This window comes from Ambystoma mexicanum, chromosome 4p, assembly GCF_040938575.1.
Source record: "Ambystoma mexicanum isolate Mex_15411 chromosome 4p, UKY_AmexF1_1, whole genome shotgun sequence".
Lineage (NCBI taxonomy): Eukaryota > Metazoa > Chordata > Amphibia > Caudata > Ambystomatidae > Ambystoma > Ambystoma mexicanum.
The window spans coordinates 1,070,505,926-1,070,578,014 of record NC_090927.1 but is presented as its reverse complement, the minus strand read 5'-3'; positions in this window follow the sequence as shown (position 1 = coordinate 1,070,578,014).

Here is a 72,089-nt window from a genome sequence, read left to right as displayed (position 1 = left end):
GGCAAACTTGAACTCTTAAGCAATCCATACTTTGGAATAAAGACTTACCCATTGAGTCACAGTTGTCTGGAACTCTGCAGGATCAGTGAAGTAACTAGATCCTTGAGCTACTACGAACCCCTGCATACAGTCGCAGGATGGAGAGCCCGCCATTCATAACATAAAGGTGAGACATAGCAGAGGGGTGCAAGAAGAGGTCACGGGAGGCGGGAGTTGCCCGTGTCCTTATGGTTGGGTACCATTTGATTTAATATTTTAGGCAACTTGCTTTCATGACGAAAAGGGGAATCAAAGGGGGGCACAAGGAACCACTCAACACCGGACCGTCCAGCTCCGTTCGGCACCCCTGTGGAGACCAGGTGAGCGTAACACCTACAGCCTGAACATGGTTGTCTTCTGTTGTCCAGCTTGGCTGTACTGAGAGGCATTCCTGTTTGTTTTTTTCAGATGTTTTACCTTTGCTAAGTCCCCTTTCCATGTGGAGTGAGGAGTAGCAGCATGTCTGATCTTAATTGATAGGTCTATGCATTCTTACCTTTCGCAGACCTTTTTTCTGGTCGAACGAAACTGTGCAAAGGCATTACTGTGTGAGTTTTGTCTCCACCCTCCAGAAACGATTGAACCTAGTGTTGGATGATTGCTCCATCATGATCTTCAAAGGACCTACAACCATGCTGTAGTTGTGCATTCTCTCTGTGTGCTACTGTGAATTTTTTCACTGCTTATTCACCACCTGCCTTGCTTGCCAATAAGAAATCTTACCATTGGCTAGCAAGGCAGATGGTGAGAAAGTAGTGCAGAAATGTATAGTAGGCCACTGGGAGACTACTCTTTACAACATTGGTGTGAATCCTTTCATGATCATGAGTGAGTGTCCACCCAAAACTAAGCTCAACCAATCATGGACAGTGGAGAGCAAACTCACACAGTGATGCCTTTGCACTGTTTCGTTCGACCAGTCCATTTCCCCTAGAATGGTCAAATTATGCTTTTCGATATTTAATTGCGTACAACTTGAGATGAAACATCCTGGCTCAAAGAAATTTCGATCACATATTTTTTCACCAATCAATATTTGGAAATGGCCTTGCGAGGTAGGCATGAATTTTGTTGGGATGTATGTCCAGATCATAGCCCCTCCATAACGATTTAGATTACGAAAAATATACTGAAACGTGGAGAGTCAGTACAGGACGCTGTAGTGGGTAGGGGGTGCTTCATGGGTGGGATGAGTTGGCAGGAGTGGGAAATCACATAGGGGAACTAATCAGTAGCTTTGCAATAGAATTACACAGGGTGCAGTATATATATATATATATATATATATATATATATATATATATATATATATATATATATATACATAATAGTTATAACATGAAGTAATGCTGTGTTTAAGAGTAGGCCTGAAACCTTGCAGGCCGTGTTTGAAGACACAGATAAACAAGGCCTCATACCTCACTTGACCATCACATTCCAATTCCCAGGCGCAGTAAGGAACATGCACATACAGCCACAGCAGTTAGGCCTTTGAACAAATTAGGCAGGAATGTGTGCAGTTGAATAGGTGAAGGGCTGCGGCCCAGCATGAAGGTCATACTCCTGGGAGTGAGGCGGAAGTCTTGTGTTGCCAAAACAGGAACCGAGATTTAAGACAATAGCGCCCCCCAGAATGGCGATCATTCTATTTGAACTACAGGATGTGCTGGGAAATGGGTCCTAAATCTTCACAAACTGGATTGATTACTGGGACTCAAAGAGTAATTTGGGCGAGGAGAACTGATAACCGGGAAAGCGTAGAACACCATGATCTATGATTTGTCCCAGGGAGAGCTAAGAGTGCTGCCCATACAGTGGTGAGGGCATGATGGGGGTGCCAAAGTTGTCTGCTGAGTTCATGTTGATAACCAAGTGCATATCACGTGCTTTCTTTCTTTATTTTATTTATAAATGTATAGGGCACTAAAGCCTGCAGTCACCAGGGTGACAACGTGAAGACAGAAGACAAACTGAAAATAAATGGGACACACAGAGATGAAAATACAAAGACGGTCTGTGCTAATGATAACTTAAATAGGACGGTCTTCAGTCCACAACTGAACTTTAAGTTGTTGCGTTCCAGTCTTAATGCAATTGGGAGTGCATTCCAGATCTTGGTGGCTCTAACTGGGAAGGATCTACCCATTCCATTGGTCCGTTTGTGGATTACGGTATTGATCTGACCCTGACTTCCTAAATGCAGGGATCTACTCGGAACATATGGGCAGATCAATGATTTCAAATAGAGAGGAGCTGTGCCAAAGAGGCAGCGGTGTAACAGTGTGCTAGATTTAAAAGCAATCCCATCTTCCACCTTCAGCCAGTGTAGATCCCTTCTACTGGCCGAGATGTGCTTGATTCTTGGTATATTTTTAATAATGCATACAGCACTATTCTGAATTGTCTGACATATTGTCAGACAGGGTGTTTTCCCCTATTAGTAGCGCATTCCATAGTCCAGCCTTGAAAGTATGGTAGCTCGGGCGATATTAGCGCAGTTCTCTTCATTGATCAGAGGCCTGATGTGTCTAAGGATGTGTAGATGATACTGACATTCTGCTTATTTGATTTACATGGGCTTATTTATTTAGTTATTGTTCACTTATTAGGCGCTTATACAATTAGCAAAACTTTTTAACAGGGTGGGGACAGGGGAAGGTATACAATGAATTACAGACGGGATAAATAATTGCATTAATAGTGCAAACAATTAATGAGAATAAAGGGAAGGGGGACAAACCTACTATGCCTTGTGAGTGTTTAGAATGTGCAAGTGCAGAGGGGGAGGGGGGAAGGATAAGGTGCTTTGATGCTCCTGGAGACGTGCTCGGAGCAAGTGTTAAGAGGAGACGAACCTAAGTGCAACCACCCATGGGAAGGGTGAGCCCAAATAAGTACAGCAGAAGACAGTGGCTGGGATGAGAGATGTGGGGGGGTCAAGACCCCATGGACACATACAGGCCCTGCACATCAGTCACACTTCTGTAGGATTAGCAGGGAAGAGAGGAGGAGAAGGAAGAGGTCTTGAAGTTTTTTCAGAATTTAAGGAGGTCTTGGTCAAGATGTAGAGGGAGAGGGAGGCTGTTCCACAGGCGGAGCCAGCCGAGGAAAGTGATTGCCCACCAGCTCTCGGTTTAGCAAAGCGCTTAACCCACTGAGACTTGGTGCCAAAGGAACGGAGGAGTCTAGAAGGAGATTATTTGGTTCAGAAGCGTTGAAGATTGAGTGGTCCCCAGTCCCAGATGGCCTTGTGTATGATACAGAGGGATTTGAATTTAATCCAAGGGGAGACCGGGAGACAGTGAAGGTTTTTTAGAGCAGGAGAGATGCGGTCACTGGGCTTGAGGCCAAGCACAAGTCTTGCTGCCCTATTCTGGGTTAGCTGAAGGGGTCGCAGGGTGGAGGGAGGAAGGTTTTTGGAAGAGGCTATTGCAGTAGTCTGGTTTGGTGAGAACCAGACCATTTCAGTAAGTGCTCAATGAGGATTCCAAATGATGACCGGGGTTTTTACTTTGCCTAGAACCGGGATAGTACTACTCTTGATTTTATAGGTTGCAAAGTCTGCGCTCAACTTGGCACAAGCCTGTCAGGAGCCAACAATGAGGAGTTTGGTTTTACTGCCAATTAGGCTCATCCAGTTCATAGCCATCCATGCCTCAATGATTTCGTAGACACCTCAGATTTTACTGGAGTCCTTGCTGTGATTGCCAGTCAGCTCTAAGACCAGCTGAGTGTGATTGGCATAGTAATTAAAGAAGGTGCCAGTGTCTTCCAACAGGTCGCATAGCGGTCGATGATACAGGTTGAAAAGCACGGGCAACACATTAGTGCCCTGTGGTACTCCGCAGCTGATAGGCACCAATGACAAAAATGCTTCACCCCAATGGATTTTGGTCAATCGATTGCCAAGGAAGGAGTGAATCCAATCGCCAGCCCCTTTGAACAATATCCTGCCTGTTCAAGAGATTGCAGTAACTTGTCATGGTTCAGTAAATCGAACCACGGACAGGTCAAGCAACACCAGCACTCCAGCTTTCCCATCGTCCATTATCTCCAGCATGCGGGTCTGCCGGTGAATGAGTCCTCTCTCTGTACTGTGTGCTTGCCTAAAACCTGATTCCTATCCTCCACAAAACTTTGGTGTTGCCCTTTCGTGCACTACTCATAGATTCTCAACAGAGAGTGGCAGTTAATGATCTGTCTGAGCTTACTTTGATCTTTGGGGTCCAAGCCATGTTTATTTAGCAAATGGGTAACCGTCATGACTTGAATGACTTCTGGGATGTAGCTGTCTCTAAAAGAGGTGTTGACAATGCAGGTGTAAAACAGAATGAACAGTTCTTGATGTTTATAATCCTAAGAGGAAGAATATTTTGGCATATGAGGTAGCTCGCATTATAGTCAACAGAACTCTCATATCCGAATTTGTGGCTGGAGTGAATACACATTTTTCCTATTCTGGTAGCTCAATGTAGTTTGTCCGATATCGCGTGGTCGTGTCAGAGTGGGACAGTGCCTGGCTAATTATTTCTCTGGCTTTCAGCATTTTAGTTTCAAATGCATTTTGCACTTCCGCACAGTCTGCAGCCGTGGGCTGGACGGTAATGGCCAAGGCCCCCCTGTGCCCATGTTCCCTGTTACTGGAAAATATAGAGTAGCACTCCGGGACAGCTGTCTCAATCATGGGACCACTGGAATCCAGGAGCCAAGTTTCCGTAAGACACATACCATCACTGTTTCTATCCAAAATGAGATCATGGATGTCACATGCGTGTTTATTCAATGACCTGTATTAAGGATGCTCATTCTGATTTCTTCGGAGCGCCCAGGTCAAAGGATGATGTTTTTATCCAAACCTATCTGGGTTTTTCCAGTGGGGTATATAGTGGAGTGAGGTTGACCGGTACCGGGTGGGAAGCAGTCGCACAATCAAAAACCCCACCTGAATTAATTAATGAAAGATCCAGCGAGAAGTCTCCCGAACGTCACTTTAAAAGGGCCGGTAGATGAGTTAGGGCTAAGGACGTAATTGTAAAGGTAGACAACTGGTGACATGACCAGAGGACCTGAGAGTGCATCATCGAGCACTTTGATGACCGGCGAAGGCCGACTTGTTCCTGGTGCACCGGTGCTGGTGCGCTTGGATGCAAATGCATTCAGGCTGATAGGAACTGTAGTTTCCTAATCAGACTGCATGCTCGTGAGCAATCAGGATTTCAAACCACGAGTCTACCGGAGTCAGAAGGTGAACAAAGGAAATGTCAACAATGGCTAAGTAATGTAAGCAACATAGGATTCCATTCTTCTAATTAGCCGTGCAGGAAACAGAAATGCAGCATTCAAAGAAAATCGAATCTAGGATGGACTCTAATTGTGATCTTTACCCGTACAGACTACCTAGCACTTCAAAATATAGCAGTTCAGTTTCTAATGGCTAAATGGTTAGGATAGAAAGTAGGGTGGTGCCAGTCGAATGTAACCAATTGCTTTGCAGCATTCCAAGATGGACCAGGATTCTAAACACGTGTGGTGATGATGGAAAAGAATCAGTGGAACCAATTGAGGAATGGGCTATATGTGATTATTAGCATGTGTATAGGTGGTAGCCAATGAGGGTGTGGGATTAATACTGTATATTGAGTGCGTCACAAGTGACGATTTCTGTGTTTATAACCTGAATCTCGTAGGGAGGACAAGAGAGAACTCTATGGCAGTGGATTCATAGTACCCTGTAACTTTTCCTTTTTGTATAATAAATAAAAGCTCTTGTCTTTCTCAAAAAAGCGTGCACCTAGCCTTTATTCCCTAGTGGGTTGTCTTTTCTTGGTCTGATCGCTGGGGAGTTACCCTGCAATTTCCATGCACCACCAAACGTTCATACTCATATTATAGCTACTGGTTGCATTTTCTGTTGCTCTGGTCACCAGCAATGAAAGCTTTCAGGAATGAAGCAGAATATACGTTTTGTTTTTTCGTACTCTTGTGAAGCAAACACATTATAAATGCTAACAGAGGTTGTTTTATGTGGATACATTATCAAAATGTCCTTCACTCTTTCAAAACTTGTTTTTTTAATTAACTGGTTAGATTTAATGTCAAGGCCAGAAATATAGAACTCCCCCTTCTGTCAAACACAACATCTTTAACCAAGGTGCTAATGTCAAGACCTTCTTACAAATTAGTATTTGTGTTTGAGCATTTATCAAGCGCTGACTTCCATGGGAACCGGACAGGCGACCCAGCATCTGGGCGCAGATATCAACTAAAAGAGCCAGACTACACAACTGTGAAATGACCCGCAAAAGAGGCATGTTTTTAGCTTTTTCTGGAATTGCAACAGCAAAGCGTCTGTCGCCCCTGGAGCAACAACCACAAGAGGTTGCTATGCCTAGATTTTAGACACATGTCTGGCTAATACCATTTCAGCAGCGCAATGAGGTATGGCGGGGACAATCCCACTTTGCACCTAAAGACCCAGCAGAGGACTTTTAACTGTATCCTCTGCTGGACCAGAAGCCAGTGGATTCCTCATTAAAATGGTGTAATAACAGAGGGTGTCCGGTAAAATGTTCGAATGCAAAGGGGCGAATGACCTTTTGATCGAAAGTAAAATGACCAAAAAAAAGGATGGTTTTTATTTATTTATTTATGTATTTATTTATATATATATATATATATTTAGTTTAGCATATATAAAAAACGTTTTTATAAAAAGAAATGGGGGGTTAGGAGGGAAACTGGACATAAAAAAAAATCGAGCCTTTTTTCAGTCATTTTACTGTCGAAAAAAAGGCATTTGAGCCTTTTGTTTTCAAACTTTTAACCTAGAACCATAACAGAGCCTTTATAAAGCTGAACAACTAAACAAACTGCCGTATTTTGAATCATTTGGAGTCTGCATATTTGGTGGTTCAGTAAACCAGAATAAAGAGCAGTGCATAGTTTTTATAAGAGTTGATAAGGGGCCCGATGGCCGACTGCCAGTGTTCTTTGGGGCTGAATGGCAGAAAAAGACAAGTCCCGGTTCCAGAGTATCCCCACATTTCTCACCTTTGATGCAAAGGAAGTAGGGATCCCACAGATTTGTGCAGGGCTAGGTGTACAGATAGAGCTGCTTAGCAATGCTTTTAGGCTGAGTAGTTAAGCCTTTGTTTTACTGGGGTTAAGTTGTAGGCCGTTACTGGTCATCCAGCCATGAGCTTTAGCTAAGCCTGCTATTATGGCGATGAAGGTGTCAGAGGGGCCAGCAACGTTAATGAAAATGTGTGTATCCTTTGTTTATTTATGGCATTGTAGCTTAGACCCTTGCAGAATTGTCATCAAGGGTTGCATATACAGGTTAAACAACAATGGTGGCAGAGGTGTACCCTGAAGCACTTCACAACCTAACTTAATCAGTTCTGATGTGTAAGTCCCAATGTTAACCCTTTGTTTCCAGTCAGTGAGGAAACTCTTAAACTGATTAAGAGTCTGATCGGTCCTCCCTGTCAGACTATGAAGTATATCATGATTCCCTGTGTAAGGCTGAGCTCCCGTCCAGCATGATTAGAAGGGACATCCGACTGCTGTCTGCCTTGGCTAGAATGTCACCCCAGACCGCCAACAGAGATGAAATGAACATATTGGAAGGTGCAACTGTTTTATTTCTCCCCAAGTAAAAACTAAAAGGAATGTAGTTTATTTTAAATAAATCTATCCATAAAATGTAGCAACAGTGGAAGTCGATGGCTGAGACACAGTTAATCATGCTGTCAGCTGAATTAATGTGGCAATCACCCAAATTATAAGTCACCCACCTGTCTTGAAAGGTGGGAGAGCAGCGTATTATGGATTTACCTGGCATGCTTTTAGCCCTGCTAACTTTTGCTCTACAGGCAGCTTCTCGCACATCAATTCCTTTGTTCTTAAATCGACTCCGATATCACACACTATCTACAGTGCCTCCCTGGTAAAACCATACAGGTGCACAGGTATTCCTTTCAGGTCATTATAGAGCAGTGGTTTTCAATCTGTGGTGCGCAGCAACCTAGTAGGGGATGGCAACTTTCCTGGGTGGGCAAGAGTCCCACAACACAGTTACTCAGTATTTACAGACTGTGTTGCGAGCGCATCCTTTGGCATTGGCCTTGGACATTAGCTGTGCCTTTCAAGTACTAAAAATAGCATAGACGAGCTTCCATGCTGTGTTATATTTTTTCTTGGCAGTGGACATAATGATGTGAAATAACTTGAATATTTGAATACTGAGTCTTCTGAGCAGTATAGCTGCACAACACATACCCTCATGTCAAATAATATTGTATACATTGGATACAATGTGGGTACTGTTATTAGATTTTTGAACAAATAATATGAATTTTAGGTGATTGTAGGATGGCATTGACTGTGTTTCTTAAATATGTTAATTATTGTTCATTTTCAGATGGAGCCTAATTCAGATTAATTGTATCGATAGTTTAGGTTGTGATGTGATGCATAAAATGTAATCTTTGTAAGGTTTTTTTTCATTTTTGTTTCTTCTTGTTAATTGTGTATTGCTTCATTTTGTGAACGGTTTGAAATAAAACCAATCATAATTTTAAAAAAAGAAACAGGATTTGGGAAGGGACTGAACAGGAGGGAGAAACAGAATAAGACATGATAGGGGGAGACAGAATAGGAGGAAGAGACAGATTAGGAAGGAGAGAGAGAATAGGACTGAGAGACAGACTAGGATGGAGAAACAGAATAAAACAGATTATGAGGAATAGAACTATTAGGAGGGAGGAAAGGAATAGATGGGAGAGACAGAATCGGAAGGACATATGGAATGATACGGAGAGATGGAATAGGAGGTACAGAGTGAAAGGGAGGCAGAGGCATAGGACATGGCAGAGAGCAGAGAGACAGGCAGAATGGGGAAAAGGGGTAATTCAGAATTAGAGGATTAGCCCAAGAGTGACAGCAAGAAATACAGGACCGAGGAGAGAACTGATTGGAGGGGGTAAAAGGAAAGAAGTCTGAGAAAGATGAGAGCCAGAAAATATGGGTAACAGTAAGAGAAGAGGCAGAACAGGAAAAGAGACAGACAGAGCAGAAGGGGATAACAGTAAGAATGGATGCAGAGGTTATGGACAGCACGCAAAACACGAGGGAGAGAAATCAAGTGTGACGGAGAGCCAAAAGATAGAATGAGAGCTAAAGATAGCCAATAGGTAAGAGGAAAAATGTGTGAGTGGGGGAGCAAGAGAACCAATAGAACTGGAGGGTGTGTAGGGATGGAAGTGTGTAACATGGAGATCTAATTGACATCATTTAAGGGGATGAGAAGGAAGAGAGAGAGATTGCAGGTTGGAAGGTGAGAGAATAAGAGAATTGATGAAGGAGGCAGTCAGGACTGGAAAAGAAGTACGAGGCACATGCATTGAAGAAGAAAAAGAGAAAACAGCAGAGATAGAATGATGAATTGGAGAGACTAAGTAAGGAGGAAGGGCAAGACAAGGAGGCAGTGACAAGGAATAAAAAAATTAATGATGCACAGGAATCTGTTGCTGCATTACAATGTGTCAATCTCATCTTTATATGTTCCTATCCTAACATGTTGATGTTGTCTGGTTGTCAGGGGTGCTCAAATGTGACTATGTTCTCCTCACAAGAGGGTGACTTTCCTCCTGAGATATATGCCCCCATACGTATGCGTACACAGAGGCAAGAAACTCAGATGGAAGGGCAGAGAAGGAACTGCCTGGTTTGACCAGGCTGCAGAGAAAGGAAAAGAAAACATGACAAACAGTTGGTTAGAATCACGTACCTGTACCACCACCAGTTCCCCTGTTCCACCCAGATGTTAGATCCCACCTGAATGAGCAGAAGCAATGAACCGAAAGAGTATCTCCTACCAACCAGCTGTAGTCCACAGGCCTGAAAACACTGCCTGCCAGTAGTTGCCAAGATGCAGAGTGCAGAGAAAAAGTTCACATGGGACCTGACCAATGTTCCCTCTAAACTGTGTGCATGTGCGCTTGCCCTGCTTCCTTCTGGGTGCCGCTCAGAAAAATCTTTACAGCGCACACAGACAATTGTCATCTAATCAAAAATATTTAATAAGGCACAAGCCATAGCAGGTACCTAATATTTGCTTCTCTCAAAATGGAGATAAATTATAATAACTAGTATTAATATTCTGGTCCAGCCTACTTACTTTGCCCCACTATGCAAGCTTAACCTTAAACACCCAATAAAAAGAATACACCCACAAGAGGTTAAAAAACGAATATGAAAAACTGGCTCCATGAAGAGAAGGTATAACTAAGATATGCCTGCACACATTAACCAAATTATCTTCCCTCCCCACCCACGACTCCTATACTTGACTCTACCCGATGTTCACCTTATGACTCGAACATCTGCCCTAGGCCACTTTCAGATATTATCAGACAACCTTGACTCTCTACCATGGCTCTGTAAAAGGTTAGTAGACCTTGACTTATTTCCCATTGTTGTATATTTGTTATAATATGAAAGCCATAGAAGCACATGAATTTTCTTTTTACTCTTGGTGCCTTAGCAAAAGCGTCACCCAGATTATGTAACCTAACTGTCAGCTCAAATATCAGATACTGTAAGCAGGCTACTTTGATGTGTATTGGACATGTGTCACACAAGCACTTTGAAGCGTCCCCCTTAACACATTATAAAACTCAATTAATTTGCCCTCTAAGGCTTTGAGTAGGCAAATGTCATGCTCAACTTCTCCTACTCAAGCATTGCTAACATTACTCTATAAGTGGAGAGCAATATTGCTACATCATTGACTTGGCCTGCTCGTAATAATCGGTATACCCTATGCCTGGCATTATTTGTATACACTATTAGGGCAATGGATATTCAGATAACTAGAATGCTTTTCACACAATCTGCGTACCATGTTTCCAGCGTTCCACAGGGCATAGACCTTAACAAATTATATGACAATTCACTTCTATACAAAAAGCAATTGCACTGAGCACTTGTATAATCCTAACCAACGATTTCAAGATGGGCTATGTTGCAAACAATCTTGTATTCACTTCATAGTAATTATGCACATACAGATTGATGACATTTTCTTAAACTGTACATGATATCATGGTGAGGCATTGCATATGTTTTGCTCACAAAGTATTGTGGGTATGCAGATATCCCAGTTAGTGGTTTGCTGCTACAATCTCTCACTTTTTACAGAGCCCTGTACACTAGTATTGGCGGCTAGCATAGGAGCAGTGGAGGGGTATGTTGGAAGATCACAGGAGAGCAGTCCATCCGGGTGAAGTACAAATCAGCAACTTTTCAAACACTAAATCAAAGGTTTTGGCAGTACAGCACAGTGAAGAAAATGCATTGATTGTCCGCTAAAGGATTGGAAACTCTAGCAAGTCAAGGAAACTGCACCTTCTATGTCTATGCTCTGCTGCTGAGGGCTTTTCAATTCAATCATGTGTTTGCATATAACGCCTCTAGCAACCCTAATGCATCTTCTTCAACTAATAGCAGTGAATTGCAGAAGAGTGGTCCCTAGTTAAAGAAAAAGGCTCTGAATCTGTTCTGCTATTCACTCAAAGGGCACATATATGTGATTTTCTTCAACAGGGCTCCTGAAGAAACCGCAGAAAGGCTCTTGTAGACTTTTGTCTAGACGGTGGCGAGGAAGGGGGTGCAAAACTATAAGCTGTGTTATGTGTCTTGTCATTTCATTTCATATGTCAGGTTTACAAGCAGGGTTCTGATATGGTTTTGCTTTCTACTTGGAATCAAATATTTTTCCAGGGGGAAAAAAAAGTAATTAGCTAGGGATATTCCATGCTTATTAAAATGTTATTTCCCTTAAAGTTCCTCTTGAGATCAGACATAAATATTATCTGAGTTCCTACCAATGCCACTGCTATACTGGTCACAAATTTGAAATATTATCAGTGGAACTTTGTGGGAACTAGCAGGGGGTAGCCTCCGATATGTTCATGGTTTCCGGTTTTTGTTGGGCACATTTTCCTGTTTTAGGAAGTAAAAAATTGACAGTGTATATGCCTCTTAGCTGTAAGCCTGGTTTTGAGCAAATGTTGTCACAACTCACATGACAGCGTAATGTGGATAGTAAGCAGAGCCCCAGGAATTCTGATCATCATATTCTGTGGTGCAGTTATTCTGATGCAATTGAAAGTACACAAATTATGAGAGGCATGTTCTCCTGGCCCTTGAACTACTTAATTAAAGTGGCACATAAACTATTGGTTTCTGACACATTCCTTTTAGTTGCCATTATTTCATTTGCAAAACTCGTATCCTGTCTGCATTTTTTGACAGCCACATCAGTGATAAGCGATATGTGTTTTCTGTAATAAACATGAGTGTTCTTTAACATTGGCATTAGACACTTTCTGCAATTCTCTGAGCAGTATCGACAAATGAATAAACAGAACTAAACCGTTTGTTTATCCTGAGCATACAAAGCTTTTTTTGCACATACTTTTTTTCTCTGTACAGGATTACTCTTGGTAGGTATTATGGAATATATTGAAGTCCTATACTGAATGATGTGCTCTCCTTATAATCACATATAAAATATTTTGTTATTTTAGCCTATATGTTTGGAAACAATGTAAGATGCACCTTTTACACTGATTTGTAACAAATTGCTGTGGTTGGGAAAGGGACATTTCCTTTCAAGCTCTTTGGAGATGGTAGCTCACTAACTATGCACGCTCACAAAGTGGCTTACCTCATTATTAAGGTGTGCACATGAAAAAATAATGTGTGCACGAAAGCTAGCCATTTCCGCATTTAGGGACAAATAATTAGAACAAACATTGGACCTGACTGGCTGGTTCGAGGGTGCAAAAGTAAGGGAGTACAATAATCTGTAAATAATCAAAAAAAGGAAATCCAAAACCCAGGATCCAATCTCACAACACCAGTCACCAAACCCAGGAGGGGAAGTTTCAAAATCCAAAGTATGAGAAAACAAACAGCCAAGTAGACCAACACATCCACAGAGTTCCAATGTCAAAAGGGAAATCCAAAAAGCAGTTCCGGTAGCCAGAAGCCAAAAGGTCAAAATATCCAGGCGATCCAAAACGAAACAAACCAAAAAGAGTAATCCAAAGGAAAGGTTCAAATCAGAAAGAGCCAAGAGATCACGAAGCCAGAAGAAATCAAAGAACTAGTTTGCTACTCACAAACAGGTGACAGGACCGCTAGACATTGAGAATCAGCAAGCCCTTCTCGCCTGCGGTAGAAGTAGAGCTGTCCGTCTGTCTGTTTTGGCTTCTGGGCCACATGTGATCATGCACAATTATGTCATCACATTCAATTGAGGAGGTGTTGCTGGTCCCGCTAGCCCTGACAACACCAATGCTGCCTCAAACACCAGGGGGGCACCACCCTGCTCACTGCACATGTCTGCCTTCAGAATGATTGTGGACCTTGAGATTGGTTGGGACCTATTTGCTCACCGTCCTCACTCCTATATAGAAATAATGTGGAATGTAAGGCTGCTGGAGAAGGCTTCTGCCCTCAACCCTCTTGCCACAAAAGCAAATGTCTCAACAATCTCTTGTTTGGCTAGTGTTACTCTTATTGCACCAATTGTATTAACAAAACAAATGCCTGACATTGAATTAATGCAACCATATCTATTTCATACTCCTTGGCGACTAAACAGGATGAGAGGTATGTATGAAAGTGGGGACACTTGGTCAACTGTCATGCTACATGCTCACTTCTTCCCCCTGTGACCATTAGTAGGTGGTCTCTTGAAAGATGTGTCTCCCTCTCACCCAGCAACCACAAAGAACTTGGGGGCCTAACTTCAAAAACAATTTCTCAGGGGATGCTTGGCACACAATGTACAAAGACCACTAGCATAGAGGCAGGCCACAGATCAGTAGTAATATAAAACAGTACACATACTCTAGCATAGAGACAGAACATTCCCAGAATTACAGAATGCCAAAGTACCCAAGCATGGAGACAGATTGTTAGCAACGAGGAAGGTACACATACCTGATCATAGACTGTGGCTACCAATTAGTACCTGGAAGGTGCACATATACAGACGTAGGCTGATATTAGAAGAGAGCCATGGTTCCCAAGGGCTGTTGCCATTAGTGAGCAAAGAAACAACTTTGAGGTGTGCAGTATATCAGTGGACACGTTATCATATAAGGCAACATTATAGCCACTTAATCCATGAATGAGGCTTTTCGGAAGATTGTATCCTAAGATCTAAATTGCTAAGATGTTGAAGATTTTGAAACATTTAGCAACTGGCAACGTTAACAGGGTGGGCCCTATGTGATTGAATTATTTGCCCAGGAACACACACTTTGGTAAAGATGTGATGCCAAGTTTCAAACTCATCCTACTTTTTCTGCACTTGACCATATTGTCTGTCAATAATTTTACAGCAAGATGCAACTGTATTTGAATGTTTGACTTTATTAACTAAAATAATCTTTTTGGGAGAAATTACTTGGAAACACATCACATTACAATCCATCATGGCAATATTGTTTAAAACAGAAACATGTTATGCAAAAGGATCATTATTATTGCTTCATTTGTATCCACCATTAGTGCAGTACAAAAGTAACAGAATGATAACTGACTTCAGCCTTATATATCTCATCTGGTTTTGACTATTGTATCTTTAAAGCTTTAAGTACACACAACACACAGAATATTATTCAGCATGTGCAGCGTAACATTTTAAATTGCACCAAAATGCAAACTGATTTCTTATTGAATAAACAGGAAGATGCTAGCCAGAGGCATGTGACATTTGGTCAGAGCTCTTGTCTATAGGACCCCATCCACTGGAATGGCCTACCTCAAAAGAAAGAACAGCCAATGGGCTAATAAAAGGCCCAGGAATATGAGAATCTAAACCTTCTCACAGAAGACAGCACTTTACAATGAGGTAATATGATTTGTCAAGGATCACAATATTGTGCACTGGCAAATCTGGGATATGGGCTTCAACACTTTGGTTTCTAGGTTTCAAATGTGGCTACCTAATCACCTCAATTGAATAACACTTTATGATTTTCATTGCAATTGGCTTCCAGTTTTAACAACCCGTGTGTTGAGGAACCAAGCTCTAGAGCTGAACCATACTGATGCTATGTTAGCTTTTATGACTAGCACTGTACAGTGCTGGTGTCTTTTCTGTACCACCAAATGTGTTACTATCACTTAGGCATATATGCACTCAATTTCATCAAAAGTAGAGAGAGAAATGGCTGTGTCGGCATAGTTAGAATTTGCATCTGTGATCCAGTGAATGAATATAGCTCTCTGCTATGAGTGCTTACTCTTCTGATAGGAGTGACGCACAAATGTATTAACATGCATTTTAACCTTGAGGTAATTGGAGGTAAAGTGAATATGTTGCCTGTGCGCCACTCTGTACTATAAATTGAGATATGTGCATGAAATCATACACTATCCTTGCTGCAACCTACTAACTGTGACTGATATTCACTTGTAGTCAGCCTCGGAAAAAATGGTATTGGTAATCAGTTAGTGCGCTAGGAAATACGTAATCAGGAAAAGCTAGCCTGTTCAGATGTATTAAGGATTCTAAGTCAGTTGATAGCTGCAGTTCGTGAACAATTGTGCTATCGAAAATGAACATACAATATGTACCAGAGTGAAAAGGTGGCACACTACAGGATGAATTGATCAGATCGGAATGTACTTGTCACAGCAGCCAGGTAATAAGCTCTGAAGTGAGAGCCTCATCGGTGCAATATAAAATAGCATGACAAAAGGTTTTGTAAATCAATGTGGGGCACTGGCTACTTTGAATGGGCGTGTGGTAGCCCCTCCTATGGTGGGGACACTGGACATTTGCCTCTTTTGCTCACACACAAAGATGCCACCACCCCATCCTCAGGCCCTACCTCTGCATGCTGCTAGAGCAACTTGTTGAAAAATGCAGGAGACACCACTAGGCTTACACATGAGCAGATTAACACAGCGGTGCTTAATCCACTAGGTTATCTTCTCAAACATATTTGCACTCAAATATCAGTAATCTTCAATAAAACTTATTTTGATATGTTATTGGTATATATTACAAAATCATATGTGAAAATGTTCGATTTAGTGAATGCACAAGCTTTGTTTTTTTCACCGTACACACAGAAGGCAGTTTTTTGGCTGATCAAACAGGGTTTTAATTGTCGCTGCTACAATAGCATAATTTGAAGATGAGCACACAGAATGTTCACTTAAATTGTATACTAAGTGGGGCAATAATGGACATTGCAGGACATCCTTTGTGTGCAATGTTTTGTGGAAATAGTTCAATATGTGTTTTAAATCCAGTTCCAAAGCAACAGATCTGCATCGCCATGTTGTATAATAAACTGTTGTACACAACTTAAAATCATGTTTTCATAAATTGGCTTGGCAACCCACTCTCTTTCTTTGTGTGAAGGCCAATCCATAATGCATTTCATCTCTACCTTACTTAACCATTGCACCAGAACCAGGTCTTACCTGTTTTCTACCTAAGTTCCATTTTTGGCCAAGACTGCTAACCTTGTCCACACCTCTATCCCATCAACGTTGAAATTAAATATTTTGGGATGATATTTGAGACATATGTTGTGGAGAATCTCTAAATGCAGTGTGCATCAAAAGTCTGTGTGGCCTTCAAATCGCTAGTAAACCCTTGTCACTACAATCTTCACAAGAGCTGTATGCAGTTACAAACCAGGCTCCAGCCATTCCTTCCTCCTCACATGTTTCTCATTTAGTGGCAGATGTACACAAGAATTGTAGTGCCTGTTTCCATCTTATGAATGTTTTCTGGCAGTGTGGTGTAGAAGAGATTGCCACTTTTTGACCAGTATTCATTGGATTGACCACAATTGCGAGAACTCTACTAGTTGTGAAGCACTACCAAATTGGTAACAATCAATAATTAATCATTAACCAACCATTTCTTTCTTCAACATTAATTTCTTGGCCACTGACTTAGACACATGCCAAATATCAAATTGATGCCTGAATTTAGGTACATCTCTCACATAACTTTGACTGAACTCATATGTCTGTTGATGGCTACCAGTTTCACTTCTAAACCTCTGGATTGAAGAACTTCAATAGATTTTTTATAAAAGCATGCATTTGCATTGCAATACAGTTAGTACATTCAGTCACCCAGACTCCCACAGAGCTTAGAATATGCCACTTGCACAAATCCTAGAAATAAGTGCAAACAAAGCCTTTTTCCTACAAGTGCTTTGCACAGTTATGCCTCCTCTTGTCATCATGCCTCAACTATTACGGGAAATAAGTATTTCCTCTTGCATTTGAAGTATGTGTTTTTTAGCATGAAATGTATTCCAAATAATTTCCAAAATGTTGAGATTTTGCCGAAAGTCAAGCAACTAAACAAACGTGCACCTATTAACTAAGTGGATTGCCCAGTGCAACATTACCAAGAAGCAGTTGAGCTGACCAACAAAAGCTGCAGATTTTGTCTTCACATGCTACTTTCCCTTGCATTTTGAAGTGGCTTCCAATACTTGTTTTTGGAAATGAATCAATGGTTTGCCACTAGCTGTAACATCTGTTCATCTTGTGCATGAAAATATCTTGCAGGAAGAACTACACAACTATATATTTAGCCTACCACAACAGGCTCTTATCTGGCAATTTACTTACTTTTGTTTCAAACATGGTGTTTAATTACTCAACACTATATATACTCCAGTCTGGTTCAAGTTCTTTATTATTCAAAATATTTTCAAGCTCTTTGTAAGCTTCTAAAAGCGACATTTCTGTTTTATGGGATGTCATTAGTAATATTGTAAATTGGTCACTTTAACATACCATTTGGGGTTTGCTAGGGTAGATTAGGAGAGATTCCCTTTCTGGAAATATTGCTTGCTTGCTAGGAAACCATGAAGGGTGGCAATGGTCTGTGAGAACATTTTGCGTAAGTGTTAAACTCAAAATCTGCCATATTGCAATCTCTCATTAGTACATTTGGTGATAGTTTTGATGGTTACAAGATCAAATCTTCCCAATTAACGGGTCGATTCATGGAAATAATGTGCGCTGAAATTTTCGGTGCAAGCGTGTGAAAGCATGCGAATCGCAGTGCCAGTGCGAAAATCGCAGTGAAACCTGCGCACAGCGATTCATGGAAGTCCGTGCACGAGGAAATCCCAGGATGTGCGCCAAAATACTGCGTGGCGCACGCTGGCGCACACGTCTTCAACCCGCGTGCGCTAAGCGCACAGCGAAAGCGCACATAGCGCGGCGCACACAACAAAAGTAGGCGTAACAGGGGGCGTGACACGCGGAATGGGGAACAACGCGTGAAAATGAGGGCGTCACAGGGGAAGTACAGGAGGCAAGTGCGCGGAACGCCCACACGCTTGCCTACAACACGTATTCATGGAATCGAATAGGGCAAACCAGCGCACGGGCAAAGACGCGCACAGGCCTAAACACGTCCGCCACACGAAGGAAGGCGGTAGCGTCCCTGCGCATGAAAGAAATGTGCGCCAAAATGTGCGCTAACAAAAAGGACGTATATACAGCCATGATGAATGTCCCATACTGTGGCCCTCTAGGACAAATGATGTGCAAAGGGGTACGCGACAAACACTGACACCCGCTATGTGAAAAATAGCGTGTGCGTGTATTTCGGGGGTGTGTGGGAAGTTTCACACGCGATAGGCCTTGGGCGAGCGGGGTACGTGTATTTCAGGGGTTCGCATGAAGTTTTACATGCGATAGGCCTTGGGCGAGCGGTGTACGTGTAAAACTGGGGTGCGCGGGAAGTTTCACACGCGATTGGCCTGGGTACGTGTATTTCATGGGTGCGCAGGAAGTTTCACACGCGATTTTGCTGTCAGAACGGGGAACGTGTATTTCGGGGGTGCGCGGGGAGTCCTACATGTGAATTGGCAGTGTGGGTCCCCCCAGGTGTCCCCTCTACCCCCTCCATGACCCCTGCAGGCAGCCCACACCACAGGTCATGTCCCGCAGGCAGCCCATCCACCATGGGCATGCCCCCCAGCCAAGGCACATGTCACCTTGCAATATGATCAACATGTCCCCCTGCACCCCCACCCCCCAGCAGTCAGGGGCACCTGCCAGCAGGCCCCCACTCATGTCCCACTCATGTCCCCCTGCACCCCCACCCCCCAGCAGTCCGGGGCACCTGCCAGCAGGCCCCCACTCATGTCCCACTCATGTCCCCCTGCACCCCCACCCCCAGCAGTCAGGGGCACCTGCCAGCAGGCCCCCACTCATGTCCCCTTGCACCCCCACCCCCCAGCAGTCAGGGGCACCTGCCAGCAGGCCCCCACTCATGTCCAACTCATGTCCCCCAGCACCCCCACACCCCAGCAGTGAAATGGCGATTCCATGACACAAACCAAAAGTCAACTATGTACATCAACACATGTCCGCCACACAAAGGCAGGCGGTAGCGTCCCTGCGCATTAGAAAAAATGTGCGCTATCAAAAAGCACGTATATACAGCTCTGATGAATTTCCCATACTGTGGCCCTCCAGGACAAATGACGTGCAAAGGGGTACGCGACAAACACGGACACCCGCTGTGTCAACAATAGCATGTATTTCGTGGGTGCGCGGGAAGTTTCACATGCGATTGTGCCTGGGCAAGCGGGGTACGTGTACTTCAGGGGCTCGCAGGAAGTTGGGCTCGCGGGAAGTTGGGCTCACGGGAAGTTTTACACGTGACTGGGCCTGTGCAAGCGGGGTACGTGTAAATCTGGGGTGGGCGGGGAAGTACAGGAGGCAAATGGGCGGAACACCCACACGCATGCGCCAAAAAAGACGCGCTAATCCGGAAACACGTACGTCAGCAGGAAGCAGGCGTACGTGGACCCGCGCAGCATAAAAGTGCGCGCAAACAACAAGCAAGCTCAGACGCCAGGATGAACATACCGTTCCTAGCAGCAGTGGTCGTGGGATACCGCAGGAGGAGGAGGAGGATAGTCAGGCCCAGAATTTTCACACCCAGAACCAGCCTTTTTGGCATGCCTGATGACCAGGTGTATGGGAGGTACAGGTTTCCACCTCACATAATACTCGACCTGGTCAGTGAGTGGGAGGATGACCTCACATCACCCACCCTCTGCTCCCAAGCACTCAGCCCCCTGGAGAAGGTCTTCAATGTACTGCACTTTTTGGCCAACGGATTATTTCAGCGGACAAGTGCCATAGTGGGGGGGGTGTCACAGGCCACGCAGTCACGCTGCCTACACCAGGTCTTGGCCATCATGACTGCACGCCCATTAGTGCGCAGGCACATATACCTGCCCAGAACACCTGCAGAAAGGCAGGCTGTCGTCCAGGATTTCTACGGGTTGGCACAATTCCCCAAAGTCCTAGGTGCCATTGATTGCACCCATGTGGCCCTACATCCCCCCAGGACATCAGAGCACATCTTTAGAAACCGCAAGCACTGGCATTCCATCAACGTGCAGGTAGTATGTGATGCCAAGGGAATCATCACCTCAGTATATGCCAACTATCCAGGGTCCACCCACGACAGTTTCATTTACAGAATGTCAACCCTAAACCGGGACCTAGAAGCTGGGCGGCATGGTGATACATGGCTGCTTGGTGAGTATAAATGCCACAGCACATGCATGCATGCCAGATACTGAGTAATGTCACAACCCCACTAATGATACCCATCACCACCTCCCCAGGGGACAGTGCCTACCCTCTGAGCACCCACATGATGACGCCAATTCGGAACCCCACCACGCCACCCGAGGTAAGATACAACACAGCCCATATTGCAACCCGGGGCATAGTGGAGTGCACATTCGGAGTGCTCAAGTCACGCTTTCGCTCCCTTGACCATTCTGGTGGGCAGCTGTTATACGCTCCCCCAGTAGTGTGCAGGATCATAGTGGCAGCATGTGTCCTGCACAACGTTGCAACACGCCGTGGCCTGCTGGTGGTCATGGTGGTGCCCGCACATCCCCAACCACATGCACGCCCGCTGCGCATGGGAGGGGAAAGGGCACGGGGTGAGGCAGCCCGAACACAGCTGGTGGCTAATTACTTCACTTAGAATCACACCCCTGTGGAGTGCACACAGCCCTGCAACATACCAGCTGACAATCAATGATGATGACATGAGGGACTGTCAACTGTCACAACCATACCATCCTGAGATTGGTCACCTGGAAGTGTCACAATGTGTGCATCCCTACCTACAGAAACACCACCAATGCTGTGTCATCAGAAGACACATATGCTGCTAAATGCATGAGCCCCTTGCAAAATACAACATGAGAACAGTGCCATGTCACCCAACCCCTCCCCAGCACCGCCACCCAACACACCATGGCATGTCATGCTATGTGAGAGCAAACAAAGCAATCCCAAAATCCTGACACAAGTGTCACAAAGTACAGTGTCCCTAATGGAAACTGGCCACACACAATATGCTCCTAGTAATGTTGAACTAACAACACACATGACCAAATACTTACCAACTAAACAATGCATCTAGACAAGTTCAAACATTTCTAAAACATGACAGTACTAAGTTAAAGTAGTCGTAGTCATACAACCTGAATATGCCACCACATCGCCCCCTTCAAAATGTAGTCTTGCAGCCTTCAAAACTGGTCTGTGTACTGCATAAAACATGAACTCCATCTCCAAAGTAGACGGCCTTGTGAAGACATGAGGAATGAACCTGAAAATTCAGAGGGAGACATGGAAGCAAAATCATACATTAATACACCATGCAGTGTACAATACAACAACAATATACACAAGGAATGTCTACACAGTATTGACTACAGACTGCCCACACAGCTCATGGGAGCCCAACGTCACTGTGTACATCACTTGGTACACCCTTTGCAAGCCCATGGAAACGGGAAGCAGGAGGGGTGTGTGTCTCATGAACCCAAGCATCTAACCCAAACTCAGGGCAAGTCTGCATGTGCCCAGCCGGAATACAGAGGATGCCCACGGGAGCCACAGAAGGCAACACACTGTCAAATTATTTTTAAAAAAAATCAAAAATCAAAAATCAAAAATCAAAAATGGACATATGGGGGATGGGGGGAGGCCACCCAGGAGGTCCGAGGACAGGGTGTGCACCAACAGCCACCTGTGTGGATGTTGGGAAAAAACACCTCAGTGGGCTCATGGCCTGCACGGCTATGCCAATGTAGGAGAATTGCTGCCGTCGGTCTCATGACCCTCTGCTGCTGCATCAGGAGGTGGTGGTGCTATGAGAGGCAGCCCACGGAAAAGCCCTGCTATGGTCCTCCATGGCAGCAAGCATGCGGGTGTGGAAGGGCTCGTTCTGGAGGATTATAGTGCGGAGATCCCCATGCAACACCTGACGTGATGCCCGGATCTCCTCCCGAGTTGCCCGCATCTCAGCTGAGAGCGTACTTGTGAGGTGCTCCCGTTCTGCTGTTCTGCCCTAAAATTAGCGGAAATCTCAAGCTCAAGAAGAGTCTGCCTGAGGTTATGGAGTTCTTCACTCAGGGCTTCCCTGTGGGCCTGGGACTCTATTGAGATGGATTGGCGCAGAGTCTCCAGTGCCGCTCGTCGGTCCCTGTTGGACGCCAACATGTCTTCCCTGTGTGATTGGCAAATGGAGTCTGTTGCCTGCTGTAGTTGCTCCATCTGCCTTTCAGGGGGGATAATGGAAGTGGCCACCCTCTCCATTGCCTGAGCCATCATTTCTACTGATGCTGACTGTTGGGTTGCCATAGCGTACATGGAGTTCTCCCATACGCTATTGCCTGGTGGCGTACAGCTACCGCGTCGACGGGCACCACACCTGTCTGGGGCAAGGCGATGTGCACCTTCCTGTGCTGGCACCACCTGAGGCTGCAGGACTGCATTCCCCCTCTGATCTGCTGGCCCAGGAACAGGATCAGATGTTGTGGAGTGTGACCCTGCATCCGTAACCGCCAAAGGCGCCTCTACCAACAGTGACATCCCCATAGAGGGATCTACCCCTGGTGTAGGTGGGTTGGCCAGAACAGAATCCCTGCCAGAAACACTTACCTGTGACGGCACATAGGTCTCATTATCCGAATCAGCACCTGAATAGAGGTCTGGGGAGGTGCACCCAGAGACACCCCGGGAAAGTATGGTCTGCAGGAGGATTGGGTTCTCACCCACCACCACACCACGTCCCCCGCTGGTACCCGGTCGTGCCTGGGATTCCTCCTGGGTCTACACATAACTCACAAGTGCATTAAGCTCCGCGTCATTAAAGCAAGGCTTCCTTGACGTGCCGGAGTGTGTATCCGTGCCTGGGGTCTCAGCCTGTCGTGCCAGAGCACCCTTCTTCCTCTTTTGAAAAGGTGGAGCGGAGCCAGAGTGGCTAACGCCGGTCTGGTCAGTAGGGGCAGAATCACCGGTGGACTTGGTTGTTGGAGTGTGCGAATGCACATTGACCATAGGACTTGGTGCAGGCATTGTCTGAAGTGTGATGTTGGCAGGGGGAACATCAGTATGATGGACCAGGACCGACACTGTCCTGGCTGGGAGAGTCAGAGCTGGGGCGGATGGAGCTGCAGCTGCCCCTGCAGCCTCACCACCCTGCATACTTGGGGCAGCAGATGACATAGCTGCCCCAGATCCACGTGCCTTGGTGACAAATTGCACCGCCACACGTGGCCTAGACTTGCTGACCTGGAAGTCAGCCAGGGAGTCATCCTGTGCCAGGTCAGGTGCCACAATGGGCTGGTCCAACAGGGGCTGAGCTGGAATGGTCTCAGCCGCGTTTCCCTCAACCATGGGGGGGAGAGCATGGGTGTCCCTGATTAGTCCTCCACACATGGGGGTCTAGGGGCACCCTGCAAATCCTGGCCACGTCCCCTACCACGCCCACCATGTCCACCTTTTGAAGGTCGGCCACCTTTGCCTCCCTTACCGCTTGGTCGCCTCCCAACCATGGCACTGATGTTGTTGTGCGTTTGGGAGGAGCAGTAAACTATTGTCCTGGGCAATTGGGGGTCAAAGGGGTAGGGTACTAGATGGAATTCGTACCCTAGTACTCTAACGAGGCTGTCTGTGTCCCCTGGGGGAAGATGACGGGTCACGCAACGCACAGGTAGCCCAAAAACAAAAATAAACATGAACGCAACCCCTCGTAGACCACGTGCGTGGAAAAATGAACCTGCACTACGCTGTGGCACCCAGAAACACAAAAATAAGCATACGTGTAATACACACAGCCTACAATGGCCTCTGAAGGGGAGTGCGACACACGGGGCAAGCACAGTTGCTAAGTACGTGCGGAACTCACCGTCTGCCTGGAATAAGAATGTGAAAAATACGCGCGTGTGCACGTTGGCAACACCCCCACCAAAAGAAGAATTGTACGCTGTCTGAGGAGACAGGACAAAAGGAGAAGTGAACACTGTTTGAGGAAACAGGCCCAAAAAAAGTAGAAAAATGAAAGCTGTCAGAGGTAACAGGGAGTACGAACTTGAAACGCTGTGAAGTAATCGCGTGTGAACCGACAAGAAGTAAAGAATTCACCCACTCACTCTCCATGAAAAGCACGTACAAGAAAATGGCGTTCTACACGTACCTTTTAAACCGGCCCACACGTACACGTCACTTACGCGTGTACGCGTCCTTTCCTCCAATTACACATGCTGACACTCGGACGTGCAGCTTTTCCACGTGTGTTCTTTCATCACGTGCTGTGAGTGAAACACCTGCGTGTGTCACGTCACAGACACGCTTACGCGCTAAGGGCCTTTGGTCCAATGAAATCACGTACGTGCGCTGACGCGCTTACGCGCTAAGGGCCTTTCCTCGAATTACACGCTGACGTGCAAGATTTTCACGTGCCAAATCACTCTGTATCAAGCTGGCCACGCGTTCACACACGGAAGACCACGCTCCTGCCCAGAAGGCCGAATTACTGCCCCCCCAGAGCCCGGAGCACGCTCCCACCTGCCATCTGCTTCTGCCTGATTGCCTGCTGCCCACGTGCCCTGCCATTTGCTGCCTGCACGTCAGCCCGGGGTGCTGTTGCTGTGACCACCCCTGCTGGAACCGAAGACTCCCGACTGCTATTCCATCGCTCCACAGCCCAGCCCCAGGACCCAGTTGCCCACCCACACCTGCCTCTGGGTGTCAGGATTAGTCAGGCAAGTACAAAGGCAGCGAATATGGCAAGGGAAATGTGCACCCAGGAACAACGACTCATGTATGCTAGAACCCAGGAGTGCAAATAGAGTGTGACATCAAAACCAATATATGAAAAGGGATGTGGGGTAAGCACCTGACCGCGAGGAAAGTCGGCAAGCGCCTTACCCCCAATTGCTGTTACAGGTACTGACAGCGCTAAACCCACGTGGAGGGCAAGCAATGACAGGATCTGTGTACTAACACTCTTGATGGTATTAAATAAGGGAACTAAAGAACTGTACTCACGAGGACGAGATAAACCTCTTGAATGTCAGCTAGCCCACGAATACTGTTGATGAAACTGGGACCCCGAAAGGCTAGAACAGCAATGGGAGGAAAACTAAATACCTAAGTTGGAATAGTGATTACAAAATAGTGAGGAAAACATAAGCATTCACACAGGAGCTAGCTACAACCGCACACCACACCTAATAATCAAATGGGAAATAAATGCAGAAGTGCAATGGAAAACATGGAATGGATCCCACTAGAAAGTAAGGATCAGGAGCAGGGAAAAACGAAATAACCAATGCAAACTTCTCCCTACCCCTCCAAGGAAAAGACAGGAAGCTAAACTAAGAGGAAGGCTAAGGCATACGGGTTTACAGCAGCAAAGGACAGAGTCAAAGAAATATAGAACACAGACAAACTGGGCTGCATCTAAAAGGGGAAAGCACTGAGAAATGCTGCCTGCAAACAGAGGAAGACAAAAAGGGAATCAAGGGAGCAGAAATCAATTAGCGCATGAATCCGAGATTCAGGGCGGAGGAACAAGAAAACAGGAACTAGGAACTAGGTACAAAGGCAAGGAACAAGGAACAAGGGACTAGTCACAACAGGAACACTGCAAACGATAACCAGCGCTGGACTGAAGTAAGACTGAGGCTTTTAAAGCTGCTTAACGAGCACACGCCTCAGGTGTGCTGATTGCTGCACCTGCAGCCACAGCTGTTGCCTATCCTCCACCCAACCTTGTCCTGCAAGGGTGGAGGTGGAGCAGTGGGCCAGGCATTCTGGGAAGCATAGTCATTTGGTTAAAGAAGCATGCTGGCTGCCAAAAACCTGGAATGGATCCGGAAGGGAAGTAACTTGGAAAATAGGGATTTAGCGCTCCCAATTCATCACAGCACTGTAGCATAAGGTTCGGAGGAAAGGTCCAGTAGGGAATAAACCCCAAATCAAGTCCCCAAGTGGTGGGAACGGGAGCGAAGGGAGCGAGTCGTGACACTGGGGTTGCCATGTCGGGCACTACACTATCTGGCACCACTGGCAACCCCAGCCAGAGAGGCAGAGGGCCACCAGCTTCACTGCCACTGAAGTTGGTGTCCTGGTGGAGCAAGTCCTGGGGCAGTATGATGCCCTCTTCGGAAGGTCGGCCGCCGACAAGGAAGGACGGATTCGGATCTGGACGGACATCGTGACTGCCATCAACGCGGAGGGGGTGGCAGTCCGCGACTTCCAACATGTCAAGAAGCGCTGGGAGGACTTCAGGTCCAGGACCCTCAACAAGGCCAGGCGCCTCTTGAACGCAGCGGATGCTAAGGGGCGCCGGGGCCACCTGTCGGAACATCAGATGAGGGTCCTGGAATGCATATGCCCAGCGCTCCATGTCCAGGTCCTTGAGAGGCAGAGCCGTTTGGAGTCGAGTGGTAAGTGTACATGCATACTGATTGGAAGCTGTGCGTGTGGTGGTGTGCCAGTAGTGTGCAGGTTGTACATGTGGTTTTGTAGGGACATGTATGGATGTGTATGTACAGGGCTGTGAGGCTGACACATGCAAGTCCTTTCATGTGTGAGACACATGGATGGTGTATGTGTGGGTAAGCATGCAGGCCAAATGCAGATGTGTGAGCACACATGTTTGGATTACTGTGTATGTAAGTTGGCATGGTTGTGGTGTCACACATGGATGTTGGTTCCAGCTGCATGTATCTGCACCGTGTACATGTGCATGTGTGTGTATTTGACATGGGTGCAACAGTGATGCAACATGGAAGCATGTGAGACTGATATGTAGAAGACTGATTGCCAGATGTGACATGGATGCCAATCTCATCACTGCGACAGTTGGCGGAGGTGTACACATGCATGTAATTGTGATGGCGTGTGTGCATGTCTAGTGCACTCCCTGTGTTTCATGTGATGTCTGGCTCACCTTTGGCTGCTCATGCTGTTGTATGTGTATGGATGGTGCTGGCTGTTGCAATATGGCTGTGGAATAGCTCATGATGCCATGTCTGAAGTTTGACAATGCCACTCATGTACAACTGTCATGTGTGTATGAGTCCATTGTACAGTGCCCTGATGCCTGTCTCCTATCTCTCCCTGTCTGCAGCGTCAACTGATGAAGCGGGCGGAGAAGGTGCTGTGGAGCACAGCGGCAGGGATCGCACCGCCAGCCGGAGACGCAAGGCACGGCTCCCCTCCCAGGTTGTCATCTCGTCGGGGAGTGAGGAGCCCGGTGCCGCGTCCCAGGTCGCAGCTGCCGAGGGGAGGTCCAAGAGGCGGAGGTTGGAGTTGGACTCCTCGGCAGCCGAAGGGGCAGCTGAGACCCCACAGGGCCTGACGGAGGAAGATGGCACGGAGTCATCCAGGTTGGTGGGGAGTTTGGTGGAAGAGGAGGCCGTGCAAGGGACAGAGACGGGATCTGGAGGTGGGGATTCCACTGGTGCTAGTGGTGCAGTGCAGGGGCAGGGACAGGAGGCAGCACAGGCCGCCGCGGAGGTGCCTGTGTGTAATCCTGTCCCCGATCCTGTGACTGAATCATCTTGCACCAGCAGGGATACCTACGTCCAGACCCGTTCTCATGGAGGGGATTGGCTTACACCAAGTGGCCTTCCTGTCCCTGCGGATGTGGCTATCCGGCACCGGGTTGAGCCTGTCCTGGGTGGGGTGGCGTTGCATCAACGTGCCATGCGAGCTGACCTGCAGTCTTTTCATGAGGAGACTGCACGTCTTCTCGCATGGCTCGTTGACCACGTTGACCCACTGGGACAGCTCACCAGATTCCTCCGTTTTCTGGACCTTGTTCCGACCCCCTCCTCAACTGAACCCCCTATGCGCCAGTCGTCCTCCGTGCCATCTTCCCACCCATGTGTCACCTCGGTGCCCTGTGGAGCTGCCTCTGACCTTGCGGCCAGGCTGGTGGAGGACACATCCCTGCCACAGTTGGGAGTCGGACGTCCAGCAGGGGTGGCCACCTCAACAACTGCACCCCAGCTGGAGGAGGATGTGCAGGCAGCAGGAGCCAGGGCACAGGCAGCGGCACAGCAGCAGCAGCAACAAGGTGGGAGCCATGATGGCTCGGGGCCTTCATCATCGGAGGGGCATGCATCGGCCGGAGGGCAGGAGGACCCTTGACGGGATGTGTCTTCCGTGTGGCAGCAGTTGGGCCATGCGATAGATGTGAAGCGGCAGCGGGCGGAAGAGGCACGGCTCACGATGGTCAGAGCGGTGAACTCCATGCGTAGGGCCCTGAGGCGGGCCGAGTGCCTTGAGGCCATTCGCAGGGACCTGGAGTTCCAGATGTCATCGTCCCTGCGAACCCTCGGGGCCATGGAAGAGGACCGCCTCCGGGACATAGAGCAGGAGTTCGATGATGCCCTGGCCCGGGACATCAACGTGTGAGCCGCTGGACTTGCCCGCTGCCCTTGTAAATAGTTAGATAGTGTTAGGTTTCCTTTGGTTTTTTCTTTATTTTGGTTGCGCTTGGACAATGCACCACGTTTCTGTATATAGTTTTTCATTGGGTAGTATTTTTGATAGGTTTCATTTCTTCAGTTGGGATCATGGACCCTGGGTTGTTCATCTGTATATAGTTCACTATTGGATTCATCCTTTTTGGATTTCCCCATGGAGCAATGGTTTTCACTTTTGTTTTTCCCTTGGATTTGGTTTGTTGGACTGTGACTTTGGACACCTTTCCTTTGGATTATGATTTCTTGTTTTTCATTATTTTACGGACATGCAGCTTTTCTTTTTTTATTCCCATTGTTGTTTGTTTGATTTTAATTCCATTCATGTTGCTTTTAATAATTTTTTTTCTTCATACTTCGATGTGTGGTATTATCTCATTGGTTTCATGCATGTCATGATATGGGTTTTCACATTCACTTGCAACCATTGTGTGTGTGTGACGGACATGTGTTCATTAACATACTTGCCATTGGGGTTGTATCATGTAATTGCCTTTTCTATGTGGTGGATGCAATACTTGGTTGGGTCTTTGGTCTGGGGAGGCTGGCCAAAAGGGCCATGATTGAGGATCGTCATGACCTGGGGGCAGGGGGACATGAGTGGGGGCCTGCTTGCAGGTGCCCTGCACTGCTGGGGGGTGGGGTGCAAGGGGACATGAGTGGGACATGAGTGGGGGCCTGCTGGCAGGGGCCCTTGACTGCTGGGGGCCGGGGGTGCAAGGGGACATGAGTGGGGGCCTGCTGGCAGGTGCCCTGCACTGCTGGGGGGTGCAAGGGGACATGAGTGGGACATGAGTGGGGGCCTGTTGGCAGGTGCCCCTCAGTGCTGGGGGGCGAGGGTGCAAGGGGACATGAGTGGGGGCCTGCTGGCAGGTGCCCTGCAGTGCTTGGGGGGTGGGGGTGCAGGGGGACATGAGTTGGTGATCAGTGGTGCAAGCGGACAGGTGGCTTGGCTGGGGTGCATGGCCATGGTGGATGGGCTGCCTGCGGGACATGACTAGGGGTGCGGGGTAGTCCTCTGTGGTGTGGTCTGCCTACAGGGGCCGTGGAGGGTGTAGAGGGAACACCTGGGAGGACCCGCACTGCCAATTCACGTGTAGGACTCCCCGCGCACCCCCGAAATTCACGTACCCCGCTCTGACAGCTAAATCGCGTGTGGAACTTCCCGCGAACCCCTGAAATACACGTAACCCACTCGCACAGGGCCTATTGCGGGTTAAACTTCCCGCGAACCCCAGTAATACACCTACCCCACTCGCAAAGGGCCTATCGCGTGTGAAACTTCACGCGAATCCCAGGAATATTGGCCCTGTGCGAGCGAGCGGGGTACGTGTAGTTCTGGGGTACAGCGTGATGTTTTATACGCGAAAGGGCCCTGTTGAGCGGAGTACGTGTATTCCTGGGGTTTGTGTGCAGTTTCACCCGCAATTTCAGCAGGGTACGTGTATTCCTGGGGTTCGCGTGCAGTTTCACCCCCGATTTCAGCAGGGTACGTGTATTCCTGGGGTTCGTGTGCAGTTTCACCCGCGATTTCAGCAGGGTACGTGTATTCCTGGGGTTCGCGTGCAATTTCACCCGCAATTTTAGCAGGGTACGTGTATTCCTGGGGTTCGCATGAACTTTCACCCGCGATTTCAGCAGGGCACGTGTATTACGGGGTTCGCGTGAAGTTTCACACGCGAAAGGGCCCTGGTCGAGGTAGTACGTGAATTTCAGGGGTGCGCGGCAAGTTTTACATGTGAAAGGGCAACGCCCGTGCACAATACATCACAGACGCGCTTACGCGCTAAGGGCCTTTGGTCCAATGATATCGCGTATGTGTGCTGACGAGCTTACGCTCTAAGGGCCTTTCCTCGAATTACACGCTGACGTGCAAAATTATCACGTGCCAAATCACTCTGTATGAAGCTGGCCACACGTACACACACGGAAGACCACGCTCCTGCCCAGAAGGCCATTTTCCTGCCCCCCAGAGCCCCGAGCACGCTCCCACCAGCCATCTGCTGCTGCCTGTCTGCCTGCTGGCCACGTGCCCTTCTATTTGGTACCTGCACGTCAGCCATCTGCAGGGGTCCAGTTGCTGTGTCCACCCCTGCTGGAACAGAAGACTCCCGACTGGGATTCCATTGCTCCACAGCCCAGCCCCAGGACCCAGTTGCCCACCCACTCCTGCCTCTGGGGTTGCCATGTCGGGCACATCTCCATCTGGCACCACTGGCAACCCCCAGCCAGAGAGGCAGAGGGCCACCAGCTTCAGTGCCAGGGAAGTTGGTGTCCTGGGGACAAGTCCTGGGGCAGTATGATGCCCTCTTTGGAAGTTTGCACGCCGACTATGAAGGATGGACCAGGATCTGGATGGACATTGTGACTGCCATCAACGTGGAGGGGGTGGCAGTCTGCGACTTACATCATGTCAACATGCAACATCTTGGTTTACAGGGGCCCTTCTACATGGATGTTGATGTTGATTGCAGGCGCCAGGACTGTTTCTGCATGTGTGTTGTGTGCATTCACCCATGTGTTGTGGAATGACAGGATGGAAGTGACATTTGACAGTGCCACTCATGTGTTATTGCTTCCTGTCTAGGGTATTTTGTACTGTACCCTGATGCTTGTGTTCTATGTCTCCCTCTACGCAGCGTCAAGTGAAGAAGAGGCCCTGCACTGCTGTGGGGTAGGGGTGCAAGGGGGTAATGCGTTGGTGATCACTAGTGCAAGGTGACATGTGGCTTGGCTGGGGGGGCATGCCCATGGTGGATGGGCTGCCTGCGGGACATGACCAGGGGTGCAGGGTAGTCCCCTGTCGTGTGGTCTGCCTGCAGGGGCATGGAGGGTGTAGAGGGAACACATGGGAGGACCCACACTGCCAATTCACGTGTAGGACTCCCCTGCACCCCTGAAATACACGTACCCCACTCGCACAGGGCCTATCGCCTGTGAAACTTGCCCGCGCCACAGTAATACACGTACCCTGCTGAAATCGCGTCTGGAACTTCCAGCGGACCCCAGTAATACACATACCCTGCTGAAATCGCGTGTAAAACTTCCCCACACCCCATAAATACACGTACCCTGCTGAAATTGCGTGTGGAACTTCCCGCGCACCCCTGTATTACACGTACCCTGCTGAAATCGCGTGTTAAACTTGCCCGCACCCCAGAAATACACGTACCCTGCTGAAATCGCGTGTGGAACTTCCCGCGAACCCCTGTAATACACGTACCCTGCTGAAATTGCGTGTTAAACTTCCCCACACCCCAGAAATACATGTACCCTGCTGAAATCGCGTGTGGAACGTCCCGCGCACCCCTGTAATACACGTACCCTGCTGAAATCGCGTGTTAAACTTGCCCGCACCCCAGAAATACACGTACCCTGCTGAAATTGCGTGTGGAACTTCCCGCGCACTCCTGTAATACACGTGCCCTGCTGAAATCGCGTGTTAAACTTCCCCGCACCCCAGAAATACACGTACCCTGCTGAAATCGCGCGTGTTCTTCCTGCGCACCCCTGTAATACACATACGCTGCTGAAATCACGTGTGGAACTTCCCGCGCACCCCAGTAATACACGTTCCCCGCTCGGCGTTTGCTGTCTGCCAGCCCTGTATACTGGTCCAGGGTTGGCGCAGCCCTTTGTGCTGAATTGGGAATTTTGATGGCTTTTCCTTGCGCGAGGGCGTTCTTGGGGGCATAACTGGCACTGCTGCGGGGTCGCTGCGCCACTCTGCGCCACGGCTGGTTTTGGAGGCTAAAATCCATGAATACGCTGTGCGCGGATATCGATTTTAGCGCACTCGGCTGGCGCAGACATTCGCACGCGCACACTGTGCGCCAGCCGCATGTGCCACTTTTGTGCGAAATTCTATGAATTACCCTGTAAATGTTGCATGACAGTCTACATCCATTGCCTGTGGTATGAACTGTGTTTTTAAGTCTTTCTTCATTCTAAGCCTCTGTGGAAACAGAATAAAATAAACAATTGGAATGAGGGTGTGATGCCTTCACTCTTAAAATGTTACGTCTGAGTAAAAACTATTTTGAAACATATATAGTAATTATAATGTAAAAATAAGGCCTAACAAGTAATTCGATATTTTGACTATAATTTCCTTCACAAGTGATAATAATAGTTCATGTGCTGTCTCCTGGTACTCACCCTTAATTTATTGTATGAGGGATATGTGCAACAAACATTCTGCCTTTGCGAAGCAGGCAAAAACAACAAAAACACAAAAAATAGAATTATTTGCATTGCTATGTGTATTGCTTGTTATGTTTTGTTTCAGTGAAAAGAACAAGAGGGTTGGGATGTGATTGGCTGATTTGGTGGGAGACAGTTTAAGAAACTTTGAAAATAAAAAAATTGACACAGTTAAGGTGTTACCAAAGAGTACACGTCTGCTATTCGAAATATGAAACATGACTAGCATGCATAAATGGGCCACAAATTCTGTGCAAGAATGTGAATGACAACTGTCGGTTTAGTGCCTAGGCCTATTACAATGTATTGTCCTATCCCATATCCATGTCAGTCACAGTTGTATTGTCGAATGGCAGACATGCTCGCTTCGGTTACAATTCTGAGCAAACATGTTAATAGTACCTGTTGGTTTAGTGTCTGGGCCTATTTAAATGTATTACCTTAGCCCATATATTCATGACGTAACTCTGCTTTGTTCCTCTTTACACTTTTATGTATTTGTTCACAGGAGGAGACAGGGAGAATCAGTGCTTTCTCTCTATCCTCCAAAACATTCCAGTGCATACAGGTATGCCAGCCATGATTGCATTGTTCAGTAGTGGATGTGTTTTCTTTGTTTAGAATTCTGAGCATGCATATGACTAGTATCTGTCAGCTAAGTGTTTAAGCGTGTTGAAATGTATTGTCCAATCCCATAGCCTCATGTGCCTTTTCCTCTTGACCCATCTCATTTCTTGTTTGTTGGTTGAGTCTTGGGGAACCAGTGTTTTCTTGGTTCCCTCCAGCACCTTGCAGTCCATGCAGGCATACCAGTTACGGTTGCATTGTCGAATGGCGGGCATGTTCTCTTTGATTAAAATTCTGTGCAAACATGTGACTAATATCTGTTGGTTTAGTGTCTAGTCCTATTAGGATGTAGCGTGATATCCCATATCCGTGACAGTCTCCGTTTGCATTTTGCAATGGTGAATATCTTTGCTTTGGTTGTATTTCTAAGCAATTATGCGATTTACATCTCTAGGTTTACTATATAGGCCTATTTTAATGTATCATTCCATCCCATATCCTCACGAAATAACTATTGTGCTTTTTCTTGACTCATTTAATTTCTAGTCAGCAGGAGGATTTTGATGTCACTGCAAATGATGGCGACCCCTATGGGGTCCACCCGCAAAAGGAAGGCAGACCAAGTAGGTACACGCTACCTGCAAGGCTTGCATAGCAAGCAGCATGTATAATTCCAATTAAACACTGCCTGACATGCTCACATGACGGCCTGCCTTTGCTTATAACTGTGAACGCTGCTTAACATGTTCTCATGGCAAGCAACGTTCACAAGTAAAATAAAGTTTTGCCCGACATACGAGCATTATCGTTTACTCAATTTACACGGCGAAATGCAAATGTGCAGTGCAAAAGGTGGCTTACATAAAAATCTGGTGGTGGGGACCTGGCTCAGTGCAAACCTACCAGGTCCCCACCGTCAAATTACGATTAGGAGCAACATGAGCTCCACAATGTGCATAGATCTCTAGGGCTGTTGTTTGGGGGAATTAAGGAGAATCTTTGAAGTTATTATATATTTGATAAAAATTGAACTAAGTGCTCAGTGGCATGGAAACGTTGCATGATGTCATCAAGATAAGATGGTACCAGAAGGGGTGTTGTGCTGATTTGAGAGTATTGTTCCACACCGCTGTGGAACATCCTGGTCATTTCAATTAGACTTGCTATTCTGTACTGGGGTCTCCTGACATAGTTATGCAACATGCAGGCAGGCCCTGTGTGCATAGCGCTTTGTTTTTGTGTATTCTGCTCATCTGCCTTTGCCCTGCTACTCATACAATGTGCATATATGTCTACTGCTGTGAGCTGGTGGACTGTGGAATGTCTTTAAAGCAAGTATACCTTTCAAAAGATAATTGATGATGAAAAGAGGACTTCTGTGCTATCTTTTAAGACTTGCACCACACCCTGGTGGAACATCCTGCTCAATTTTCAGTTGCAAGTGCTATTGTATATAGGGTTTCTTGACAGGGTAAGGCAGCATGTAAACAGTCTCTGGGTGGGCAATGCTTAGTTTTTGTCTGTATTTTACTCATCTGCCTTTTCCCTGTTAGACACACAATGGGCCACATCACAAGTCTGGCGGTAAGTGGGCGCTATTTCCGTCGTGTAAGATTAGCGTTGCCGCCGGGATCTGTGGCACAAAGAGGGCAGTATCACAAGTATGAGTGCACGCGCACAATGCCCCGACAGTAACACTAATTCCGCTCAGCAGAAAGAGCACCGAAAAACGGGCTGCTGCCCAAAAACCCAGCTCCAATAGCGCTATCGCTGCCGACACAATTAGCACACGGTATTAGCGCATGCTAATACCACCAGCGCAAAATGCGTCACCACCGGAATGGAAAGCACTGCGGCAGCCATTTTGAAAATCACAATCTATCCAAAATCATAGCCCCTGGCAGCCATCCACACCCCTACAGCATCCAAAATGTCTCAGCAGAGGGCAAGGGGCAAGGAAGCCTAAGATCCCTTGCACAAACCGAAGTTCACAGAGGCAGAGCTCATTGTCTTTGTGGATGAGGTCGTAGCCCACCTTGCCGACCTATATGGTGCCAGACAGAGAAAGTCATCCTCCCAGCGCCGCACCCAGATATGGCAGGTAAACTAGAAGGTGTCGGCAGTCGGTCGCGTCCCCCTGGACGGGGAAGACTGCTGCAAAAGGGTGGAATGACCTGCATGTGTGGGTCTGTTGAATCCTGGCCCAGCCCAGACAGGAGAGCCTGACTAATAGGGCAGGCTCACCTCCGCAACTCAGCCTGCCGCCCTTGGAGGAGAAGTGCAGTACCGTCATCAACATGGAGGGGATTGAAAGAGTTGGAGGAGCCGAGGAGGGTGCTGGCAGCCAGGAGGCAGAAGGTGAGTCAAGCCCCCATGCCATTTGCATGTAACTTCAACAGCCCAGCACAGCAGCCCCCATTGGAACTACCCATGAGCCGGGCACTGCGACTGGGGCAGTGCATGCAAGCCACTACAGGCACCTACAACAGCACCCATGTGGCAGTGCACCAATGCCACCTCTGTGAGCCAGAGCATTGGGGCGGGCAGCATCCAAGAACCATGCACCACACAACCATGGGGGAGCACAGCAGTGTCACATCTGGACCTGGCCATGACAAGTACCCGACCCCCAATCCCCTCAAATCATCATGCGTAACAGTCAGTTGGTAATGGGGATCAGATGCATGCAAGTAAAGCAACACCAAGGCCATCAATGTACCCCTGCCTGTCCACCACGGCCAATTCTAATCCCCCAAGTACTCCCTCTTCAATCATGTGTCCCCATTGTCCCCAATCCACTACCAAATGCAAGCAGGCCAGGCTCATGCATCATTGCAACACCCCAGTGCCACACCCCTCACCATTTAATTACTATAATTTATGCCAAAACACATGAGCGAATGTGTCCTAATTCCATCCCATATGTCCCCTACAGGCACACCAGCTTCACCAGAGGCAGCAGGGGATGAGGACACAGTGAGGCTATCTTCTCCTGCGCCACCACCAGCATCACCACCCGAGAAGGGGACGCAAATGTCACCAAGGCGCAAGATGCACCCTAACACAGCCTTCAACAGCAGGGGCACGCCCACACCACAAGCCCAGCCCACCAGGAGCACACCTGTTCCCAGAGAGGACACCACCGTGGCTGTTCAGGCTGCCAGAGAGGACACAGCCCGACAACCATCACCCAGGAGGAATAAGGGGCGAGCAGCAGCAGCAGTGATGGCCACCATGCAGCAGCGCCCCCGACATCAACCTGCAGTCACCGCACTCCACCACCCAACACACCCAAGAGCCCAGTCCGGCAGTGGAGCGCAGCACACACCCAAAGGTACCAGCATGCTTGTGGCATGCACACATCCCAGAACAAGACACTGACAGCCGCTCTTATGGCTCCTCAGTTGTCAGGCCCACCAGACAACGTCCCCCCTCTCCATCCCAGCTGACGGGCACCTTGGGCACCTTCATGGTGCAGATGAATGCGATGGACGAACAGCAGTGCCAAATGGAGAATATTGCCACTGCACACAGCCAGCACATGCAGGCTAGGAGTGACGTCATCCAAGCAGCCATGAGGAGGATGGCCCACGACAATGCATGGGCCCGGAGAGTCATGGAAGCCTGTAAAGCCTTATTGACAAGGTTTGGACAGAGGGTGCGCAAGATGTGTGAAAGGGTTTCTGCCCCAGCCGAGCATATGAGGGAGAGCAATGCCCTACAATGCCAGCAGCTGTAGGTGGCAACTTCTGTTGCATCTACCTCCACCAACCCCACAGACGAATCCCAACAAGGCACCCCTAGGCAGTGGTGCCTGTGCCAGCTGTGCTTACAATCCCTTGATGTTGGGGTCGGGAGAAGAGCGCACAGCCATCATGAATGGCATGACTCTGGACACGGTGGTGGGTGGGGGAGGAGGTATTTTTTGCTGTGGTGTTATTGGGGTATGGGGTAGGGGAGATTGTGTGCTGGGGTGTTGGTGGTGGGTGAGGGTGGAGGGATTGTGTACTAGGTTGTTGGTGGTGGGTGTGGCAGGGGAAATTGTGTGCTGGGGTGTTGGTGGTGGGTGGGGGAACCAAGGGTGGAGTTTGAAAAAGTCACATAAAAATCGGTTGAACAAATAACATGCAGGGACACTCGGTTACGCTGTGCTGGCTGTGTACTGGTCAGGTCAACGTACTCAATTATTACTATTAGCACCTGTCGGGCCACTCTCCCTTTGCTCACTTCATCTCTGTGGGTGCCTGCCCTGGCTCCTGCCACATGGTCATCATATCCATATTCCTCTGGGTGTGGCTTGTCAGCATTCGGGGTAGAGGCACATTCCTCCTCAGGCAAATGTAATGGTGCATAGCACACACCAAGATTATTATCCCTACTTTGTCAGAGGCATATATCAGGGCCCATCCAGTGCAGTCTAGCCACTGGAATCATGCATTCAGGAATCCAAAGGACCACTCTATGCAAATGCGGGTCTGGTTATGGGCATGGTTGTAGGTGGTCTCATGTGGTGTACATGAGTCACACACAGGGGTCATCAGCCATGCCAGCTGACGATGTCCTGAGTCACATGCATGGAGTGGAATATGGACATCAGCCATTTGTCTCATGCATGGGTCTGCAGGCTCAATGTATCTGGCAATTGTTAGCCATGATCATTCTTGTGTGCATCTGCCCCATGCAATGTGTATGTGTGATGGGTGTGCATCCTTTGTATATCATGCCATGAATTACTTGCACTGTACATGCACCCAGTAACTTTGTGGCGGGTGTTCAGTGGCATGTCAGGGTTGACTGCACATGGGCAGACGGCTGTGGCACGGGGGCATATGCTGTTGGGTGCTGCTGTGTGGAGCTGCATTGTGTCACATTCAAGATGCATTGTGGGACATGTAGGCTGATGTGTAATTGTGATGGCAGCGATGTGTGTCTATCACCATGTGTGTGTCCAGGTGGGTGAAACGTGTGCATGCATACTTGGATGCCCAACATCGATGGTGCAGCGGCTGCACGGGTGCTTCCAGTGCCTCCTCTTGACATGCAATGCTTCCTGTGGCTATACCCTTGTGCTTCAATTTGCATATGTGGCATGGTTGTTACTCACCCACAGAGTGTTCCAAGGTGTCCGTCCCCAGGAACTGCAGGACTGCCACCAGCTTCACCAGTGGGGGCATGGCTGTGCAGCTGTTAATCCTGCTCCCAATGTATTCATGTATTGTGGCCAGCAGCTCAGTGATGGTCAACCCTGTCCAGGCGGTACTCAGTTACCAACTGGGTGTCACTGAGAGCCAAGGGTTATGGCCTGACCCTGGGGATGGGTGCACGCTTTGCTGGGGCTGCTCTCCTCCTACTTCTCTTCCTAACCCACCCCCGTACTCTCAGTGCCCTGGCCTGGTTGTTCTGCATCTCAAGGTCCATGCACAGCCTGATCAGCTGCCTGTCCCAGCTTGCAGCAAATAATGGAAGCATGTTGTTGGAAAGCTGTCCAGTCATTTGGTCGAAAGACATTTGGTCGAAAGCCAAATGGTCGACGGAATTTGGTCGAAAGCCAAATGGTCGAATTTTTTTTTTATTTATATATATATTTTTTAGGTTTTCTTTTAGGGAAAAAAAGGTTTTTTTAGAAAAAAAAGGGGGTTGGTGGGGGACCCCCCCCCAAAAAAAAAAAAGTTAAAATACAAAAAAAAAAATCGCCATTTGTCCTGTCGACCTTTTTTTTCGACCAACTGACTGGTAACCCGTTGGAAACAGTGTTTGCGTTCTGGGTGGGTCTTATGTAGCCCTCTGGTGTGCATTGTGTTCACCTATGGCTTGATTCCTGGCAGCTGGGTTCATTTACCTCCAACTGGAAGCTGAGGGGTAATTCTCAGCTGTATTAGTGCCTGTTTTAGGCTCTAATACCGCTGTGCATGCACTTGTGATACGGCTATAATCGCTCTTTGTGTTGTCGGCGCTATTATCGCAGACTGTAATAGAGCCGGTACTTTTTGGGTCCGGTGGTATTTGAGCGACTCGTGATCCGGTGGAGCGGTATTGCCAGCGCTAATGCTATTACTGCCGGATTTAAGTGCTACCACCCAACTGGTGATGAGGCCCAATGTGTCTAGATGTCTAAGGGTGTGGGTGGGCAGATTGTGGAATATCTTTGAAGCCAAAATACCTTTGATGAGAAAATTGTCCCACGTGCCCAATCCCCTGAGAAAATGATATCACATGATCAAGATAAGATTTTGCTAAGATGGATGTTGTGCCTTCTTGGAAGAGTTGTCTCACACTCTAGTGGGACATCCTGTCCAATTTGAATGTTCAAATACAGTTGGTAGTCAAATGCAAACAGTTGTTTTGTTGTTACATTGAGAGAGCAATAGGAACTTTCCATTGTCGCTTTGATGTGTAAAATATACATAGGTACATCCAATAAACATATGCCTACAAAAGTGCAACAGTGGAAACATATAAAACCATTAGATGAAAAACATTGAAGGCCAATCATTCATACTAAACCCAATTCAGTATATTTAATATATAACTCGCCTCAAGAACATCTTTGACCTTCATTTGTTTGGAAAGCTTTTAGGCATATGTTCATTGGAAGTACATACGCACATTTTTGACCCAACATTTCTTTTCTACAAAATACTTTGAATATTATTGGAGGTACATTTGATTGTAACAAGAACTTTGGGGCTACATGAATTTGAGATTAATTGCATGCCTGTGAATTTTGTATATGTTTTTTCTGCTGTCTTCAATACTGTACAGCATGAACATTTATTATTCTACAAACTAAACTGTAATTTATCGAATATTTCCAAGTTCATCCCATGGATATATATTTTCTGTAAATACTTGGGATGGAAGTCATTTGTCAGCACTACTGATCTGCACCAAATCAGCATTTCTCTGAGAACTAGTACTCTGGTGCAAACTGGGGGTTTGTTGTTCCATTGCCTTTTCTGTCTGTTTTATGCACTTCCAGGGCTCCTCTCAGCTTCTCCCGTTGATTATTGTAAAGAGGCTCTCACCGAGAAAGGTCCTTAATGAGGCTAAGTAGGGGGCTATCCTCAATTTATGACTGCATCACACACCTTTGAAGAATGCCTATGAGGCTTGTATTTATGACCCTTGACAGTTGGCAGCTGCATATGTTATTCTCTGCATTGGGGAGCTGTTCTTTCTATGTTTTCAGTTGTGGTATCTGGCAACACCTTTTTACTACCAGCATTGGAGCAGCATTTCTATGCGTTTGGATGGGTTGCATGGCGTAAGCATAATTGTGTTTAAATAGTGCTCACAATCCTCAGCCCACACCATAAAAAGCTGTAATCAAACACACATAATGAAAAAATTATCCTGAGTTCGCCTCGTGCTTTCAAAAAAGAAAACAGGCGTCATTGCACCTGCCCTGTTCCAACACCTCCCTCTCAATGCATTGTCAGAGGAAAAAACATTTTGGCTGGTGTTATGTCACCCACTCCCAACTGGGTCATCATTTTCCTGCAGGGGTCCTGGATACACAGATTTCGCAGTGTTTAAATTCTGCAGCACTTTCTCTAATGACTCAGACGTGCTGCTGTGCACAGTTATGCTCTGTGAACATAAGCCTGGAAGTGTTTTAGTGTGGGGGAGCCATGCAGGGTGTGACGGGTGACAGTAATGACAGTGTCATAAGAAGAGGCCAACCAAAAGGTGTGGTGGAAAAACTTTGGCCACAAGCTTTATTCTACATGAGCTATGGTGCGAAAGAAAACAAACCAACCATAATAAAACATGATGAAAAAACATTACACAAATGTTTTGCGGAACAGGGGATCAGGTGAGCAGGGACCCTACTCCCACGTAGGGCCAACTCGAGGCTGATCCCTGCCGCCCGTCACACAAAAAGCTTGTGATGTTGGGTGGACCCAGCGTGTGAGCTGTCTGGTGTATCTGGTGGACCCAGCGTGTGAGCTGTGTCTGGTGTATCTGATGGACCCAGCGTGTGAGCTGTCTGGTGTATCTAGTGTGTGAGATGTGTCTGGTGTATCTGGTGGACCCAGCGTGTGAGTTGTCTGGTGTATCTTCTTTGACTTTACATTTGACTTTCCTCTGCATGCTTCCAGTTTTTTCCCATGCAAACTGGAGAGGTATATACCTTTCATCTACTGCTGTGCGCCTTCTCACGCTTTGAGGCATGTGTAGACCGTCCTTTAGCTCTTATGAACCACGTGTGATGTTGCCCCTTGAAGGGCGTTATTAATTTTTTATCCTCAAGAAGGATTCTGGAGCTTTGGCTTGCCTTCCACTTGTTTTCCATTTTTGGGGTTGTCTTTTCCTTGTACCCTTTGTGGGGAGGCGTTTTGCCTTTTCCCACTGTGTGTAGGCATCCTTTTTGCTCGCTGATCCACTTGTGATATGGCCCCTAGTGAGGCGCTATTCATTTTCATCCTCAGAGGTGGGTTCTTGAGCTTTCACTTGCATCCAACATAATCTGGTTTTGGGCATTGCCCTTCCGATGTCCTCCGGTGAGGCATTTGCCCTTCCCCACTGTTGTGGGACTTTTTCCTCGCGTTGAGGCATATATCGGCATTAATTTAGCTCTTATGACCCACTTGTGATATGGCCCCTTGAGAGGCGCTATACATTTTTTATCCTCAGAGGTGGATTCTGGAGCTTTGGCTTGCCTCCAACAGGCATTCGGTTTTATTTAATTTAGATAGTTCTTTAGATTTATTGAGTTCAATAGGATAAAAATTAATAGCACCTCACAAGGGGCCATATCCCAAGTGGATCAGAAAGCAAAAGAAATGCCTACATACAGTGGGAAAAGGAAAAACGCCTACCACAAGGGCTGCAAGGAAAGAGCAATCCCCAAAACTGAAAGCCTGTGGAAGACAAGCCAAAGCTCCAGAACCCACATCTGAGGATAACATTAATACAGCCTTTTTAACCTCAGAGGTGGGTTCCCGAGCTTCGGCTTGCATCAAATATGATTCAATTTTTTGGGATTGCTCTTCCCATGCGCCCTGGAGAGGCATTTTGCCTTTCTTACCTGTCATGCACCTTTATTCCTCGTTCTGAGGCATTTGTCAGCATTCCTTATGCTCCATGATCCACGTGGGATTTGACCCCATGTGAGGCGTTATTAGATCTTATCCTCAGCGGTGGATTCTTGAGCTCCGTCTTTCATCAACTTACTTCAAGTTTGGCAGCCTGTCCTTTGTTTTTTGGTTATTTACTTGATTTGCTTTACGAGGCATTTGCCTTTTAGGTTATCTGATGCCTTTTCTTCCTTGGCGGGTCATTCCTAGGCTTCGTCATTCATCAAAATTCCCCAGGTTTTGGCAACCTGCCCTTGTGATCTAGATACTGATTTAGATTTATTTAGTTCAATGATAACTTCTTTAGTTTCCTATTCCTGTGACCCTATAACTTTTAATTTGGTGTATGTTCTATCTTGAGGGTTTTTCTATTTTACCATTAGTACCTGTCCTATTTGATCCCCGATTGTACGTCAATATTACCACTATTTAGCAGGAGGGAGGGTGGGTTTTTTAATCACTGTCCTGCAGCTCCAGTCGCTGCCAGGACAGGGGAACACAATGCTGGGGGCTACCTTGCCCACCTTAGTTATAGGCCAAAACTGACCTTAGGGCAAGGTAGCCCCCTTTGATGCATCAAAGGCCCCTTGTCTCTGCATCCGTCTGGATGGGATGGGGGGCCTTTGATGTAGGGTGTCAGGGGCAGGGACTACCTGTTGTCACCTGCCCCTGTCAACTCCTCAGCGTTTTGGGTGCCCAGTGTGGGTCCTTTTGTGCCTGGACCCGGTGGCCCACCCCCAACACCTGCATGGCAAGTGGGCCTGAAAGGTGCTGACCCCGTCTGGGCCTATGAGCGAATCTACCTCCCAGCTTATGCTTCTGGGCCTTCCAGTTCCGGTGGGCCCATGTGTACGCCCAGCGCGTGGCAAATGCCAGTAAAAGGTCTGAGCTGGCGATGCACAGCTGTAGAGTGCAAAGAGTGCTTGGAAAATGTGTCAGGACTGCATAGACATTGGTGCTCACAGGCAAAGCCTCTGTGATACTCCAAGAACCTTTGAAGCTAATATTCATTGACAAACAGACATACTAAAGTCAGATACATTGGGATAGGGTGCAATGGATGTCAAACATGACACATGCAAGAATTAGTAATGTAAAAGATGGTCCCATCGAACAGTCGGGCTGATGAGAGTAATTTTTTAAGAAAATATCTACTAATGTAATGCTATACTCACTTGTTAGTGGGGACCCGCGGATGGACAGAGCCACGTAGCTCACGCACCCATGTTATCAGCATACCAAGAACCGAACAGGTAAGACACGCTGCCTGAAAGTCCTCCACTAAGATCTTGCACTGTTGCACGAGATCTTCTTTGAATAGGTAGGTCCTACAAAATGAATTCTCCTGGCATCAGGTGTTCTCTGGTAATGTGGCAACTGAGTGCAAAACAATTTACCAATGTTGATGATTGACTTATGTGAAAATGTATGGCAGACCCGTTTTTATTAGCGAAAATGGTCATAAATGATTGAACATTGATAATCACGTTGCTGGTGAAATTAACAAATGAGAGAGATATGTTGACAACATTCTCATCAATTTCTTTTACATAATGCATGTGATCGGTCACATATTTAAAAATAGCCCCTCTGCTGCCCTTTAACTCCACACCAAGACATATCCAGAAGTTGTGGATGCCCACAACATTGTCACTGGGAAATACACTACATGAGAGTGGCTCCCGGAGCTGGCTGTTGCCTGCTGTTCCCTGTCTTTTTCTGTGAGATTAGACGCATACACAGTGATGTCGATGTCGGCCGTTCTCGGACTTTCCTTCATGAAAGGCTCTGAACTGCTTCGAAGCTCTCCCGGTTTTTGATTGGCTGATTCGGAATAGACTCAGATGCGCCTCTGCCCGGCTTTCCTGGCAGTAAAAACAAAACAGCTTGTACCATCTGCTAGAAGGGTCCCAGCTGTTGTCCTAAACATGTCATGAACTTTTACCAATTTTAATACATTTTATAACGACTAAGTCACTTTCTTAATGCGAAATACTGTTTAAATATACTGTTTAAATGCTTTTCCTTATCTGCAGTTAACAAGTGCCTTTTATGGACCTGGGAGATATTAGACCATAATAGCTCAAATAGCTGTACAGCTTTGCAGAAAGTGCTAATACAGTGACTGTGGGCTTTGCATATGAACCGTATGTATAGCGCTATTAGTTTGTTTTCACAGTTCTGGAGATCAGCTTGGTAACTGTACCGTGTACCGTATACTGTTAGCACCGGGACTGCGAGCTACGCCTTTGAGCCGTGTAGATCACGCTACACAACTGCTTGTTACCAACCAGGAGCTCATTACTGAAAACTCATGGCTCGGAAGTTCGGAAGCTGCTTTGCTTTTCAGCTAGTGTTAAATGTTTTGCTGATCACGTTACAGAAGTGTTTGTGATCTAACACGCGTTTATTATAGCAATATTCATACTATGTATGAGGACTTGTCTTTGCACTGTTTATTTTGCACATTTGCACATTTGCACATGTGCATATTGCACATTGCACTTTGTTAGTCATACTTTTTGCTTTTTATTCTCACTAAGATTTAACCAGAGGTCAAGTTCTCACTAGGATTTTACTTCAGTAAGAGGAAAGCACGGTGATAGCTGCACCGACTAACCAAAAGGAAACAAAGGAAAGTTAATCTGGCCTAACCTTGGACAGCTAGAGGGGCTAATTAAATGCCTATCTAAAGGAAATATCAGGAAAGATTGAGGAGCGTATCCTCAGACTTTAAGAAGAGTTGGAGAAGGATTTAGATGCGCTAGATGTAACCTCCTTAAGCATCCTTAATAAAGATAATGCGAAACAAAATGGACCGTTTTTAGCAGCTCCAATTAACGCACTGTGCTGGGACCCTGGTCAGTACTCCTGTGTACCAAACAGTCCTGTGTTGAACAATAACATTTTCAAGTTCTGCAGCCAGGGCCTCTGAAATGTGTGCTAAAGGCTAACAAATTAATTGCGATTGACACTGATGGTACCCATGAAGCCTATCATCAACTGCATATGCCAACAAAACCGTTGCACCTCGAAAGTAAAATTGACAAACTTGCTGCAAACGTTACTGACATGTTTATTATGTTTAAAAGCCTAGGGTCTTAGAGACAATGGGCCTCATTACAAGGAGGGGGAAAAGTGGTTAACGGCGCCGGTAAAGGTGCCGGAGCCGTTAACCCCTTACTGCCCCATTAAAAGGTCCGCTCGCGGGACCCCCTCAGGACGCCTGGTTTTACTAGACGTGGTTAGCGGGTCCCGTGAGCGGCCCAGCATGCTAACAACGGGCCCGTCATTAACGGTCCCATTGTTAGCATGCTCCCCATTCCCATTGAGCCATATGGGGGCTAGAATGGGAATGCGGATGGGTTCCTGGAATGGGGAAATACCGGGTCCTTCTAGGTCGGAAGGGCCCGGTATTTCCCCATTCAGGGAACCCAGACTCGAGTTTGGAGTAATGAGGCCCAATTACTATTTTAGATGACGCTCTGGAAAATGTATAACATACTCATAATATTTCAAGGGATTTATCTGTAAGGAGGATCACTGGTGTCACCACTGCCACTGCTGCCATTAATACTGTTCCTCCTGGGCTAATGAATAAAATCACATGACTTGCCTATCGAGGTTGGTTCCCATTGACTCAATATTAACATCTCCAACAAGGGGCCAAAAAAATGCCAAATATAGTAACCTTTTTTTGTTTGATATGCCCCTTCAGCTGCCCCTTTGGTCAGCTTTCCTATTGACAGTGTCCCTCTAAAATCAGGCAAGTTTGAATCGACCCCCTCTCTGATTAATAAGACTGTACAGTGGGTTAATAGAAATATGTTGGGTTCGCCAGTCAATCTACAGTCCCTTTAAATGGCGAGGCATGCCCTTTGGATAGGCCCTATCACCAAAATAATTGACAGTGACTGTAACATGATTTAAATTTTGCATTCAAGTATTAGACTTATTAACATCTAACTTGACAACAACTTATGTGCCCCACAAATATAGCATGGTACTGTAGTCCTTTTTTTATCCATCTCATATGAACGTTTTGGCAGTCCATGACTACAAATCCCAATATGTGCAGGCCAATAAGAACACACATAACTCAAGACAGTATTTGACTCAGCGTAGTGGCCCCAACGTTCATTGCTCAGTTCGACCTAATAAACAAACATCTACCCAGATAACTCCATCGTCCACAAAAGGGTCAATCTTAATCGAAAACCAATACGCTGTGCTTCCCACAATAGAAGAAATCGATTGACTTGATGCACATTTAACAGTAACTGTAACCCCTTTGACCGGTACCTGTGGTCTCTCAACTGCCAACACTACAAATAGCACTTTCACTGACCAGGCTAAGTCAAGGAACACAATATTGGAGGAAACAGCTATATCCTTTAGCAATGAGTTGACGTGTAATAGGCATCTTTGCAATAGTATGGTTATGAATTGCTCTAAAGTTAATCATAATGCTTTCATTTCTAACATAGGTTTTCACCCCATTATAACATCTATGACCATTCTATCTTGGAACATTTCAGGAAGTATTGACAAATTGAATAATTTCGACATTAGGAATAGACTGACAGCATTTGATGTCATGCTATGACAGGAAACCTGGGATGACTACAGCATATAAAGGATGGCTTCCGTACATCAATGTATACCCGCTAGCAAAAAGCTTGTTGACATCTCTCAGGTGAATTAGCGATTCTTGCTAAATTCACCTTGAACTTGGAAATAAAGCAAATTCCTAGCAATTCAGCTAACATATTGACACCATGGTTAAAAAATCAGAAAGGTGATTCTTTGTTTGTTGTACATTTCTATAATAGGCCAGATAATGTAGATGGTAACTCTTTAATAAATTAATTAAAACACTTATGGATGGGTTGACCACTTTGGACTTGTATAATTGTCCAAGGCTAACAGTGGCGATTTCAAAGCAAACATCGGGAATGGCTTGGATGAGTCCCTGTACGATACAATAAAAGGACTCAATTTACAATATCAGCCCCTATATAATGGTAGGACCCAAAACGGACTCAGATGGTATAAAGGTTTCTACCCTGCTCATTGAATGGGGCATGAGGTCTATCAATTGGAGGTTAAGCTCTGATAACCCTATAGGTCTTACCTTCAAGGGCCATCGCAGTAGTTCCACCATTGATTACCTCTGTATATCAGTGAACAGATGGAACGATATAACTGACTTTAAAGTTGCATCTGATTTATTTAGTGACCACCATGCAATTTTGCTTAACACTCAATTCACAACACGTCAAATAAGTTACCACAGATGACTAGCTTTTCATTAGCTTGGACGCAAAGGAGAAATAAGTGCAACCAGCTCAAGATACTCAACAAATAAAAATTCAAAGAAACATTGGCATATTAAATAGACTATTGGAGCATGGTAGTCCCACGATGGAATTAGAGTGTAATTTTGAAGAATTGTTAAAACTAATATCCACTTCTTTTTTTAGACAACATGCAAGCAAAACAAGGTGTTACAGGCTAATTGATGGTGCGATGAACATTGTTATACACCGAAAACTAATCCTGCCAATTCTCTAAAAAAACAGTTTCACAGAGATCCTATTTTGTACATTTCCATGCTGTTTATAAAATGACTCAAGCAGCCCGCAAACTGGAACTAGATAATCAAGCATGGGAAAAACTCTATAGTGCAGCTAAAAGCTCTAACCCCACACAATTCTGGTAATTGGTAAACGATGGTCCAAAGTATCGCTCTTTATCATCTTTGATCGAAACATCAATTCAAGATAATGAATGGATCAAGCATTTTTCCATACTATACGCTGAATTCCAGTGTGCCCACTCTCCAAATATTGACAAAGCAGCCCAGGTCGACATGCAGCACCCATTACAGGAAATTGCTCCTTTAACGTTTACGAGATTCAGAGAGCAGTACGGAAACAAGTGCTAAATCATAGTTCAGGTCCTTTAGGCATTCCTGTCGACCATTTTAAAACATTAGATGCTTTTTGGGTCCCACTTTTGACTATTGGTTTCAATGCCATAGAAACAGTGGCTCATTCCCAGATACCTGGAAGCAGTTAGTAATATGCCTTTTATACAAAAAGGGTTGGAGAGATCTTCCAGCTTCACATAGACCCATATCTTTACTCGACTTGAATTTGGGAGGGCAGTTCGTGGCCATCTCCACCTCTGGGTTGACAGCAATAATATATTGGCTTATACCCAGTTGGGGTTTCGTGAAGGCCTTGGTACAGCTGACCAAGCTTTGAACCTTTATTGAAATATTTCCAATGGGTTTTTTTCTTAAAAAGGAAGCACCTATCCTTTGCAGAGCTGACCCATCCTACACTCTTATCAACCCTTTTTGTGCCCAAATGGTCAAATACAGGCTTCATCACTTTCCCTTATTTCTCTGAGCTCTTTACCTCTCTCCCTCTAATGGACTCTTCCCCGCCTCCTTCAAATGTTCAACTGTCTTAAACCTACTGAATAAACCCTCAACTGACCCAAACATCCCAGCAATGATCACCTAGTTTCTCTCCTTTCCATTATTGAAAGGTCCTTGAGCGGGTGGTATTCGACTGGATCACTAAGTGCCTTGAGAATAATCGCTTTGGAGATCCACTACAATCTGGCTTCGATATTAAACACTCCACCGATACTGCATTCATGCATGTACATCATTTTCTCTCTAATGCTCACCATTCCAAACTCTTTTCTATACTAATACATTCGGAGCTTTTTGACGCTTCAACACAGGTGACCACTCTACTCTGCTCCTCAACCACTCTTCTATCCTCCCCCGACTCCAGGACATTGGGTTTTGCAAATCTGCTCTTCCCTGGATTACCTCCTACCTTGAAGGTTTAACCTTTAAATCTCTTGGAACCTGCAAACCTCAGATCCCACCCATCTTCTTGTTTGTCATGCCCCAGGGATCAGTTCTTGGAGCTCTGCTCTTCTCCCTCTTTACATCTGCCCTAGGAAGACTGGTCTCATACTTTAGCTTTCACTATCACCTTTTTGCTGATAAAACTCAAATATTTTTCTCATTTCCATCCTCCCACCCCCCCAACCATCTGAAATGGATTTCAAACTGGCTCACTGGAATTTGTCACTGGAAGGGTCTCTGCTGCCTCATGCCAAACTCTTAAAAAATGGAATCCATCTTGTGGCGGCTCTCAGTGCCATCCCTCCCATCCCCTATATTATTCCTGCCTGACCTTCTTGCTCCTTCACACAAGGCTTGCAGTCTTGTGGCACTCTTTGATAGTGACTTAGGACTGCAACAATTCATCACTGTGACTGCATCTGCTTCTCATATGTATTCACCTCCTCAACATTATGAACATTCATCCTTTTCTTACTAACCACTCTTGAAAAACTGTAATCTTCACACTCATGCTCAGCAAACCTGACTTCTGCTCAGGCCTACTCCTTGAATATACGAAAGGGAAAGCCCAAAACAGAGCACAGGACTAAGGGCTATCATAAACGAGAAAACACAAGGGGGGTGGTCCTGGCTGATGTAGTCAAAGCTAATTGCAGATGATTGGACTGCAAATAAAATTTGCTATATCTACTCCTTTGTTAAAATACTCATTGATATGAATACAAAGGAACAGTGGGAAAGTACCAAGGAGTAAGGATATATACCACAAACACTTAGTTAGTATAAGACTGGGAGTGTTTTTTATTTACTCTCCTCCGTCAAGGGTTCATTTATAAACCAAACATAGGATGCAGTACAATTTTAAAGCAAACAAAAGTTACCTGGACCTATGAATGGTACAAGCATTGCATTGTATAATGTTTTCATAACATATTGTTTCTTCACATATTTAGACATGTACAAAGCAAAAACATATTGATACCAAGCTCAACAAAACATTTTTGTTGCTCTAACACAGAACCTTGGATGGGTCTGACAAAAGCCAGGCTAGAGGGTGACCAAAATAGGTCACCCTCTAGCCTGGCTTTTGTCAGACCCATCCAAGGTTCTGTGTTAGAGCAACAAAAATGTTTTGTTGAGCTTGGTATCAATATGTTTTTGCTTTGTACATGTCTAAATATGTGAAGAAACAATATGTTATGAAAACATTATACAATGCAATGCTTGTACCATTCATAGGTCCAGGTAACTTTTGTTTGCTTTAAAATTGTACTGCATCCTATGTTTGGTTTATAAATGAACCCTTGACGGAGGAGAGTAAATAAAAAACACTCCCAGTCTTATACTAACTAAGTGTTTGTGGTATATATCCTTACTCCTTGGTACTTTCCCACTGTTCCTTTGTATTCATATCAATGAGTATTTTAACAAAGGAGTAGATATAGCAAATTTTATTTGCAGTCCAATCATCTGCAATTAGCTTTGACTACATCAGCCAGGACCACCCCCCTTGTGTTTTCTCAGGCCTACTCCTTGGCCTTCCTATCTACCCTTCCTACCTCTAGACAAAGTCCTCAACTTTGCTACCTGCACTCTCTGCAACCCACCCAGATCCTCCCTCACTTCTGGCTACCTACAACATGCTGGTTGGCTTAAAATGCACAACTGATCTCTTTTCAAATTCATTCTCCTTGTCTACAAATCTATCAATGGTCTTGCTCCTCAGCACCTGTCTGATTGTATCTCAGTTCACTCACCATCTTGTTACCTGCAATACTCCTCTGTACTCAGCATCACTGTCCCATATCCTCTCTGTGTCTCTTCTTGTGTCTGCTTTTTCACTCTACTCTCCCTGCTCCACTTAAACCCACTGCCCATAACAATCAAAGCTGGCCCAAATGTGGATCACTTTACAGTTTGGCTTAAACTTCACTTACTTGCTAAAGAGGGTACCCCCTGCCCCCCCCACCCTCCCTACTGGACACACCACTGCATTCAGTAATGCTTAATTGTAAAAATTATAATATTTAAATAGTAATCCTCATTAGCTTGAAGCGTGTGACCCCTTAGGATAATGTTACCATTGTAAATTACCTATTGTAAGTCACCTATTTTCATATATATGAAAATATCTGTGGGCGTGCACTAGCAAGGGGGGTGGAAGGATGGGAACGCTCAAGGTGCTGAATAACATATACAACAACAAAGGGTTATTTTTCATGGGGGCCCTTATCTACATGGCCACCCCAGACCCGGTGTCCCCAGACTCCACTTTGAAGACCCCGTCCCTGCAATCAACATATGTCTGTGTCCTTTGACTGCATTCCGGTTCCATTGTGCTCGCCTCAGCCACATCCATCCCCCTTCCGCTATCAATGGGCCTCATTCCGAGGCTGGAGCTATCCATGGAGTAAAGAGCACCATGGTAAGCAACCATGGAGCTATTTACTCCATGGATATCCGGCATGGTGAATGGCGTAATTACCGGTCCATTCCAAGGTTGGAGGGACCGGTAAGTCCCCATTCACCATACCGGTTCCCCATCCCCATTCCTGCCCCCATAGGGCTCAATGGGAATGGGGAAGGAGTAAATTACGGCACCGTAAATTACAGTGCCGTAATTTACTCCAAGGTCCCTTTGCGGGTTGGATTTTTAACACCTGCTAAAAGCAGGCGTTAAATGCCAACCCGCAAAAGGGAACTCGGAATATGGTGGTAAGTGTTAACGGTCACCGTTGCCATTAACGGTGACCGTTAACCCTTACCTCCAGCCTCGGAATGAGGCCCAATGACAGTTAGCACCTGTGGCGTGTGCTCGCAAGGGGGCTGGGAGGATGGGAACGCTCAAGGTGCCAAATACCATGTACACCACAAAGGATTCTTTTTCGTGGGCACCCATATCCACATGGCCACCCCAAAAATGGGTGCCTCCAGACTACCCTTTGAAGGCCCGTCCCTGCAATCAAAATATGGCAGTGTCCTTTGACTGTGTTTCAGGGCCTATTGCGCTCGTCTCATCCACTTCCACCCCCCTCCGCTATCAATGACAGTTCGCACTTGTGGCATGTGCTAGCAAGGGGGCTGCACTGGCAGGATTGAGGATGTTAAATATTGTCAGGAGTTAACAAGAAAGCATCTGTGAGATCGACAAGCATACTTCCCGCTCTCCACTGTTTACCTTGCTTGCTGAGTCAGCTCATCTGTTCTTCTTGTAAGTCAACTTTTACTATTGTTTTCTGCAGTGTCAACGTTCTCTGCTAGGCCACTTGCTATTGCTTTATACTCAATGTACACCCTATTCTCATTTTATTTTATTCAAAATGTTTGCACCATTATCCACCGCCTATGCATTTTTATCTGTGTAATTAGCACATTACATTACAGAGTATTGTTTCCAAATGTAATCTTTCATTTGCTTTAAGTGCCTTTTTTATAAAGTATTTTTTTTCTCAAAGGAATATGATGTTTGATTTACTCACTGTGATACTTTAATAGTAATTTTTTTCCAAAAATGTCTTCTTGTATCATTTTGGGTTGCACTAATAACAGCCATGCTAAATGTCAGAGTACAGTCCTGCTTGTATTTCCAAAGGATTTAAATTTGATAAGAAAATGGCTCTTGAGGTGCGGATTTCCACTGTCTGAAATTGAAAGCAGAGCCCAAGATGTCTTGGAAGATGTGAGGGGCAAATGATTCCACATCTGCCGCATGACCTTCTCAGAAGATATGTACAAACAATCACAGTACACTAAAAAGTGTCAACTCAGACTCCTTTGCAAATTACTTACCAATGCAGTTCCAACTGAATTTCAGCACAAGCTGACCCAGGTGAGAAGTGGACTCTGAATTGTTTTAATTATTTGACCATTTTCTAAATTTGCCTGCATAATATGTCTTATAAATGACCACTCAATATATTGAAATAGTCTGAGAACCGGTAATATAATGAACGGTTTTCAGTTTTTGGGGAATATTTCCATTAGTTTTTTATTACACAATTTTCCTTTGTGACACGATGTAATGTTGTTTTTACATTTTGAACTTTAGATTACTTTTTATTTCCCTACTTTAGAGATACTCGAATAGTTCAGTGCAATCGGAAATATCCAAACACACACTCACATCGTGTCCTTTAAAAATAGGTCATTTTTTAAAAATCTTTACGTAAACCGCACTAATGGAATTACAGACCGTTACCATGGAGGAAACCACAGACACGTCCAACATCCGAATGTTGAGCCCAAGCAACTTGTACACAAACCTTTTTTAATCATATTTGTTGTGGTCTAAATTATAATACTAATGTCCTTTTTCTATTGGACAATGGTATGAATATATACATTGATAAAAGGACTGTGATGCTACATCAACCACTATTCAACAGCAACCTCACTCACCTTTCAAGTAATTTTTTTAGAATATTTCTTCAGATGCAACTATACAAAATATGTATTAGTTCAAGTTCAACTTAAAAGATATTGATTATTCTCATGTATAATATTAGCTTTGGATACAAACCGGCTTGTAGGTTTCTTTGTCAAGATCGACCACGATTTACTTGTAATTAATTTTTTTGATGTTACATCTTTACTATTACAATTACTGTTACATAGGCAGATCCTGGAAATTCAACAATGTAATATTGTTCTTCTGCAACCGGTCTGGAGGATGTGGTATGAGAAGTGATCATTTATTGATTTATACTAATAGTTATTCATTAACCATTTATTTTTTACATTTAAGATAACTTATTTCTTTGACAATTTGCAATACTGTCAACAAAAAGCAAAGAATTAGATCAACAACCTTGATGTATTTATCACAGAACACACATGAAACAATGAAAGTAAACCTTCAGAAAAAAGTACTTTGTCACTGTCAAGATGTGCGTCCCGAGGACGCTGCGTACCTGTGTTTCCTGTAGGCTTGCGTGCCGGGGTCGCCAGGACGTTGCTTGTAGAATGAAAGATGACAGAGTAACGCCAAGAACCGGCCCAGGTCCCGTCCTGATTACAGGATTGAAAATGGGTCCGATTCCTAGCGCCACGGATGGACACTTCCCTGGATTTACGTGGCGCCAGAACAGTGCGAGCACTGGACAGGGAAGGCCGGTAGATGTTGACAGCGGGCTTGAGTGCGTTGTTAGGATGCTGCAGTAACCCTCTTGAAGATAGTGAGTGAAGGCAGCCGAGACTGAGGTAGGCAGCAAAGGCGGACAGCAGAAGTGGCCGGAATAAGGCACTGGAGGCGCTGGCACCCAAGCACTGGGCAGAGGAGTATACAGGCAAGAGAAGGGGATAGGCAGGAAAGGGAAAGGGAAGGTACCGGAGGCACAGACCAGGACCGGACAAAACCCAACCCCGGGAAGCCAGACCCTAGACCAAGGAACAAGGGAAGGCAGGATCCTGAAGGGAAGCAAGGAAGGACAAGGAATTCCAGTAGCGAGCGGGAGGTCAGGACCAAACCGCGTTGAGACGCGGCGAGTACAGATCCGGAAGCGCCTTTATAGTGGCTCGGCATGGAAGCGAGGCTTGACCCGCAATCCGAGCCGGCGCATGCGCGGAATCAGGCATTCACGGAAACGAGGCTTGAACCACAAGCCCGTTCCTGTTGCTTCCGCGTCTGCTTGAATACACCCCGACTCGCCCGGGGTCGGGCATGCACCCCAAATGAGCGATGCGCTCGGAAAGGGCGCCCACGGCCAAGGCGAAACCGCGGGTACAGCCGCCAAGCATCTCCCCGCCCACGAGGACACGGACGTTCCCGATCCCGGGTGAGTGTCCTAACACCATGCTCCCTCCCAGAAAGACCCGGGGCCCCCGGTTTACAAGGATGGCGTAAATAAAACTCACGCACCAAACGAGGAGCGTGGACATTCCCAACAGGTTCCCAAGTGCGGTCACAAGCCGAATACCCCTCCCAATCCACCAGGAACTGCAATTGGCCCCGATGGAAACGAGAATCACAGATCTCCCGGACCTCATATTCAGGAACCCCCTGCACCTCAATGGCCGTAGGACGAGAGCCCGTGCGCCCATAGGGGTCATCCAGGTAAGGCTTGAACAAAGAGACGTGAAACACGGGATGTACCCGCCAGGACGGGGGAAGATCTAGTTTGAATGCCACCGGGGAAATCCGTCTAGTTATTCGGAAGGGCCCTAGGAAACGGGGAGCAAGTTTCGTAGGTAGGTTGCGAACAGGTAAGTTCTTGGAAGAAAGCCACACCTTCCCACCAACCCTGAATATAGGTTCCGGGGTACGCCTCCTGTCTGCCTGGACCTTCATGTCCTCACGTGCCTTAACCAGGGTGCCAGTCGCCTGAGCATGTAGTCTTCGGATTTCTTGAATCAGCTGATCAGCAGAAGGAACCGTGCCTGGTCGTACAGGAACAAACGGAAAAAGTCTAGGACTGAGTCCATAGGAACAAAGAAAGGGGCTTAATCCTGTTGCAGAATGGATCGAGTTGTTATAAGCCACCTCAGCTAAGTCCAAGTGCAATGCCCAGTTGGTCTGAGAGGCGTTGGAAAAACATCCCAGATACTGTTCCAACGTCTGGTTGGTCCTCTCCGTCTGTCCGTTGGATTGTGGATGATAGCCAGAACTAAGTGCTCGGTGTATGTCCAGGTGACAACACAACTGTTTCCAAAAGGATGAGATGAACTGGGAACCACGGTCCAAGATGATCTTATCAGGTAGTCCGTGTAACCGGTATATGTTGTGCAGAAATGCTCGGGCCATGGACCTCGCAGAGGGAACTTTTGCGAAGGGGATAAAATGAGCCATCTTGGAAAAACAGTCAACTACAACCATTATACATGTGAAGCCCTCGGAAGGTGGTAGTTCCACTATGAAATCAGTAGCTATGTGGTGCCAAGGATAGGGCGGTGTCTCGATGGGTTGGAGTAGACCGAGTGGTTTCCTTCTGGGTATCTTTACCTGTGCACATACTGGACAACATTCCACGTATTGTTTGACTTGTTTGGCCAATCCTCGCCACCAAAACTGTCGGGCGACAAGTTCTTGTGTAGCACGTATGCCCCGATGGCCCCCGATGTTTGAATCGTGGAATGCTTGTAAGATGGCAACCCGAAGAGAGTTGGTGGGTGCATACAATCTCCCACTGAAGAAGAGCAACCCCTTGTTCTCACTAACTTGGGGTAATTTCAATAGTTCCGGTCTATAAGGGTCTGCCAATGTTTCCTGTAAGAACGTATCCAGGCAATGAGACACGGAAAACAAGAAATGTTCTGGGGCTAGTAATAGCTGATTCTGGCCGTCTTGCTTGATGTCTTCCAAGGAGCGAGATAACGCATCAGCCTTCAGATTCCGAGCATTAGGTATGTAAGTGATAGTAAAATCGTAATGGGAAAAGAAAAACGCCCAACGGGCCTGGCGGGAAGTACGACATTGAAGAGATCGTAGGTACTGTAGATTTCTATGGTCGGTACGGACCTCAACAGGAAATCGACCTCCCAAAAGGTGATGACGCCATTCCTCAAAGGCTAATTTGATGGCTAAAAGTTCTTTCTCGATCACGGCATAATTCCGTTCGCTCGACGTTCATTTCCGGGAAAAATAAGCCACTGGGAATTCCACATCTGACTGCCTTCTGTAGCAGAACTGATCCAACGGCGAAATTCGACGCATCTGCTTCCACAATGAATGGTCTACTCTCATCGGGATGATGTAAAATGGGAGAGGTGCTGAAGGCGTCCTTAAGACGTTCGAACGCATTACTAGCTTCCACGTTCCACACAAACAACGTCTTACTGCTGGTTAAACTGGTTAGAGGTGCTGTGAGACTGGAAAAACCAGGTATAAAGCGCCTATAGAAATTGGCGAATCCAAGGAATCGCTGAAGGGCCTTCACATTATTAGGACGTTGCCATTCTTGAATTGCCCGTGACTTAGTAGGGTCCATCTGTATGCCAGAACGGCAAATCACGTACCCAAGAAACTCAATCTTGTCTTGATTGAAGAGACATTTCTCAGTCTTGGCGTATAAGAGGTTCTGACGTAAACGGTTGAGAACTTCTTTGACATGTATGATATGTTCCTTCTCATCTTTCGAAAAAATCAGTATATCATCTAGATATACCCACACTGATATTCCGTATAGATCCGAAAATATATCATCCATCCAACGCTGGAAAACGGCTGGGGCATTGCATAGTCCGAAAGGCATTACACGATATTCATAGTGCCCCAAGGGTGTCTTGAAAGCCGTTTTCCACTCGTCCCCAGCCTTAATTCGCACCAGGTGGTACGCCCCTCTTAAATCCAACTTAGAGAACACACAGGCGGAGTGCAAGGATTCCAGGATATCACGTATTAGAGGCAATGGATATCTGTCCTTCCGGGTAAGATCGTTTAACTGCCGATAATCCACACAGGGACGTAACGTACCCTCCTTTTTCTTGACGAAAAACAGCAGAAATCCCGCAGAAGACTTGGAAGGGGTGATATACTGTTTCTGAAGACAGTCATTTAAATATTCTTGTAAGGCTGTTCTTTCCTGTGGGGATAAGGAGTACACTCGTCCATGTGGAATCACAGAATCCGGCAATAGATCTATGGCACAATCAAAACTTCTATGAGGAGGTAGTGGAATGTCCCCTGGTTCCGAAAACACTGAAGAGTAATCTGTATATTCAGGAGGTATGGTAGACGTCTGGCATACATAAGATGTTCCGTTCACCTCTGTCTGTGTGGCGATAGTGGATATCCTAACAGATATTTCTGAAGAGGAACATTCCAGCAAACAACGATCCGAATTAAACGTCAATGTCCGGTTTACCCAATCTACTTTAGGGTTGTGGTACAACAACCAGGGTAAACCCAACACAATCGGGTAAGATGGTGACTTAATCACATCCAAAGATATGTGTTCCAGATGTTCATTGATCCACAACTGCAGGACTCCGGTGTGATGTTGAATGGGACCAAAAGACAAAGGTGTCCCATCAATGACCTCTATCGGTGTAGCTTGCTTCTTCTTAAGTAGAGGGATCTGGTTCTTCTTGACGAACTCAATATCGATATAATTGCCAGATGCTCCACAATCTAGAAGACCCATGATTACAGTTGACTTATCCTGCCACAGTACTTTAATTCGGAGTACCAAAAGGGCTGCAGGTGACATGGGCAGTAAGAAACCATCGGTATCCGGAAGGGCTGGTTTGAACGATGGGCCTGTCATTGCCTTCCTTATTCCTGACAGGCCAATTAGTTTTCCGACTTCCTGAGTGGTCGTAAATGACAAGTACCCAAATAATGCCCGGAGGCACCACAATATAGGCATAAGTTCAAGTCCCTTCTGCGTTTCCTCTCTATCGCAGACAAAGGTCCTCTCAGTGCCCCTAATTGCATGGGTTCCGGACCCGTTTCCGGTGTATTTGAAGCACCAGCAGGTGATGTAAAAGACCTGGAGTACGACCTCTCCAACCGACGTCTTTCTCCCTTCCGCTCAGCCAAACGGTGATCAATTAGAAGGACCTGTTCCTGGAGTACCTGTAAAGTATCCGGTTCTGGTATATGAAGAAGCTCGTCCTTGTACTCCTCTCTCAGACCTCGCCGAAAGAGCGTCTTTTGTGTTACTTCAGGCCATTGAGAATCCGCCGCCAATTGACGGAACCGACCGATGTACGAGATCAGATCACTTGAACCCTGCTTTAAATCCATTAATTGATTTTGTGCGGTGGCGGCCAAGTTGGGTGACTGGAATACTTCCAGAAACGCTTTCTCAAAGGCGGCAAAATCACCCAGTATTGGACTGTTTGCAGAAACCAAAGGAGCTGCCCATGCAAGCGCATTTCCGGTTAGATTCCCTAGAATATACCCGATCTTCGCCTTCTCGTCGGTGAAATGGGAAGTCCGGAACAAAAAATGAATCCTGCAGTGGTTACAGAATTCGGCCACTCTTCTAGGATCCCCGTCGAACTTCATGGGTGTCGTCTGTGCCATGGCAGAATCAGCCTGAGTTGTGGTGCTAGTCCTATGCACCACCATCTGACGTAGAGTCTTGTTTTCTAGACGAAGTGCTGTCATTTCAGCCCTTAAAGACCTGATTTCGTCTCTCAAATCAGAGGTTCCCTCCATCTCTGGGTCCGAACCGGAGGTTGGGCGTCTCAATCTGTCAAGATGTGCGTCCCGAGGACGTTACGTACCTGTGTTTCCTGTAGGCTTGCGTGCCGGGGTCGCCAGGACGTTGCTTGTAGAATGAAAGATGACAGAGTAACGCCAAGAACCGGCCCAGGTCCCGTCCTGATTACAGGATTGAAAATGGGTCCGATTCCTAGCGCCACGGATGGACACTTCCCTGGATTTACGTGGCGCCAGAACAGTGCGAGCACTGGACAGGGAAGGCCGGTAGATGTTGACAGCGGGCTTGAGTGCGTTGTTAGGATGCTGCAGTAACCCTCTTGAAGATAGTGAGTGAAGGCAGCCGAGACTGAGGTAGGCAGCAAAGGCGGACAGCAGAAGTGGCCGGAATAAGGCACTGGAGGCGCTGGCACCCAAGCACTGGGCAGAGGAGTATACAGGCAAGAGAAGGGGATAGGCAGGAAAGGGAAAGGGAAGGTACCGGAGGCACAGACCAGGACCGGACAAAACCCAACCCCGGGAAGCCAGACCCTAGACCAAGGAACAAGGGAAGGCAGGATCCTGAAGGGAAGCAAGGAAGGACAAGGAATTCCAGTAGCGAGCGGGAGGTCAGGACCAAACCGCGTTGAGACGCGGCGAGTACAGATCCGGAAGCGCCTTTATAGTGGCTCGGCATGGAAGCGAGGCTTGACCCGCAATCCGAGCCGGCGCATGCGCGGAATCAGGCATTCACGGAAACGAGGCTTGAACCACAAGCCCGTTCCTGTTGCTTCCGCGTCTGCTTGAATACACCCCGACTCGCCCGGGGTCGGGCATGCACCCCAAATGAGCGATGCGCTCGGAAAGGGCGCCCACGGCCAAGGCGAAACCGCGGGTACAGCCGCCAAGCATCTCCCCGCCCACGAGGACACGGACGTTCCAGATCCCGGGTGAGTGTCCTAACAGTCACTGAATAACATCAACCCTTTCACTATATGAATGATGTATGTTTTTGTTTATAAACTTTAGCTACTTAGCGAAAAATTGAATTGTTGAAAAAAATAACATTACAATGCATTGAAGGGGCCACAATGTAATCAATATGTTTTCCAGGATGATCTCTCACCAACTCCCTGCAACATCTCTGAAGGTTATCAGGTCAAGTTTTCAATGTTGTCTTTTTCAAATGTTACATGTACACAGTGTAGTATCACTAGAGAATATCCCCAACAAAAATATTGCCGTAGATATGGCCGTTTGGTTCGCCATAGGTGATATTTATGTTGGGGATATTATGTGGGAGCGGGGTTTGCGGGGGTGTCCCCGCACATTAAAAAATTATGCAGGGGTTGCAGAGGTGTCCCACGCAGGGTCCATGTGTGAATTTCGCCACAAAAATATGGCAATTTTGTTGCATCGCGATATTTTTGCGGCAGAATTATCACATGGAACTCACAGTGTTGGTCTTTATGTCAATACTAATTTTCAAAATGTAATCAGACGATTAACTGTATCTTTTTACATAGTTTAACTGATATTGTAAGGTTGACAATCATTGATAGGATATGATATTATATTTATAGCGTGCCTATACACAAGTGTTTCAAGGCGTTACGAGGCAGGTTATGGCAACAGGGGGTACAAGAACGATCTTACTAGGCCCAGTGACATTGAAATTACGCAGGTGCGGGGGAGAGGGAAGGGGAGATGTGCCAGGGGAAGGGGAGAGGGAGCAAGTAAAAGACATAGGATCAAACATTGAAAACAAGAAGTGCAGCCTGCAGGCGGCGGTGCAGTGTTAAGTGCAGAAAAACAAGTGTTAGATAAGTGCAGTTAGAGGGGTTGTAGGGATGCAGATACAGCCCCAATTGCAGGGCTGCCAGGAGGAAGTGCAGGTGTGCAACTGGGATGACAGGGACCTGGGCCCGTGGTTCAGAGGATAGCCAGTTAACCAGTGCAGTGCCAGACAGGAGATCGGAAGGGTAGCGGAGGAGAGAAGGCAGAAGCAAAGAGGAAAGTCTTAAGCTGCTTCCGGAATCAGAGATGGTTCTGCTCAAGTTTCAAAGAGGCAGGGAGGCTGTTCCAGAGGGAGGCACCAGCCAAAGAGAGAGATCTGCCTCCAACTCGTTGCTTGGAAAAGCGACAGATCCACAGGGAGTTGGAAGTGGAGGAGGGAAGAGCTCAAGTAGGAAGATACTTCAGAAGAGAAAGCTGGAGATATTTTGGTTCCATACCCCAGAGGGCCTTGTTGAGAATGCAAAGGGTCTTGAACTTGATCCTTGCAGCCACAGGGAGCCAATGAAGAGATTTCAGTGCTTGAGAAATACGATCCATGGGCTTGAGGCCAAGGACAAGTCTCGCAGTCCTGTTGTGGATGAGTTGCAGAGGACGGGGAGTAGAGGCAGGCAGATTTAAAAAGAGGCTATTACAGTAGTCAAGAGTAGAGAGAACCAGAGCTTAGATACAGTGAGCTTCTGGAGGAAGGAGAGGAAAGGAATAATACCTCTGAGGAGTTGCAATTGGTAGTTTGACTTCTTAGAGACGTCGGTAATACGAGGTGCGAAGGAGAGTGAGGAGTCGAAGATAACCCCAAGGTTCTTAGCCTCACAGGTGGGAGTGGGAGGAGGACCAAGGGAGGCCAGCCAGAGAGTGATGGGAAACAGGGGTGCAGGAGTGCCAATGAGGAAGATCTCTGTCCTGCTGGCATTCAGGCAGAGATCATTTGCGGCGCACCACTCCTGGATTATTGACAGACAATCCGGGATGAGAGAAGGAGAAAAGGAGGCAGAGGGGAGCCTGAAAGCGAGCTGGGTGTCGTTAAATCAACTTTGTCAAGAGGTACTTTGTGAGATCAAAGATTTTAATGTTAAATTGTTTAACAATTTAATCAATGTTCTCTGAATTTGTTATGTACAATGAATGTACTACTGAAGCAGTCAAAAGTGAAGAGACACATGGACAAGAGGTATACATGAGATATTGAGTATCAGAGTGAGGATCAGTACTTTTATGCGCTCTCTACCATACCATAAACTATAGTCACTTATCAATAGTTGGCATTAACACACAGTAAACTGGCTGCATTAGTTGTGATTAAGATTGTAACCGCAAGCCTGAAATCACTCTAAGTTAAGGACAAAAATGGCAAAACCATCTAATGCAACACAGAAGTACACTTGGATACCAGTATTCAAATAGCAATTCTATGTAAATATTCTAATTCATAGGGTATCTTTTAGTAGGATTCAAGGTGCAGGGGAGAAGGACCCGGCCTTGGTATCTCGGCCGGAATACAATAGAGAACAAAAAGAAATCCAAATTATGGAAAACTGCGTCCCCTGCACACTTTCTAGATGGCATAAAGCCTAGTTCAGTTAAACAAAGTTTTGAAAATCTATAGTGGTTCAAAAGTTTTTGACAACAGTTCATAAAGAAATTCAATAGATCATTTTGCTTTTTGAGAATACAAGGGTCTTCTCCTTTTTATTGATTTTTTCTGTGATGGCCCAACGCGTTTCGAGATTCATATTCTCTTCATCAGGGGCTTAAATTTTCAACATAACTTTCACAAGCATCTATAAAGAACATATATAGAAAAGAAATTACATGAGTGTCATGCTAAATTCAAAAGAATGTTTTTATGACATTTTTCATTCAAATAAAAGTTTTTTATCCAAATTCAGTTTTTTTCTTTTCAAAAAAATATTTTTAGCAAGAATAGTCAAGAGATAGACAACAAGTCCCTAGTGTCCTTGGATGTCTGATGATACTGAACTGTGAAATAATTTTGGTAATAGACACTTATTGGTATCAGGAAGAAGTTTTAGTATGGGCAGGGTTGTGCTAAAAAATGGCGGTTTAAACACACTGTGTGACCAGTAACATAATACTCAAATTAGATGTGGTGTTTTCAGCAACTGCCTAATCAATGACCATTGTGGATATACATGATGTAAGCATTCTGGGAGAAACTCACCCCTCTTCTAAAGGTCTGAAGAAGTGGCCCTATTACAGGTGAGGGAAAGGGGTTCCCAAGTAGTTTCTTTACTGAAGTGGCATCTGTACTGAATATTAGCAGATTCTTGTCTCCTAAGGGAGGATGTGCATATTAGAATCTGAGGAACTGGTTAAGAACATGGGCATAAAGAGGTAACCCCTGTATAGACTTACCAATTAGGAGTATCGAAATGGTCCAGTAGCGGCGATGCGGTCAGGAAGCGCTGCTTTCCGACCGCATCTACGCCAAATGTGTTTATATATGTAAAAGTGGTCTGCATGACGCTACGCATGCGCGATGTTAATCGCGCATGCGCGTGTGGCGCCAAAATTGATGACGTCATTTGCAATTGCGCATGCGGCGTCATAGTGACGGAAAGTAATACAAAATGTAGAGTGATGCAACAATTGTAGTTTCTGAGGCCATAGGGTTGACATTTGTACAAGTAAATGGCTGCGCCACCATAAGTGACGTACATAATTGCAACGCGGTTAATGTGCGTAAAAACGAGGACCTTAGCATACTGAGGTTGTAATATGATGTATCTTAGGATTTAAAGTAAAAGGCAGAGATTTATTTCAAAAATTCGATTTTTAGAAAAACCGGGAATAGATGTATTTGTAAGAAAAAAAGAACGCCTGTTAGTGAAGAAGAGGCTAATATGGTCTAACTTGACTTAATGTAAGAATAGACATTTTTGCAATTAAGGTCGGCTTCTGATGTTCGAGGTAGCTATAGAGCAATAGCGTTCTTATATATGTTAAAGGCATGGAGTGTAGAGCGTATTCTAACAACATAATAGAATAATCATTATCTGCCCCATAGCAGTTGGGTGTACATTCTTTTCCAGATTTCATAATATATGTGGATTCGAAAAAAAATATCTAGTCACCATAATGTACAGTAAAAGCATGAAATACAAGGCATATTTTAGTAGCAAAATAAAATGTTAGTCATCTAACCCATGATCGTCGGGTGTACAATCTTGTCTAGATTTTTGATAATAGTATCCAACTACCATCATATGGTTTAGATTACTAACTATTTTTGATCATAAAAACATAAAGGAAACAAACAGGAGTTAAGAAATGGTACTTATGACTCTTAGATGTATGTCTACAGGAACGGTCCTAAGTAATATTCTTCATTTAGACCCAAAGGGGTCATCGCATCAAGTTTGTTTATCCAAAATAATTCCCTTTGTGCTAGCAGTTTGGGTAAGTTACCTCCCCGGCTGAATGGGCGTATAACTTCCAGTATTGCTAATCTCATTTGGGAGACGTTATGTCTCATATCTCGAAAGTGTCTGAAGACCGGTGAATTAGTGTTTTTTGCCCTGATACAGGATTTGTGTTCCGTCCATCTATCTTTGGCTCTCCTGTTTGTCTTTCCAACATACAGGCCGATTCATGGAATTAATGTGCGCCGAAAATTCCGGCGGAGAGGTGCCAAAACGTGCGAATCGCAGTGCAAGTGCGAAAATCGCAGGGAAACCAGCGCACATCGATTCATGGAAGTCCGTGCGCGAGAAAAATATTGGATGTGCGCTGAAAAAGTGCGCGGTGCACGCCGGCGCACAGGTCATCCAACGGCGTGCACCACGGCCACAGCGAAATCACACAAAGCGCGACGCACATAACAAAAGTAGGCGTAACACGGGGCGTAACACTCCGAATGGGGAACAACGCATGAAAATATGGGCGTCACGGGGGAAGTATAGGAGGCAAGTGCGCAGAACGCCCACACGCTCGCCTACAACTCATATTCATGGAATAGAATAGGGCAAACCAGCGCACGGTCAAAGACGCGCACAGGGCCAAACAAGTCCACCACAAGAAAGCAGGCAGTAGCGTCCCTGGGCCTGAAATAAATGTGCGCCAAAATGTGCACTTAAAAAAAGCACCTATATACAGATGTGATGAATGATCCATACTGTGGCCCTCTAGGACAAATGAGATGCAAAGGGGTACCGACAAACACGGACACCCGCTGTGTGCAAAATAGCGTGTGCATGTATTTCGGGGTGCGTGGGAAGTTCCACACGCGATTGGCCTGGGTACGTGTATTTCGGGGTGCGCGGGATGTTCCATATGTGATTGTCCGTGGTACGTGTATTTCGGGGTGCGCGTGAAGTTTCACACGCGATTTCAGCAGGGTACGTGTATTCCAAGGTGCGTGGGAAATTTCACACGCGAATTTGCAGGGTACATGTATTTTGGTGTGTGCGTGAAGTTCCACACGCGATTTCAGCAGGGTACGTGTACCCGGGGGCGCGGGAAATTCCACAAGCGAATCCAGCAGCCTATGTGTATTTCGGGGGTGCCGGGAGTCCTACACATGAATTGGCCATGTGGGTCCTCACAGCTGTTCCCTCTACACCCTCCACGGCCCCTGCAGGCGGCCCACACCACAGGGGACTACCCTGCACCCCTGCACATGTCCCGCAGGCAGCCCATCCACCATGGCCATGCACCCCAAACCACATGTCACCTTGCACTACTGCCCACAAACGCATGTCTCCCAGCACCCCCACCCCCCAGCATCCAGGGGCACCCTCCACCAGGCCCCCACTCATGTCTCCCAGCACCCCACCCCCAGGCATCCAGGGGCACCCTCCACCAGGCCCCCACACATGTCTCCCAGCACCCCCACCCCCCAGCATCCAGGGGCACCCTCCACCAGGCCCCACTCATGTCCAACTCATGTCCCCCTGCACCACCACCCCCCAGCAGTCAGGGGCACCCTCCACCAGGCCCCCACTCATGTCCCCCTGCACCACCAACCCCCAGCCGTCAGGGGCACCCTCCACCAGGCCCCCACTTATGTCTCCCAAAAGCAGTCAGGGGCACCCTCCACCAGGCCACCACTCATATCCCCCACCCCCCCACCCCCCAGCAGTCAGGGGCACCCTCCACCCGGCCCCCACTCATGTCTCCCACCCCCCCACCCCCCAGCAGTCAGGGGCACCCTCCACCAGGCCCCCACTCATGTCTCCCATCCCCCCACCCCCCAGCAGTCAGGGGCACCCTCCACCAGGCCCCCACTCATGTCTCCCCCCCACCCCCCAGCAGTCAGAGGCACCCTCCATCAGGCCCCCACTCATGTCTCCCACCCCCCCACCCCCCAGCAGTCAGGGGCACCCTCCACCAGGCCCCCACTTCATGTCCCCATGCACCACCCCCCCCAGCATCCAGGGGCACCCTCCACCAGGCCCCCACTCATGTCCCCCTGCACCCCCACCCCCCAGCATCCAGGGGCACCCTCCACCAGGCCCCCACTCATGTCTCCCAGCACCCTCAACCCCCAGCATCCAGGGGCACCCTCCACCAGGCCCCCACTCATGTCTCCCTGCACCCCCACCCCCCAGCATCCAGGGGCACCCTCCACCAGGCCCCACTCATGTACAACTCATGTCCCCCTGCACCCCCACGCCCCAGCAGTCAGGGGCACCCTCCACCAGGCCCCCACTCATGTCTCCCACCCCCCCACCCCCCAGCAGTCAGGGGCACCCTCCACCAGGCCCCCACTCATGTCTCCCAGCACCCCCACCCCCCAGCATCCAGGGGCACCCTCCACCAGGCCGCCACTCATGTCTCCCAGCACCCCCACCCACCAGCATCCAGGGGCACCCTCCACCAGGCCCCCACTCATGTCTCACAGCACCCCCACCCCCCAGCAGTCAGGGGCACCCTCCACCAGGCCCCCACTTCATGTCCCCCTGCACCACCCCCCCAGCATCCAGGGGCACCCTCCACCAGGCCCCCACTCATGTCACCCTGCACCCCCACCCCCCAGCATCCAGGGGCACCCTCCACCAAGCCCCCACTCATGTCTCCCAGCACCCCCACCCCCCAGCATCCAGGGGCACCCTCCACCAGGCCCCCAGTCATGTCTCCCTGCACCCCACCCCCAGCATCCAGGGGCACCAGCCACCAGGACTCACTCATGTCCAACTCATGTCCCCCTACACCCCCACCACCCAGCAGTCAGGGGCACCCTCCACCAGGCCCCCACTCATGTCTCGCACCCCCCACCCCCTAGCAGTCAGGGACACCCTCCACCAGGACCCCACTCATGTCTCCCAGCATCCCCACGCCCCAGCATCCAGGGGCACCCTCCACCAGGCCCCCACTCATGTCTCCCAGCACCCCCACACCCCAGCATCCAGGGGCACCATCCACCAGGCCCCACTCATGTCCAACTCATGTCCCCCTGCACCACCACCCCCCAGCAGTCTGGGGCACCCTCCACCAGACCCCCACTCATGTCCCCCTGGACCACCATCCCCCAGCAGTCAGGGGCACCCTCCACCAGGCCCCCACTCATGTCTCCCACCCCCCCCACCCCCAGCAGTCAGGGGCACCCTCCACCAAGCCCCCACTCCTGTCCCCCACCCCCCAGCATCCAGGGGCACCCTCCACCAGGCCCCCACTCATTTCCCCCTGCACCCCCACCCCCCAGCATCCAGGGGCACCCTCCACCAAGCCCCCACTCATGTCTCCCAGCACCCCCACCCCCCAGCATCCAGGGGCACCCTCCACCAGGCCCCCACTCATGTCTCCCTGCACCCCCACCCCCCAGCATCCAGGGGCACCCTCCACCAGGACTCACTCATGTCCAACTCATGTCCCCCTACACCCCCACCCCCAGCAGTCAGGGGCACCCTCCACCAGGCCCCCACTCATGTCTCGCACCCCCCCACCCCCCAGCAGTCAGGGGCACCCTCCACCAGGCCCCCACTCATGTCTCCCACCACTCCCACCCCCCAGCATCCAGGGGCACCCTCCACCAGGCCCCCACTCATGTCTCCCAGCACCCCCACACCCCAGCATCCAGGGGCACCATCCACCAGGCCCCACTCATGTCCAACTCATGTCCCCCTGCACCACCACCCCCCAGCAGTCTGGGGCACCCTCCACCAGACCCCCACTCATGTCCCCCTGCACCACCACCCCCCAGCAGTCAGGGGCACCCTCCACCAGGCCCCCACTCATGTCTCCCACCCCCCACCCCCAGCAGTCAGGGGCACCCTCCACCAGGCCCCCACTCATGTCCCCCACCCCCCCCAGCAGTCAGGGGCACCCTCCACCAGGCCCCCACTCATGTCTCCCACCCCCCCACCCCCCAGCAGTCAGGGGCACCCTCCACCAGGCCCCCACTCATGTCTCCCCCCCACCCCCCAGCAGTCAGGGGCACCCTCCACCAGGCCCCCACTCATGTCTCCCACCCCCCCGCCCCCCAGCAGTCAGGGGCACTCTCCACCAGGCCCCCACTTCATGTCCCCCTGCACCACCACCCCCCAGCATCCAGGGGCACCCTCCCCCAGGCCCCCACTCATGTCTCCCAGCACCCCCACCCCCAGCAGTCAGGGGCACCCTCCACCAGGCCCCCACTCATGTCTCCCACCCCCCAGCAGTCAGGGGCACCCTCCACTAGGCCCCCACTCATGTCTCCCCCCACCCCCCAGCAGTCAGGGGCACCCTCCCCCAGGCCCCCACTCATGTCTCCCAGCACCCCCACCCCCCAGCATCCAGGGGCACCCTCCACCAGGACTCACTCATGTCCAACTCATGTCCCCCTACACCCCCACCCCCAGCAGTCAGGGGCACCCTCCACCAGGCCCCCACTCATGTCTCGCACCCCCCCACCCCCAGCAGTCAGGGGCACCCTCCACCAGGCCCCCACTCATGTCTCCCACCACTCCCACCCCCCAGCATCCAGGGGCACCCTCCACCAGGCCCCCAGTCATGTCTCCCAGCACCCCCACCCCCCAGCATCCAGGGGCACCCTCCACCAGGCCCCCACTCATGTCTCCCAGCACCCCCACACCCCAGCATCCAGGGGCACCATCCACCAGGCCCCACTCATGTCCAACTCATGTCCCCCTGCACCACCACCCCCCAGCAGTCTGGGGCACCCTCCACCAGACCCCCACTCATGTCCCCCTGCACCACCACCCCCCAGCAGTCAGGGGCACCCTCCACCAGGCCCCCACTCATGTCTCCCACCCCCCACCCCCAGCAGTCAGGGGCACCCTCCACCAGGCCCCCACTCATGTCCCCCACCCCCCCAGCAGTCAGGGGCACCCTCCACCAGGCCCCCACTCATGTCTCCCACCCCCCCACCCCCCAGCAGTCAGGGGCACCCTCCACCAGGCCCCCACTCATGTCTCCCCCCCACCCCCCAGCAGTCAGGGGCACCCTCCACCAGGCCCCCACTCATGTCTCCCACCCCCCCGCCCCCCAGCAGTCATGGGCACTCTCCAACAGGCCCCCACTTCATGTCCCCCTGCACCACCACCCCCCAGCATCCAGGGGCACCCTCCCCCAGGCCCCCACTCATGTCTCCCAGCACCCCCACCCCCAGCAGTCAGGGGCACCCTCCACCAGGCCCCCACTCATGTCTCCCACCCCCCAGCAGTCAGGGGCACCCTCCACTAGGCCCCCACTCATGTCTCCCCCCACCCCCCAGCAGTCAGGGGCACCCTCCCCCAGGCCCCCACTCATGTCTCCCACCCCCCACCCCCAGCATCCAGGGGCACCCTTCACCAGGCCACCACTCATGTCCCCCTGCACCCCCACCCCCCAGCATCCAGGGGCACCCTCCACCAGGCCCCACTCATGTCCAACTCATGTCCCCCTGCACCCCCCAGCATCCAGGGGCACCCTCCACCAGGCCCCCACTCATGTCTCCCACCTCCCCTTACCCCCCAGCAGTCAGGGGCACCCTCCACCAGGCCCCCACTCGTGTCTCCCAGCACCCCCACCCCCCAGCATCCAGTGGCACCCTCCACCAGGCCCCCACTCATGTCTCCCAGCACCCCTACCCCCCAGCATCCAGGGGCACCCTCCACCAGGCCCCACTCATGTCCAACTCATGTCCCCCTGCACCACCACCCCCCAGCCGTCAGGGGCACCTTCCACCAGGCCCCCACTCATGTCCCCCTGCACCACCACCCCCCAGCAGTCAGGGGCATCCTCCACCAGGCCCCCACTCATGTCTCCCACCCCCACACCCCCCAGCAGTCAAGGGCACCTTCCACCAGCCCCCCACTCATGTCTCCCCCCACCCCCCAGCAGTCAGGGGCACCCTCCACCAGGCCCCCACTCATGTCTCCCACCCCCCCACCCCCCAGCAGTCAGGGGCACCCTCCACCAGGCCCCCACTCATGTCTCCCCCCCACCCCCCAGCAGTCAGGGGCACCCTCCACCAGGCCCCCACTCATGTCTCCCACCCCTCCACCCACCCCCCAGCAGTCAGGGGCACCCTCCAACAGGCCCCCACTCATGTCCCCCTGCACCCCCACCCCGCAGCAGTCAGGGGCACCCTCCACCAGGCCCCCACTCATGTCTCCCACCCCCCCCACCCTCCAGCAGTGCGATTTTCCTGGGTACGTGTATTTCAGGGGTGCGCGGGTAGTCTTACACGCGATTTCATCAGGGTACGTGTATTATGGGTCCGCGTGAACTTACACATGCGATATCAGCAGGGTATGTGTATTAAGGGGTTCGCGTGAACTTGCACACGCAATATCAGCATGGGAACGTGTATTACGGGGTTTGCTGGAAACTTCCATACGTGATATCAGCAGGGTACGTGTATTACGGGTTCGCGTGAACTTCCACACGCGACTGGGCCTGGGAGAGCGTGTTACGTGTATTCCTGGGGTGGGTGGGAATATTCACTCGCGACTGGGCCTGGTGGAGCGTGTTACGTGTATTCCTGGGGTGGGCGGGAAGATTTACACGGTCGCCTACAACACGCCAAAAAAAAGGTCCAATCCGGAAACACGTACGCCAGCAGGGAGCAGGCGCACGTCCCGCGCAGCATAAAAGTGTGCGCAAACAACAAACAAGCTCAGACGCCAGGATGAATATACCGTTCCTAGCAGCAGTGGCCGTGGGATACCGCAGGAGGAGGAGGAGGATAGTCAGGGCCAGAATCTTCACACCCAGAACCAGCCTTTTTGGTATGCCTGATGACCAGTTGTATGGGAGGTACAGGTTTCCACCTCACATAATACTCGACCTGGTCAGTGAGTGGGAGGATGACCTCACATCACCCACCCTGTGCTCCCAAGCACTGAGCCCCCTGGAGAAGGTCCTCATTGTACTGCACTTCTTGGCTACCGGATCATTTCAGCGGACAAGTGCCATAGTGGGGGGGTGTCACAGGCCACGCAGTCACAGTGCCTACACCAGGTGTTGGCCATCATCACTGCATGCCCATCAGTCCGCAGGCACATATTCCTGCCCAGAACACCTGCAGAAAGGCAGGCTGTCAGCCAGGATTTCTACAGGGTGGCACAATTCCCCAAAGTGCTAGG